This window comes from Phoenix dactylifera, chromosome 4, assembly GCF_051530095.1.
Source record: "Phoenix dactylifera cultivar Ajwa chromosome 4, Ajwa_hap1_PhDact_Kaust_v1.1, whole genome shotgun sequence".
NCBI classification, from domain to species: Eukaryota; Viridiplantae; Streptophyta; class Magnoliopsida; order Arecales; family Arecaceae; genus Phoenix; species Phoenix dactylifera.
This window is the reverse complement of record NC_143193.1, coordinates 44,130,976-44,203,064: the sequence shown is the minus strand read 5'-3', so window position 1 is coordinate 44,203,064 and position 72,089 is coordinate 44,130,976. Positions and strand designations below refer to the sequence as shown.

Here is a 72,089-nt window from a genome sequence, read left to right as displayed (position 1 = left end):
AGACACAGGGGCTACATTTTATATTGTTTGTTCCGTTTCTTTTCTTAGCAACATTACAACCACTATTTCAAAGTTTGTGAAACTTTCTAATGGAACTTCAACTGCTGTTACTCACATAGGTAATGTCAAATTATCTGAATATGTCACTCTCTATAATGTTCTTTGTGTACCATCTTTTTCTTTCAACCTCATTTCTGACAGCTCTCTACTCAAGCATCTGAATTGTTGTCTAATTTTCTTATTTGGATTTTGCTTCATTCAGGACTTGTGCTCATGGACAATGATTGGTCTTGCTAAAGAAAGAGGTGGTCTATTTTACTTGCTGGATAATCCAAATAACTCTTCTAGACATCTAGTAAACAGTGTTTTCAGTACAATTTTATACATTTGGCATTATAGTTTAGGTCATCCTTCATCTACTAGGTTGTATTTCCCGCAGAATATACCTGAAATAAATATACATCATATATATCAATGTGATGTTTGTCCTCTTGCAAAACAACATACATTACCTTTCAATTCCAGTACAATAAAATCTATATCTCCATTTGAATTGGTACATCGTGACCTGTGGGGACCCTTTAATGTTTCAACACTTGGAGGTTCTAAGTATTTTTTAACTATAGTTGATGACTATAGTAGATCTACTTGGGTTTATTTGCTGAAGTCCAAAGTACAAACACAGTCTACTATTATATCCTTCTTTGCCCTCATTGAAATCCAATTCAACCTCAAAATCAAAAGTGTTAGATCTGACAATGGTTTAGAATTTAACCTTAGAGAATTCTTTCTTTTGAAGGGAGTAATCCATCAAAGAACATGTGTTGAAACTCCACAACAGAAAGGAGTTATGGAAAGAAAACACCAGCATTTACTGAATGTTGCTCGAGCCCTTAGATTTCAACCAAGACCACCTCTCAAATTTTGGAGAGAATGCATCCTTATTGCTACCTATCTCATAAATAGACTTCCAAGCCCTTTACTCAAAGGCAAAACACCTTTTGAGCTTTTGTTTTCAAAAAAAATCAGATGATAACCATATTAAAACTTTCGATTGTCTGTGTCTTGCCTCTTCATTAAACCAAGCCAGATCTAAATTTGATTCAAGAGCCCACAAGTGCATCTTTATTGGCTATCCTTATGCCATTAAGGGGTATAAAGTCTTTGATCTTGAGACTAATTCTATATTCATTAGTCGTAATGTTGTTTTTCATGAAACTGTGTATCCTTTCAAATCTGTCCATTTTGATAATACTGACCCTTTTATTTTTTCAAATCCCATTCTTGAGATAGTTCCTCCTTCTAACAATCATTCTTCTTCTCCTGTTGATTCTATCATACAAAATAATTCCCATCCTAATATTACCCATACAGAACAATTCCTTATTTCACCCATTTTTTCTTCTCCTATTCCTCCTCCTAGAAGGTCAATTAGGATCCGAAAGAAACCTTCTTATTTCTGACAATATCATTATCAATTAGCTACCTCATCTTACAAGCCAGTTATTTCCAGTAGCACAGATCATTCTAATTCAGGTAACCCTCATAATATTTCGCAATTTCTTGGCTATGACAAACTTTCTCCTTCTCATTGTACCTATACACTTAGTCTTTCCAACATTGAGAAACCTACCTCTTTTGAACAAGCTGCTAAAAGCCCTGAGTGGTGTGAAGCTATGGCTAAGAAAATTCAAGCCTTAAAGGATAATAACACCTGGACTCTCACCACTTTGCTACCCGGAAAACATTTTATAGACTGCAAATGAGTTTACAAAAAAAAATTTAAATCAGATGGCACTCTAGAAAGATTGAAGGCTCATTTAGTTGCTAAAGGTTACACTCAAAAGAAAGGGCTTGATTATTTTGATACTTTTTCTTCAGTAGCCAAACTTACTTCTATTAGAACTTTGTTGGCAGTAGATGCAGCCCGCAATTGGCACTTACAACAACTTGATGTTAATAATGCTTTTTTGCGAAGTGACTTAAATGAGGAGATTTATATGAAAGCGCCTCCTGGATTTGGTTGCAAGGAGGAGTCTTCATCATCATCACAAATGGTTTGTAAATTGAATAAATCCTTGCATGGTTTGAAGCAAGCATCACAACAATGGTTTGCTAAGTTCTCTAATTTTTTAATTCAGTAAGGATTCAAGCAATCTAAGGCGGATTACACATTGTTTACCAGATTAAGAGCTAATTCATTTGTTGCTCTCTTAACATATGTTGATGATATTATACTTGCTGGAAATGATTTAGAAGAAATCAATGCTCTAAAGTCTGCATTTGATTATCAATTCAAGATTAAAGACTTAGGAGCTTTGAAATTTTTTCTGGGCTTAGAAGTAGCAACGTCTACAAGAGTATATCAGTTTGTCAAGAAAATTTGCATTACAAATACTTGAGGATGTTGGTTCTACTGGTGCAAGAGTTGCTAAGACTGCAATGGAGTAGAACGTGAAGCTTGACAGATTTTTTGGAGAATTGTTAGATGATCCTTCACCATATAGATAATTAGTTGGGAGATTGCTTTATCTCACTATTACTAGACCTGACTTGTCATTTGCTGTTCAAGTATTAAGTCAGTTTTTGGATCAACCAAGATAGCCTTACTTAGATGCAGCTCACATAACTCTTAAATATATTAAAGGCACACCAACATAAAAAATTTTTTTTCCAACATCCAATGATCTTTATCTAAAAGTGTTCTCAGATTTAGATTGGGCAAGTTGCCTAGATACAAGAAGGTCAATAACAGGGTATCGTGCATTTTTGTATTGACCTTCTTATGGGATGCATTAGTGTCTTGGAAATCCAAGAAACAAAACACAGTATCAAGGTCATCGGCTGAAGCAGAATATAGAGCAATGGCTTCAACTATTTGTAAAATTTAATGGTTGCTATACTTACTTGCAGATCTGAAAGTAAAACATGATAGGCTAGCAATCTTGTTTTATGATCAGGCTGCCTTGCATATTGCTACCAACCCAGTTTTTCATTTAAGAACAAAGCACACAGAGTTAGACTGCCATCTTGTCAGAGACAAAATTCGAGAAGGAATTCTACATACTATCTTCTCATAATCAGCCAGCTAACATTTTTACTATAGCAGTTAGTGGTCCTTTGTTTCATTTATTGCTATCCAAGATGAGTGTGCACAATATACACACTCCATCTTGAGGGAGAGTGTTAAATACAACAACTTTACTGAGTTGGAAATAATCTGATATGGCATAACAATTTTCTGTTAATATGGATAAATTGATTAGTTATGGATTAAAAGTTTGATTAGCTGTAAATAACAGTTTCTGGTTAGCTGAAACAGATTCTGACTGTAATTAGTTTTTTTTTCGATTAGCAGAGATTATTGCTTTTGTGTCTATTTAAATAGAGCATTGTAAGAATATTGTAGTGTAACTCAGTTTTTCCAGATTCACTCTCATCCTCCTCTTGAACTCTCTCTCTTTCTCAATCTTCATTTCTTTCTTCCAACTTCAATAGATGACACTCAGGAGAGGAGGAGGAGAAGGCCGCATGAGAACACCTGGGATAGAAAGAGGTTGGATGTGGAGCAGGAGGAGGCGGAGCTGGGATCAATGGAGATAATTAAGGCTGAGATGGGTGACTTGGGGGGAGACCTAGGGTTCGGGAGGAGGAGGGGTGTAGTTAGGTTCGCAACAATGCTTAAATGCATTGTCCTATAAATAGTTTCCAATAATACTTATTAGCATTGTCTATTAGAGATGGTTACCAATGCTCAACAAAAATGTGTCAAAAATTTCTTTGTTTCTACTTGCTGATTCTTATAAGCATCATTGATTTTCGACGTTTTCTAAAAGCATCGGCATGTTTTGGTACGGTAGTTTAATTGCTGGTGCTTTCTCCTAGCATCGATAGGTGTGAGTCGAGAGATATCTTTTTCCTGTACTAATGTTTTCCGAAAGTAATTTCTTTATTTTTTTAGGAAATAGTGTGCCGCCCCCCAATACCTCTCATACATCCGCTTCTCCCGGACTCTCGAGTGTATTGTCTCCTTTCCCTTATTTCCTTACCAACAAAAGAAACTAAACCCCTTGCCGTTGGTCTCTTCTCGCTGTGGGTCTCCTCTCGCCATTGCTGTGGCTGTCCTCCTCATGGGTCTCTTCCGTCCACAGGCTTCCTCTCCATGGGAGCCGCCCATATATTGGTCTATTCTATCTACTAGATGTCTGATCAAGAGTTCGATGATGGGAGTGGGGAAGAAGAAGCTACAAATTAAGGTCGCTGAGTTAGTCCTATACATAAATTTAACAAATGGCCATGTCCGGTTTGAACTCGTTGCGCCAACTTTGAGAGAAAGGCCAAGCAAAACTAGACCTCAAATGGCAAGTCTTTAACCTTGAGAGGAGTACCAATCCATGCAAACTAGACCGGTTTTTAATCTTCTAATTGGAAACGAAATATCTTCTTGTGGTTGTCATCTGTGGCCCTGGATAGTTGTCTGACCATACTCCCATTTGTTTGGATTCCAGTGTTGTTTTGGTACCGTATTCAGCGCATTGACTGGTTGTCTTGTGGTCTCAAGAGGCATCAAGAATGTCCTCGTTGATGTCTTTGCTGTAGTAGTTAATGGTCTGCATGAAGGCTTCAAGAGCCTTCATTGGACTTGGATGTAACTGAAGAGCCCCACATTTTTATAAATTGTGCACTTGTGTGTAACTGAAGAGCCCCCAGCTTTATACAACACAACATCTGTAAGGTATGGGATGGGCTCGGTGACAGACATTGCTTGTAATTTGCTGGCTTGACTACTGAATCTAGTCTAGTCCCCGTGGAACTCATAATCTGCCATCTACTCTTTTAAGAACAGGTGCCACACTTCTTAGATTTCCAATCAAATGGATGCTAATCGACGATAAAAATGGGAGAAATTTTTCCACAAATAATGGCTTCTATATATATTTGTAGAATAGCAATGAAACTTAACTATAGGATCTCTGTGTACTTGCTCGAATTTGCCATCATTGTACTTTCTTAAGGCATAATCATCCAAACTGTTTATCTTACCTAGTTTTCTGTATTGGTTCATGCAAATGAAATCAAGATCTATGTTCACTAGTTAGAATTAGTCAACTTTGTATTTTCTTAAGATAATCAACATAATTGTGTATTCTAGCTACTTGTTGGAATCGTTTCATGAATGGAACTAGTTTGTTCAATAAAAAAGAGGTCAACAAACACAATCATGGTGGTTTTTTTCAGAATGCTTCATTTAGTGGCTCATCAAGGGATTCTAGAGTGCTGAACTGCACGATTTAATGATGCTTCCACTTTAGACAAATTATCCTCGGTGAACGTTATTATTTTCATTAAATGACAAAACGTTGATTTGAATATGAGGCGACAATTTTGATTAGGTGAAAAAAAAGAGAAAAACTTTGCTCTAAGGCTAAGTGACAATTTTGATTAGTGAAAATAGCCTTATGCCACATGGTGCAAGAGGATTGGTACCATTCATGGATTTCCATATGGTGTGCAGTGGGGTTGCGGTCAAAAGAACTAATCCATTTGTGACACAAGGCAATGGAGCATTGTTTTGGTATGAAGATTGGACCCTTCCAAAGAGACTAAAAAACTTGGCAGCCCATTAAAGCTGGTACTTAAAAATTCTTAAAATGAAAAAGAGAGGAAGGCTATCAGTGTACAAGATTACTAAAACTACAAATTTCTTTCTTATGCATTAATTCTTGAATTATTTGAACATTGAAAGTGTTTGAAAGTATATATTAGAGCATGAGATGGGTAGACCAGCAAGAATTGTTTGGTGTGACAAATTTATGATCACAAGCAACCATTTGAAAGTTGCAATTGGATCTTGTAGTCCAAGTGATCAGCTTCTCGCCCCCTAACCCAAGGACACATGCCGAGGAATGTGACAACCCACCATGCAAGATGATAATCTGTCAAATGAACGATCAATAATCGAAGTAATAATAAATTCTGGAACTCACTAAAAGCCAATCCTCAAAACATTATCAATTAACATATTGAAGTGAAGCTATACCTCAACCAATTTAATCAAACAAAATTGTAAAAGTTGGTTTGATACAACTAAATCTAAAATCTTATTTTACTCTCATAATCTACTACTGGTTCCCTCCTATGCTCCAGGCTCTGTAAAAAATAAATAAATAAGAGTGAGCTAATAGCCCAGTAAGTGAACAAAACATAGTCAAAAGGATCAAGCAAGTATAATAAACATGAGTGCATGATACAAAATCTTATTTAGCAAATAATATTTTGTGATCAAAGTCATACATATAGCTCCAATATGCTGCCATATATATAAAATTTTCCAAACCAATAATCTACATATGATCCAAAGAGCATTTTAGACACGAATATCAAAGCCAAAGTTACTATACCAATATTTCAATGAATAGCTTATGATCATTATTTTTCAAAAATATTTTATTAACTCATCAATCAATATAACCATAGCCACATAAAATTCCTGTGATACGGTCCAAAGTACCGCACTTAGCCCCTCTGGAGTAGGTCCAAAGTACCATATTGAACTTCCGCATAATTGGTCCAAAGTAATCAAGTTCGAGAATAATCAAATGCCAAATGCCAATGTATAATTTCGTTTAGTATGGTCCAAAATATAGTTAAACTGAGAGTCCAATCAATATACACAAAAATCTAAATGATGCAATGAATATTGTCATATTTATTTTTGCATTATACAAATTTGGCTCAGCATGTATATATAATTCCACAATTATAGATAAATATCAAATTTCAATAATTGATATGCAAGCACGATTTTCCAAATCATTATATTAAAATACATCAATATACAAAATCCAAAGATTCATGCAGAAGTTCCAAAAATTCAATTAATTAGAATAATTGTAGCAAAATCTCATGATTATGAAAAATGCATGGGTGCTTGATCAAATTTTTTAAAGTACACAAATAAACAGTGCAATTTTCAAAATATTTGATAATAATTACTACAAAGTGTATTTTCTCAACTAAAAAGCCAAAAATCAAACTCAAAAGCTAGAAAAATTAACCACCAACAATCGAATGGAAACTCTCGAAGAAGAACCAACAATTCTATATTCTAAAAAATGCAAGACGGATTCATCAAGAAACCCTAATCACTTCAAATCAAGTGCACTAGCTAAAGATGAAACTAAAATCCAACAAATCAACCACCGAAAGCTGAGCATAACTCCTTGCAAAATATCAACGTTCGACAAATTCATCAAGGATCCTAGATCGCTTTGTATTGACTAACAATAACTCAAAGTCCAACAGATTAACCAAGAAACATCAAGAAACCGTTAAGTTCCCCATACCAAGTGAATTGACCGATCTAAAGATAATTCCAAATCCAAAAATTTAGGTAATAAAGATCGAATATTGACCGGCATTAAAATTACTAAACTATACAAGAAAACTATGGATTATACAAAGAAAAGGCACATAAAATAACCAACAAGAAGCCAACTTGGGTACCAACCTTATCGCGGATGAGTACGAGTGATGAGACGCGGCAAAGAAGAGGCGGGTTTGGGTGGACAAAGAGAGGAGGCGCAAGAGAGATGTCAAGAGAGAGGTGCGCAAGGAGAAAAAGCGGCAAGTGAGAGACAATGGAGTGGCGCTAGGGTTTCGGTCGCTTGCAAGAATAGGAAGAAACAAAAGTGTACCTCTATTTTAACAAAGGCGTGCCCTTCGTTAAGCAAGGAGGACACCGTCTTACAGGTAGGCCCTAATCTAAGTTGGACCTGGGCCATGCGCTCAGGTATCACATTTTGTATGGCTAAAGTTGAATTTATATGCATACTTGTTCATACCATACCCTTATAATAATTATATTTTGGAGACAAAGACGCCTAGCTCTCAAATCCTACGAACAAAAATAGTATGTTCATAAAATTGTCGGTTCTAGAAATGCCCCAAGAGTTCAACCGAGTCCAACTGACCCAAATTGAGCCCCATACCTAGATCCAATTCTGCAAATAGTTCGAGTTTGAGATTCGTCTAAATGGTTCAGCCTAACGAAACTCACTCGAGATCACAATTAAATGGATCATCTAATTCTCACACGAGCTTGCTTACAAGAGCCTGCTATTATCCCTTAGATCTCCCCTCAAAAAGCTAATTGAGGCAAAGGACCCCAAACAAACAGGAACTGAAATGTCTCCAACCAAATTCAGGTCTCGGACATGGACCTGGATCTCGCACCTAGCGACCAACTGCAGGAGTCCAGTCCGGTCCGATCTGGTCAAACAAAACACTTGACCGGTCAATCTAACCCGGACCTACTTGTCCTACTCCTGTCTCAACGACCCAGCTGTCAAACATTTCCCCGGGAAACACCAAGGAACACAAAAGAAACATTTAGTAGTGCAAGCACCTAACAACATTCCCGTGGTCTTGAACTTCTCTCTTTATAATATCCAAAAGCCCAATGATGTTGAAATGGTCCTCCTTAAAGGTTACATATATGCACCAAAAAAAAATGTTTACATTTTGGAAAACAAATTTTTAGATCTCGAAGTGTTCTAAGCAACTTCTCTTCTCCAGCCCATAGAATACTTTCGGAGTGATAAGCCACATAAAAAGCCACCCAGTCCGCGATTCTATTAGTCTATCTGAACACATCCCTAGTTTGAAAAGTCACACTGTCATTCATCATCGCCCAAATATTTTAAAGCAAAAGGTGCCCCTTTCCATCACCATTCGAGCTTTTTTGGATCCAGCTGATTACTGTGGCCATCACCATAACCCTGTTCCATTCTCAGCTGAAAGCTTGGTAGCATGTTTTTCTGACTCTTAATTTCCCACAACTCTCCATCGTCCTGCTAAGAGGCTTGATGTTTGAGATAAGCTCACCCACGATTTGCAATTTCTGGACCCTGATCTTCTTGATCCAGGGTGGGCCAGCATGCGAGTTTGGGGGTGTGGGGCTGGGTGTTGCCAGACGGGGACTTTTAGTCAGTTTCTTTAAGATCTTTTTTTAAACCAAAAGAAATCCAAAATTACACTGAGGCATGCCGTCCACATGAAGCCACATCGGTATCAATCACTCATATTAACTCGCAAACCGATGGGTAGAATGATTGTCTCAACAAAACCTACAACCCCCTTAAAGAAAGGTCATTAAAAGAAGAGAAAGCTTAATAATCTTTGGAGGACGAGGAAGAAAACTAGTATTCACTTTTATTTGAATGTGACAGATATAGAATAATTGGAGCCATATGATCACTCAATCCCCTCTCCTGCTTGTAATTTGAAGTATAATTATAGTATTATTTTAAAGTGAGGCCTTGGACGCATTTCGAAGCTTTCCTCGCTTTAGGTGCCTCAGTACTCTTGCTCTTTTTCTCAAAAGAATATGCTGTTCAGTCCCTCAAAACATTACAATAACCCCCCTTCCATACGCATGCAAGAAAGTTGAACTTTTATAGTACTTCATTAATAAAATAAGCTGCAAGTAGAGAGACATAGCGGTACTGAAGAAAAATTTAAATAAGATAAAGACCGAATCCTACGAGTTTCGAGGGACAGGGATGCTCTTTTTAGCTATCGTTTGATAACAATTCGAGTCTCCCGATATGCTTTCTCTGCAAAGATTTCCATCATTTCTACCATTATGCAGCTCGAAACTGATGCATGCAGTGGAGATGCAACATGGCAATCGGTTAGAACATCATTTCCACCACCTTCGAGTGATTTAGGAAAAGAGAAAAAATAAAGGGGAGGAAAAAAAGGCAATTTGAGAGATGGGACATGGTTGGTGTCAGAAGGGTCTAACTTTATCCAAATCAATATATAAACAATAGCAATTTGATATTTTGGATTTATATTCGATCCATTTATTCAATAGATGGTGCTAAATTTGTCTTAGTTTTGTCCGCCGAAATAAGTAAATGGTGCCATTGAGGTGGTAGCTCAGCAGAACGGGGTCTTATTTCCAACCAAGTGGTTTCGAGTATGAAACGCGCGAGCGTCGATTAAATTGAGGAGATCCGATCTTTCTGCTCGGACACGGGATTTGGAAAAGCTACTAGTCTGCTGGTAGCCTCGTTAGTGCTAGGTGTGCTGGAGCCCAGAGGGATCACCGAGTCGGGCCAACGGGTGGAAAAAGTATGAGTAAAACCGACCAGGGTGCCCAACATATGGACATTTCTGCCCGCATCGAATATTCTCCTGGCGGGATGGGGGCCCAATGAGAGCTGCTACGTAGGGGTGGGCTTATCCCTTCCTTTTCTCTTTCCCTTGTTCTTGAGAAAGAAAAAAAAGAAAGTAAATGGTTATATTGTTGGATATTATGTTCAATGGTGTCTGACACATGAAGACGTTTAATTTGTCAGCTTGCTAACATCGTCGTATACAGTTGCTGGGGTTAAATGAGGAAGAACAATTCCTACTACGTAGGGCATCATAAATCCCATCGTACAGAAATAAATGAATAAATAAATAAAAGGTGATAAATCTGTCAAACCATATGTATAATTTAGGTCTATACTAACTCCTACTTTTGTCTTCTTCACAAGGAATCGTGGTTGACATGGATAGCAATGGTCGTCATTTATTTGATGATTTTTCTCAAAGCCCATTTCACCAAGCAATCAGGCATCATAAAAACCGACAGTATTCATAAGCTGCACTAATTCAAGATGGCTCAATGTATTTGGAAGCCTAAAACGAATTCATTAAAGAGGCATTTTAAAAAAAAATAATAAAAAAATTATAATAAGTGTAAAATACTTTAAAAATTTATTTAGAAATAATTTATCTAGCTTTTTGAGATGCAAAATTACTAATCAAATTTTTGTATTCAAGATTCATTAAAATACTATTTTCAATTGATAATATAGCTAATTTATTTAATCTTTCTTGTGACATAGTTAACTGCAAATAATATTTTATCAATTTGAATTTTAAAAAACTTCTTTCAGCAGAAGCAACTGTTATAGATATTGTTAACAATATCCTGTAAGCAATGCATGCATTTGGAAAATAATCTATTTTTTTAATAAAACATAAAGTATCAATGGGGATACTAGTTTTTATTTGTAAAACTTCTTTTAAAACTTTTAACTCTGAAAATAGATCAAGACCATCAATATCAGAATATTCACCATGCTTTAAAAAGTTTTCGAGATTAAGATAACATTTTTTCAAATCCTCTTCATTCAAAGATTTTAACTTTCTAAAATTAAACAAAAAACCAAGAACATATTCATATATGGTTTTTTCTCGGCACACAGTTAAATAAGCTTGAAACACAGTTAATCTAGCATGGCATACAGTTAAATTATTTTGGAACACAGTTAAATATTTTCTGCACACAGTTAAATTTTCTCTATATATAATTAAGTTTTCTCTGCACACAATTAAGTTAAGAAGGCTCAATATTGCAAAAAGTTTGAAATCAGTTAACTCTTTTTTGAGTAGTTAACTCTTAACTTAACATGTGTAAAGAAAATTTAACTGTATGCAGAGAAGACTTAATTGTGTATAGAGAAGATTTAACTATGTGCAGAAAAGATTTAACCGTATTCCAAAATAATTTAACTGTATGCCATGCTATATTAAGTATGTTTCAAGCTTATTTAACTGTGTGCCAAGAAGATTTAATTTTGTGCCATACTAGATTAAGTGTTCAAACATTGATTAATTGCGTGCCAAACTTATTTAAATAAGTGCCATACTATATTACTTGTGTACCAAGCTTATTAATGTAATTGGAATGGTGAGTTAACTGTGTTCAAGGCTATATGAATTGTTTTAAGCTTACTTAACTAATTCCAATGGTGACAAATCCACTGTACCTATCAATATCATAAAGATCAGATTATTTGCCACTCACTCATTATTTTTTTCTTTCTTTTTCTTTTCTTTTTCTTTTCTTTTCTTTTCTTTTTTTTTCTTTTTTCCTTCTATTTTCTCCTCTTGTGGGGCCAGCGGTGCTAGAAGAGGGCCGGGCCGTGGCAGTCGGCAGCGGCTACAACGGCTTTTATTTATTTATTTATTTATTTATTTTATTATTTTATTATTTTATTTCATTACAATATATCTATTTATTACCTTATTTATTTATTTATTTACTTATTCGTTCATTTATATATATATATATGTATATGTATTTATTTATTTATTTTTCCTTTCTTTCTTTTCTTTTTTATTTTATTTTCTTCTTTTTCTTTCCTTCTTTCCTTTTTCTTTTCTTTTCTTCTTTTTTTTCTTTTCTTTTATTTTCTCCTCTCCTGAAGCCGGCGGTGCCAAAAGGGGGCTGGGTTGTGGCGGCCGCGAAAGGGGGCCTGGCCATGGCCAGCTGCGGCTGCGGCAGCTTTTATTTATTTATTTATTTATTATTATATTTCATTACAATATATTTATTTATTATCTTATTTATTTATTTATTTACTTATTTATTCACTTATATACATATGTATTTTTTTTCTTTTCTTTTTTTTCTTTTCTTTTCTTCTTTTTTTTATTTTCTTCTATTTTTCTCCTCCCGTGAAGCTGGCAGTGCCAAAAGGAGGCCGGGCCATGGCGGCCGCGCGAGAGGGCCCGGCCGCACCCAGCGGCAGCTGCGGCGACTTTTATTTATTTATTTATTTATTTTATTTATTATTTTATTTCATTACAATATAATTATTTATTTACTTATTTGTTCATACATATATATATATATGTATTTATTTATTTTTCTTTTCTTTCTTTTTTATTTTATTTTATTTTCTTCTTTTTTTTTCTTTTTTTACTTACTCATGAGGCCGGTGGCGCCAAAGGGGGCCGGGCCATGGCGACCACAAAAAGGGGCCCGGTCGTGGCCGGCGGCAGCCACGGTGGCTTTATTTATTTATTTATTTATAATTATTTTATTTCATTACAATATATTATTTATTTATTTATTTATTTATTAGTTCATTCATATAAATATAAATATTTATTTATGTATTTATTTATTTATTTTTCTTTTCTTTCTTTTTTTTCTTTTCTTTTCTTTGCTTCTTTTCTTTTCTTTTCTTTTCTTTTTCCTTTTTTTCTTTTTTTTTTCCCTTCTTGTTTTTTCTTCTTTCTTCTCCTCCTGCGAGTCAGCGGCGCCGGAAGAGGGCCGGGCTGCCGATGGCGGCGGCCACGGCTGGCCAGCGGAGAACTCCTCTCCTCCCGCGAGGCCGGCGGCGCCGGAGAGGGTCCACGACTGGAGGGCGGATGCTGGAGGAGGGCGAGTCGTGGCCAGCGATGGCTGCAGGACACTGAAGGCGCCTTTCTTCCTTTTCTTCGGCATCTCTCTACCGTGGGGGCGAGGGCAGAGGCATTCCCAGCGGCGCGACCGTAGGAGGGGACTCGGGAGGGGGCAGGCCAGGGCCAGCGGCGGCCGCGGGAGGGGGCAGGCCTGGTCGGCGGCGGCCGCTGCTGGCCGTTTTCTTCTTCTTTTTCTTTTCTTTTTTTTTTGGGTCAAAACGATATTTCATTCATATACCTCTAACGTGGATACATCCAGACATGTCAAAGAAAAGTAGACAAAATAAAGCATGTGGGACACCCTCTAATCTAGACCAAAAGGCCTCCCCAGTATGCCGGGCAACATAGGAGGCGACCCAGTCTGCTGCACTGTTCGCCTCTCGGTAGGCATGGGCGATCTGACATGAAATCAGTTCTCGAACCAGACTGCGTATATCCCGTATCAACGGGTGACCATCCCCATACGTGTCCACACCTCGTATCCAGTCAATCACTGTCGAGCAATCACCCTCGAGAACAAGTCTGTCGGCCCCCAGGGCCCGTCTCGCGACCAGAAGTCCCTCCCAAGCAGCCTGCACCTCTGCTCCCACCACCGAACAGCCAAAGATACTCCGTCCTCCAGCCGCAATGAGTGTACCACGATGGTCCCTGATCACGAAACCCACACCCCCGGATGCGCCATCCTCCGCCATACCACCATCGAAATTCACCTTAAGATAGCGAGGGGGTGGGAGATGAGGGGGGGGCGGGGGCATTTTTGGCATCGTATTTTAAAATAAAAGGAGCTTAAGGATCAGGAATTAAAGTTGGTGAAGTTATGGGACCAAACATTTTAGGACCAGCGGACTTTTTGTTATACGGAATCTTTTGGAGAGTGTAAAATTAATTTTCCTCTTTGGATGTACCTCGTGATACAAATGGATAATGTAACGGGGGATTCCCGGAAGGACGGTGCATCCTTTTGCGCGAAAGATCCGCCCCCGACCGTTGATTAGGTGGCTTACCGCGTGGGTAAGGGGTCGGGGGTGTATCTTCGCTTGAAAGAAGAATTCGCCAAACCTTCCCTTTGACCCATCCGTTTCCTTATATATACTTCAACACCACGTCAAACACGCTCCATTGCCATTACCAAATCCCAGGTTCATCCCACCTTGCCTCTTTCCTCTGATATAATCACTGGGAAGATAATGCGAAATAAAGTGAGTGAGAGAGAGACTTTATTGCCATTCCCGACCCCAATTTCATCCCACCTTACTTCTTTCCTCTGAGAGACTGTGAAGAGAGTGTGATATAGAGTGCAAGAGGAGGGGGGGAGAGAGAAAGGAAAGATGGGAGGGAGCCCATGCACCACCTATAGAAGCGTATCGGCCTCGTGCCGGCGAGCGGAGTCGGCCCTCAACCGAGCAGTCGTTGAAAGCCCCGTCGGCCGATACTTCAAGCTTGAAGCCCGAAAAACCTCCTTCACCAAGGAGCTCCGCGCTGGCCTCGCCACCTTCCTCACAATGGCCTACATCATCTCTGTCAACGCTTCCATCCTCACCGACTCCGGCGGCCCATGCACCGTCCACGACTGCACCCCCGACCATCCCCACCTCCCCGCGGCCAACCGCACCCTCCCCGGCCCCGAGTGCAAGTTCCATTCCAATCCCGGTTACCTGCAGTGCCTCTCTCGTACCCGCAGCGACCTCGTCGTCGCCACCGTCGCTATCTCCATCATCGGTTGCCTCTCCATGGGCTCCTTCGCCAACCTCCCCCTCGCGTTGGCCCCCGGCATGGGCACCAACGCCTACTTCGCCTACAACATGGTCGGCTTCCACGGCTCCGGCCCCGTCCCCTACGGCACCGGCCTCGCCGCCATCATGCTCGAAGGTTGCCTCTTCCTCGCGCTTTCGGTCCTCGGCCTTCGTGCTAAATTGGCCCGCATGATCCCCCGCAACATCCGCCTCGCATCGGCCGCCGGCATCGGCTTATTCCTCGCCTTCACCGGCCTCCAGTCCCAGCAGGGGGTCGGCCTCATCGGACCGAGCTCGTCGACATTGGTCAAGATAGCAGCGTGCGCCAAGACCGATGCGACCACCGGCGAGTGCCTCGGCGGGACCTTGCAGAGCCCGACGTTCTGGCTCGGCGCCCTCGGGTTCGTCATCACCGCCATCTGCCTCTCGAACGAGGTCAAGGGCAGCATGATCTATGGGATTGTGTTTGTGACCTTGGTGTCTTGGATTAGAGGCACCAGGGTCACAATTTTCCCTGACAGCCCTACAGGGAACGCTAACTATGAGTATTTCAAAAAGGTGGTGGACTTCCGTTTGATAAAAAGCACGGCTGGGAAGATAAGCTTCAGTGGCTTCAACAGGAGCGAGGTCTGGATTGCAGTGATTACACTCCTTTACGTCGACGTCCTCGACACCACCGGATCGATGTACTCGATGGCGCAGTACGGCGGGTTCGTGGACGACAAGGGGCGTTTCGAGGGGGAATACCGTGCATTCATCGCGGATGCGAGCTCGACGATCGTGGGGTCTGCGCTCGGGACCACGACGGTGACGACATTCCTGGAGTCGACAGCCGGACTAAAGGAAGGAGGCCGGACGGGGATCACTGCGATCACTGTCGGTGTCTGCTTCTTTTTCTCACTCTTCTTCACACCATTGTTGACAAATGTTCCACCATGGGCTGTCGGGCCGTCGCTGGTGCTGGTCGGAGTCTTGATGTCGAAGATGGTGATGGATATCGAGTGGTCGAAGATGAAGGAGGCTGTGCCGGCATTCCTGACGATGCTTTTAATTCCATTCACCTACTCAATATCTAATGGGATTATTGCAGGGTTAGCCATGTATTTAATCCTCCATTTGTATGATTATGTGGTGGAGGGATGGAAGTTGGTGATGAAGATGAGGAAGATGATGCATGAGGCTCAAAATCAAGTCTCTGCAGCTAGTGCAGAAGTTCCATCCACACCTGTTTGATAGGTGATCTCCTCCATTACCCTAGTTTTGTTTTTTCTGTTGTTCAATGCTATGGTGACAAACATGATGACATACAATCCCTCACAACTAGTCTCCTTTGGAAAGAATGTTGAGAGGGCTGTTGTCTGTATAATGTTTGTCATTCTATCATTACTCATCTTCTTCTCTATCTTTTTCTCAGGTGTTTTTCATTGGGTTGTTTGTGTTTTGTAGTATATGCTCTGTGTTTGCTAAGAGTTTTATAGATTATATGTACTCCTTTCAAGTACTTGGTCTCATTATGTGCATTTAGGCAACCTTATCACTGAGCAGCTGATCCGGATGACAAAATGTGGATTCATAAGGTCTCCAACAGTCTTGACAGTGTTGTTTTGGTAAAGGTTTAAGGGCAATGACAAGTTGGCTTACTGTCGAGAGCCATCGAGAATGTCCTTGTTGATGTCTTTGCTGAAGTACTTAATGGCCTGCATCAAGGTTTCTAGTCCTAGAACATACAGTGCAAGACTTAAAGTTTGGACTTGGGCATGACATAACGGTTCTGCTTTCAGTTCGGTTGCTCATTTTCTGATCAAAGTTTAGTTCATCCCGCAGGTGTAGTTAAGGCTTGGTTCAGGAAGTAAACCAGGCTTCTTTAGCTGGATCAGAGTCTGTTTTCCTCAAGAGCAGAGAGCTAGAGGAACTCTCTCTCTCTCTCTCTCTCTCTCTCTCTCTCTCTGCGCGCGCGCGCTCCGCATGCATAAATTAATCAAACAACTCGGCATGCATCAATTGAATGTGTATCACCTTGACGTGTACTGTGTATCATTGAATATAATGTTTTAAAAATTGTGCATCAATTTACTTAGATATTTGATTTATTTGGATGTGTGTACTAGGTTGCTGATAGATATGTATGAAAGAAGCTTAAAGTACAAATCAAAAATCTTTGGGGTGTATACCATCTAAACATGCACTGTATACTGGTGCATATGATATTCTAAAAACTGTATATCAATTTGCTAAAAAGTATGTATGAGTCATTGGATAACTAACTAGGTGTGTATCATCTAGTTATGTATTGTGTAACGGTGAAGACATGCCATGGCAACGGAGAGAAGTGACTTTGTATTTCAGAAGAGAAGAAAGAGACTCAAGGAGGAGGAGGAATGTGTCACGAATGGATGGAAAGAAAAGGATAGCTCGACAAGGAAGAAGAGAGAGATACAGACAGATGGCTTCAAGGATGAGCATTTCACATTCCTCTTTTTTAAGTCACAGGATAGACGAATTTCGTTAGTAGGAGTCATGCCCGCTTTAACTCTTTGTTTCCACATTAAGATATTCCTTCGTTAGTAGGATACATGGAAAAAAGAAAGACCACCCTATACGATCTCCTCTACTATGCATACTAAGAAATTTTGTTCATAAAGAGCCCCACCTTTATGTGAGGAGCCGTGCAAGTGTAAGTCTCATATCGTTTATTCGCTGGAGAGATTTTGAATAATTATACAAGACTATAGAACTAAATAATACCATTTAACTAGCCTTTTTAGGTGAGATCCTACGTTGTGACAAACAATATCAGTGTCGACTCAGCCTAACACTTATGTGGATTAGGGAACATTATAGCATGAGCCCATTGGGGTTGACCATGGGCCAATCATGGTTCTTATAATTAGATTTAAAGGGTTTTGGATCCTTAATCTATCGAGAACGCTAGAGTTTAAATATGAGAAGTTTGTGAGGATCCGTGCTATTGTATATTTGTATCTCACATCAGGTATTTGCTGGAGAGATTTTGGATACTTATACAGGATTAAAAAATCTAAGTAATATCTTCCAACTAACCTTTTTGGGTGAGGTCTTGAGTTGTGATACTTTATATATACTATGGATTTGCGCATAACTGAAGAGCCCCTAACTGTATACAACAGGATATCTATATAATGGGATGGGATAGGTAACAGGCATTGCTTGTAATTTGCTGGCTTAGACTAAATCTAGGCTAGTCCCATGGAACTCATAATCTGTCATCTACTCTTTTAAGAAGAGCTGCCACACTTCTTAGAATTCCAATCAAATGGACACTAAGAGACGATAAACGTGTGGGGAAATTTTCCACGGATCCAGGCTTCCATAAATATTTGTGGTGTTACGTGGAAGCTTAATCGTAGGATCTCTATGTACTTACTAGAATTTGCCTTGATCATATTTTCTTAAGATAGAACAAACCAGACGGTTTATGTTGCCTTTTTTTTGTATTGGTTCATGGAACGCAAATCAATGTGTGTTTACTAGCTAGAATTTGTCATCTACCTATTTTCTCAAGATAATCAACCTAATTGAGTATCCTAGTAGTTTTTGCTATTGTTCCATGCATGGAACTTGTTTGAATAATAAAAAAAGACGTCAAGAAACATAATTATGGTGTTTTTTTTTTTTTTGCAGAAATCTTTACGGAGTGACTCATCAAGGGATCTAGAGGGCTAAACCGCACAAATAACTATGAGATCTCAATGGTAGACATATTAATTTTGATTCAGGTTATTATTTTTATTAAGAGTCTATTTAGATGATTGGGCTAAAAAATCTATAGAATTCATGAGTTAGGTCAATACAATCAGTAAAATCATAAGATTACAGGTTGGGCTATGGTTATGTTCATAAATATACAAAAATAGCTATGAAGTGGGCCAGGCCAAATCCTAGATATATAAATCTTATTGATGGTTATGATTTTCATTAAATGGCAAAATATTGATGGAATATGAGGCGACAATTTTGATAAGTGAAATAAAAAAATTGCTCCAAAAGGCAAAGCGATAAAGATGTCTCCAGCCATATGACACACTTGGTGCCATTCATGGGTTCGATGTGGCATCCAGTGGGGTTGCATCCTTTGGGCCCTGAAGCTTTTGTCCTCCATTGAAGCTGCTAGCCCATTGAAGCTGGTACTTAAAATTCTGAAAATGAAAATGAGAGGAAGGCTATTAGTAAATTTCTTTCTCATGCATCAACTCTTGAATTATTTGAGAATTGAAAGTTTTGAAAGTATATTAGAGCATGAGATGGGTAGATCAGCAAGAATTGTTCGGTGCCACAAACTTATGATCACCAGCAACCATTTGAAGGTTGCAATTAGATCTTGTAGTCCCAAGTGATCATCTTTCATCAGTTTATTAGGCTCCTTGTTATTTTCGATGACTTCCTGCTTATTGGTATTAGGCTTCTTAGATTGAGAAGTGGAGAGATCAATTAAACACATTACTAGGGTATACCAGTTGCCATTATGCCATGGGGCTGCTTTCACTTTGTGATAATGATGTACCACACAAAATATCTACGCACTTTGTAATTAAACGATTTCAAAGTAGTTCCAAAAAAAAAAAGAGAGAACTGTAAAGAAATTTACAATGGAGTATTTATAGACCTAACTCTAGCTTGATTAGATTGGAATTGAATTCTCCATGAATCAGAGCTTAACCCGTTAGTTTACAGCTGTCCAAAGAGAAAAAGAAGAGGATGATGGCTTTGTGTTCGGACCTCCACTCAGAACACCCTTTATTCTCTTTCCAATCTTGATGTTCTCCAACTTTTGCATGGCTAAAGTCGAAAGTTGAATTTATGTTCATACTTGTTCACACCATACCCTTAATAATAACTAAATTTTTGAGACAAGGACATCTAGCTCTCAAATCTTACTACAAACTATAACGGCATGCTGATGAAATCATTGGTTCGAGAACCGCCCCAAAAGTTCAACCTAGTTGAATTGACCCAAATTGAGCCCCAAACCTAGATCCGATTCTCCAGATGGTTCGAGTTTGAGGCTCATCTAATTGGTTTGGCCTCATGAGAATTCGAACTCGCTCGATGAGACAAATAAACAGGTCATCATCTAATTCTCACATGAACTTTCTTACAAGAGTCTGCTATTATCCCATTGGTTTCTCCTCAAAAATCTAATTGAGGCAAAGAACCCCAAACCCACAGAAACTGTAATGTCTTGAACCAAATTCAGGTCACAGACAGGAGTCCAGTCCGGTCCGGTCTGGTCAAACCAAAGACTTGACCGGTCCATGTAACCCGGACCTACTTCTCCAACTCTTGTCTCGGCGACCCAGGAGTCTGACATTCGCCCAAGAAACACCAAGGAACAAAAAAGAACAAGCACCAAGACAGCACTCGCGTGGGCTCGCGCTTCTCTCTTTATAATATTCAAAAGCACAAAGTTGTTGAAATGATCTTCCGTAAAAGGTTTACATTTTGGAAAGCAGATTCTTTGATGGAATGAGACTGGTGAGTGCTAGATGGACCCCCTAACAATTGTCCCATTCTTTTTGTAATCAGTTGAAAGCTCAGTAGCATGGTTTTCTGATTCTTAATCTCTTATATATATACCAAAGAGTTTAGTTGTTCAGGACTAGCACTTGTTGCACAGCCAATTCTCTTAGGGGCACTTCATCCTCTTTAAATTTGTCATGGCTCTTCTCCCTTGTTTGCTGCTCTTGGTTCTGCTTTTGTTTCCTTCTGTTTCTGGCCAAGTGAGAGGTATGCTTGTTGTGTTTTATTACCCTTCATGCATCGTAATGCAAGTATGTTGTGCTTCTGTGGCATCTTGCGTGATGAATCCTTTATTTGAGGGTTTGGTTATTAATTACCATATAAAATGAGGAATAGAAACTGATGCTGATTATTGGTGGACAGAAATTTTGAGGATATCAAATAATCAAATTAAACCATTCACTTTTATGTTAGTAATGCTTTTGCTAGATTTATGCCGGTGATATTCTTTCCAGTATGTGTTTTTTTCTTAATATTTGACTCATAATTTGTGAATGAAGTACCCAAAACTGCTCGGGTGTGATAGTGAGGTGTGTAAAATTAGAAACTGAATGAGGGCAAAAGAAAGCACAACTCATGTTTTATTTGTTTAATAATGGAGGACGAGAGGTGATTGTTTACTTCTAAGAAGAAAATATTATAGACTAGAGAAATTAGGTCTTTTCCTATTGGAAGTTCAACTGGAGGTAAGAAAGCAAGTCAGAGTAGGATTTTTTGTTTTTTTTTTTACTAGAAATCGGTATACTTGTAAGGCTTTTGTATGGTTGGCCCCAGGATTCCTCAGAATTCACAAAAATAATAAGGCAGAAATGTAGACAAGTAGAATTAAGGAAGTCAGGTGATGCACTTTGAAGTTTGGTGTTTAAACACTACAGTACTCCCATATAATCCAACTGCACCTTCATCATAGCCTTATTTTTCAGTCAGAACAAAGCTGATCATGGTCAAACAACATAGTCTGATCCTGTCCTGGGCTGTCAGCTTATGATACTGAATTTAAACTCCAAAATTACATGTGGTGTTGTATGTTCACAGGGAGCTCTAACTTGAAGCACAAAAAAATGAAAGTGCATTTCTACTCTTCTGTTAAATGTTTTTTTAACTCACTAATATCGCCCCCCCCCCCCCCCCCCCTAAAAAAAAAAAGAAGAAGAAAAGAAAAACACATGAAACAAACAGAAAAAAAAAAGGTTATATCGCTTTGGTATTGTTACCTGCTTTACATATGACAGGAATTATGTTCATTTCTATTCTTTGAGAATATTTTATCGGCATCATCAATAAAACATTATCTTGACATGATGAAGCAGTGTTCATATGTTTCTTGAAGATATTTCATTCATGTAAAGTCTTGAAATAAAATTCATTTTTCATTTACAGATTTTGTTAGCATAGACTGTGGAGGCATAGGTAACCACACAGACCCAAATACTGGACTTGCTTGGATATCAGATGCCGGATTAACCAAATATGGAAAGGTGGCAGAAGTAAGGACTTCAAGAAAAACTGGACCACAGTATAAGTTCCATAGGTATTTTCCTGCAGACAGCAAGAAGTACTGTTATACATTGAGTACTACTGAAAGAAGGAGATATCTTGTCCGAGCAACATTTCTGTATGGAAATTCAGATTCTGGAAACCCCTACCCGATGTTCCAGCTATTTATGGACAGCACCTACTGGTCCACTGTAACAATAAAAGATGCTTCCAGTGTGTTTGTTGAGGAGATGATAATCCGGGCAACTTCTAGTTCTTTACAAGTCTGCCTATGTTGTGCATCCACCAGTTATCCTTTCATATCAACTCTTGAGCTGCGGCCCTTGAATGTATCAATGTATGCTACAAATTATGAGGATGATTTTTACCTCAAGGTTGCAGCAAGAGTAAACTTTGGTGCTCTTAGTGATGAACCTATACGGTATGTGCAGTTATGATTTAAGACATTAATTGTCCTAACTAGCATCTTGCAAATCGCAATACCCTTCATGATCAAATTTTAGAACCAAAGTTTGTCGTACCATACTGAATCGGACGGTACAAAGCATACCGTACCATATCGGTTCGTTACTGGTATATGGTACAGAAAGTGTACCGACATTTAGAATGCCGAACAAGCCTTGTACTGTACCATACGGACATAGTGATAGTGTGGCACTAATACGAGGCTTAGTACCAAGACAGCGTACCTTGTTTAGAAGTCTTTACAAGAGAATCCAAGCACACTGATCTGCTTTCTGCTTCCAAAAATCACCATCTAATACGTACTCATTTTCAAGGTAGCGAAAGCCATTTGCAATGTATCCCTATTTTTATGTCCGGGTTTTGCTTTGAGTTAAAAGATTCTAACAATTATAGGATTGGCTTATATATTATTACTCCCTAAGAGCCATACTATTCATAAAAGAAATAAGGTCTGGTCTATGTGATTTCTATCATGCATCAGTAGTATCAACTATCAACCTAGATTACATTTTATCATAATACAGAGTTCTGGTGTGATATACTGCAGCATAGGTTCATTTTGTGCTCAATTTGCTTTATGTAATTTTTTTCTTTAAATGAAATTTTACATGCACGTTGGGTACTCTCTTTGATTGTTTGAGCTTTTATTGTCTGTTCATTCTAGTATAATTATGCCTCATGTTTTCTCCTTTTTAGATTTCTTCAGAAGACATGTTTAGGCCCTATTATCAGCAATTTATTTAACTTCAGGGCTCAGGCCCTTTTTAAACTTTCCAAACTCATCTTCTTTTCTCTAGAAAACATTAGATAGCTTCCTGACTTCAAAATGAAAGGGTTTTCTACTTTTCTTAGTATACTTTAGTTTCCAGTGGCACATCTTTCAGTAACATTGCATATTGCTTGTGTCATGATGTCTGCCAAATGTTTTCTTGATAAAAATATGGTTATGTGTGATGTGCAGCCTCTAATCAACAAAATCGTTATCCACAATAATAATTCCTTTGAAAATCCTTTTTAGCCTCCGACGGATTCTATGTAAGATTTTGATAATAGCCAACCGTTCAACAACTTGACATATACATTTGAAGACACAGGTGGCTATCTACAGTGCTTTATTGCATTAACTGCTGCAGGTCAGGGAATTGACATAAAAGTGAGTTACCCTTGATGAAGATGCATATGGACTCAATGCTTAACTATTACTCCCGAGTTACTGACTTGTATCAGTTTAGCTGACACTAGTTATATTTGTTAGCAAAATCCTCTTGGTAATGTGACAGTTCTATACAAGACTGCTGACATGGCCACAAGGTATTTGCTCAAAATTGCAGTATGATTAACAACCATTAACCTAATTACTAGAGTTCTCCCTTCTATGAATCATTTATTAGTTGCAAGGTTTATGATCTCTGTACAGGACCCTATTTTCTAACTGCTACAGGTTGGATCAGAACAGTATGGCGCCATACCGACTCTTGGTACACTGCTGGAGTCATCACAGCAGCTGTACCATGTCTTGTTACGGCCTATACCAAGGCCTGTACTGTACTGGATCCTTATAGTCAGTACTAAAAACATTTACTAAATAATCACTTGTTGAGCTGAATCTGCAGTCTAAACAAGCTCTCTTAAGTCTTGTCACAAAAACCATTAGTATAATTTTTGGGCACCTTTTATTGTTCTCCAACATTTTCAGTACGTATCAAATATTTTCTAGGTTTGTAATCTGATCCAAGGAGGTACCATCTGTATTGAAGTTTTTTAGTACATATTCAAGATTTTCGGAATCTATCCAAGATTTCTACACAATTAGGTACCATCTGTATTGATTGTCTGGTAGTCCGACCTCCATTCTTTTCAGGATTTCTAACCCATATGGATATTCCTCCTCAAGGGGTACATGCAACCAAAGAGAACCATTGTCCGGCACATAAACCTTGGTAACATTAGACTTAAGGAAGCAAATATGGTTAATACAGCAAAAGTGTATTGGAAGGTGATAGCAGGCTCATCTATATGCTGTCCACAAGTTTTTAAATAAAAAGGAAAGAAAATAACCTGCAATATATTCTGCAGAAGAAATCGGATGGAAAGAATACAAGGTGTGCTCCAAAAGTGAATCCTTTATCAATGTTTGTCCAACAAGCAATAATAACAGATGCATTCTTTCAATATGTTCAGAGATATCATGTTCCTTATTTCATTGTCCTTCTTTATTTTCCTAGTTCATTATTTTCCATTGAAAAATCTCTCCGTCACCATTAAGAATTCATGTAGTTTTGAAATTTCTTCCATTTTGAGAATATAAATAAGTCTTCTAAATGTTCATAATATAACAGGTATCCTGATGACCCTTATGACCGTATATGGGAATCTGATCTATATAAAAGGCAGAACTATCTTGTGGGAATGGCTCCTGGTACAAGAAGAATTAGTACTAAGAGGAACATAAAAATAAATACACGGGAATTTCCGCCACTTAAAGTGATGCAGACTGCTGTGGTTGGAACGAGGGGAATCCTTTCATACAGGTTAAATCTCGATGGTTTCCCTGCCAATGCTCGAGCTTATGCATATTTAGCTGAAATTGAAGATTTAGGTAAAAACGAGACTCGAAAATTTATGATGAAGCAGCCCTATATTCCTGGTTATGATAATATATTTGTCAATATTGCTGAGAATGCCCATGGGAGCTATGCACTTTATGAACCCAGCTATATGAATGTATCACTAGATTTTGTTCTATCATTCTTATTCTCCAAGACTCAAGATTCAACTCGTGGTCCCCTTCTGAATGCGATTGAAATCAGCAAATATGTACAAATTATACCAAAGACAGATTTCCAAGATGGTAATTGTGAACTCTCTCTTATTTGGTTTATCTTCATATAATTATTGATTATGCCTATGAGAATATGATTTTTAACAATTACAGAAAGGCCAAATCCTGCCTGTCACTCGTTCAAACCTCATTTTTATTTTTTTCCAGTTTTTGAAAACTATTAGATGGATGCCAACTTGTTTCAAAGACAGTTGTTTTCTTGTATGAGCTGATTAATAATAATCATTGTGGCTGGAAGCTGCTGTTTTGCATGCATTCCAATCCATGTCTTCTCAGGGAGAATGGACCTATGAAGATGGTGATCCTTGTATCCCTGCTCGCTGGGAATGGATAAATTGCAGCTCCAGCATGCCACCAAGGATTACACAAATGTAATTTTTGAGACCTTGTTTTGCTGATGAGAATCATGATCACCTTAATAAACAATACACTTACTTCTGAATTGTGCCTGCTTCTCCTCAACAGATTTTTGTCTGGAAAGAATTTGAGCGGTGCAATACCTGCAGACATAAAGCAGATCGAGCAGTTAACAGAGTTGTAAGCCGTCAAACTCAATATATATGTCTATGTATTGGAAATAATATCATCCTGAAAGATAGTGCTGTGGCTGATGGATTAGTAATGATTCAGGTGGCTTGATGATAATTCCTTGGACGGCCCAATCCCAGATATGAGCAATCTAATAAATTTGGAAGTCGTGTAAATTCTTATTTTTTGCATCTAAGTAATTTAAAAGAAAATTTTGCATTATTATTCTTTAACCACATCTCTCACACTGCATGTATACAGGCATCTAGAGAACAACGAACTGACTGGTCAGTTACCATCTTACTTTGGCAAGCTGCCAAGCTTAAGAGAATTGTACGTAACAGCATGAGTAGTTATATTAGGTGAAGGTTTGGGTTTAAGCTTTAGCATGTATATGAGTAAATTGACTACTGATTTTTACCTGATTCTGTATGCTTGGTTGACTCATTACCTATTTTATTTTAAATGATTTAATCTTAAAGCTTCTTCTTAAGAGAGTAGATGATACAGTGATAAATTGACTACTGCAGGTATGTACAAAACAACTATTTAAGCGGGGATATACCTCCAGCACTGTTAAATGGAAAATTCATATTCAAGTGAGTATGCAGAAACTCTAATAATCCAAACAGATAGGCCAGTATGGCATGTGCTATTCTTGAAGAAGTTAATAAACTTTTTGTTAGAGAAACAAAATCTTGATTCTCCTTAGGATTTCAGAATGATCATATTCCTCTTCTATTATAAGTACAAAATACAGCAATAAATTCTTTGCAGTGGATGATTGATGTCAATTTAACTCTACTAAGCTTTGATTCATGTCATATTTTTAGACTTAGAGGAGAGGTGAGCCAGAATGTGAGAAATATGCACTCTCATTTGGATTATGCCTTGTACAATATGCATTCATGAAATGTGGTGAACAGCATGGTGAGAATACCACAGGGAAACAATAAAAGAAAAAGTTTAATGTGTCTCTATTTCATATACCCATTTGTGAAGGTGATCCATTTCTGTTGTCTATCATATGTTTTGCATCAAGTAGTTCAGATGGATTTCTTCTTCGATTCTGGTTCACAATAGTTTCGATACTCTAATTGTATCATATTGATGTTGTGTTAACATTGGCCTGTGTGGAGGAATAAAGGTCAATTTACCCCAATCTTGGTATCTAAATTTGGTGACTAACCAGATTCCTACACGTGCACCCAGAAAATGAGTGATTTCATGGAGTAATCATCATAAGTGTCATAAAGAATCCTGTACCCTTTCACATAATATATTTAAGCTGCTTTCCGTCTGGATCCTTCAACTCTAGGATAAAAGCTAATTAATTAACAAGGCGACTGAAGATTGAGTAGCAAGTGTTACTCACCCACTCAAGGTGAATGTAGCCAGTTAGGTACATCTGAAAGTGATGCCCTAAGGTCATTAGAGGACTTGATGAATTCATATGTTTTTTAGCTTAAATTAATCCAAGTAAAGATTTTAAGGTCGAGTTAAGCTTATTTCAAGTCCATCATTAAGATAAAGCTTGCCATCAAGGTGAAGCTTACATCATTGATAAACTTCAGAATCCAAATAGTTTTAATTTTCAGTCCATTCTGATACTAAGATTTTAAGTCAGAAATCAAATAGTCCATCATATCTGTGGATCATAGAAATGGGTTCAGTGTCTAATGGGGGATTCCATTTGGATTTCTGCAACATATTTGTCCTTTTAAAAGATTATAGTAGAGGTATCCTGTGGAAAACTCTCAAAAACAAAGGGAGTTAACACAAAGTTAAGAGTTGTCCCTGGAACAATTCTAGCAGAAGACTTGTACTCAAATATAGGAAATCCATGAACTAAACCTGCCAAGTCTGAAATAGATTGTCAACTACTCCTTATCAGCTTAAACATTTGCAGTTGGTGGTTAGTGGACATTGGTATTAGAGATCAGGTTGTCGGAGGTCTTGAGTTCAAACCCCCTCTAGGCCTGTTATTTATTTAATACCCCACTTGTCATCTCGACCCTTATTAATTGTTGTCTTAACTTGCGTATCCCTCCATGTGCATGGCCTGTTGCCACACATGATTTTTTTTCGTGGAGCGGGGGTTACAAGCCTGATTCACACTGTTTATTCATATCCTATCAGCTTCAGCTTTTGAGGTCAGGTGGTTAGTAAACAAAAGTTATCAAGTGAACAAGCAAGAAATTGAACCTTTCAAATGAAAGTGGAAATAGGTGAAGAAGAACGAAGAGCAGACAAGATTTTTTTTTTGTTAATTTTGGAAGGGATCAATGGAGGTCATCTTCTTGAACTTTGTCCATGGGAGTCTTCTCAACTGTAGTGAAAAGTCAACTCTCAATTTTGTTTTTGGCCAGGTTTTGTGTCTCAGTTCATGTTAAGTGAAAAGTAGGTCTTTTGGCCCTTTGATCTGGTCCTGGTTGCTGTTTTGGACAGCCACCAGAATCAAGTCCCTTTAAGGTTAAAATCGCAAATATGGACAAGACATGTCATAAGTATCAGATCTCAAGCCCACTAACTTGAACCAGTCAGGAGCAGTCCCCAGCTCATTAACAGAGTCAAACTCAATTTAAACTGAGTTCAAACTGATCCCACACCTGAGCTCAAACCAGCATACTGGGGACGAACAATGGTTGCCACAGGGTTGAGCCTGGTCAAGCCTAGGTTGCACCACGTTGTACACATTTGGTAAGTCTGAAAATTCTAATATATTTTCAGCACAGCTCCCATTTGATGATTAGAACCACAAACTTCATTCCATCCGCAAGAAGCTCCCTGCCAATTGCCTACACATTTTTTATGAAAGCCATGCATGCTAAATATATTTGAAAATTGAAAGACACCCTTTTAACTAACAGTGTGGAGGTGCGAATAAGAAATATGACCTAGCCTATAGTTTCTCCAATCAGATAACAAATACTTCTGGCACTACTATGAAAATTTAAGAAGTGGATGGTGAAAGTGAAAGAGAACTATGCTTTCTACATTGATAATAGATGACTTTGTGGGAGTTGTTTTGTTTCTAATAATCCAATTAGAGAGGTTCCTCTCTCTAAAGGAAAAAAAATGAAAAAAAGACCCCCAACAAAGATCTGATACTCAGGAGAGATGTTATTTGTCAGTTGTAATTTGGTGACTTTATGCGACATGATAATAAGCTAGAAGGCTAAAGTTTAAGGCATGCACTTGTAATACAAACTAGTCTAAAATGAAATTATCTCAGGAGATATTTGTCATGCCTCATTAAAAGAGAATACTTGAAGGTTTACTGTCAGGGTACCGGACCTTGTACTGATGCCACACTAGCACTGTGTCAGTATAGTATGATACGGAATTTTTTCGGCATATCGAGTGTCGGTATACCTTCCTCATGGGGTATCGATATCGAACCGGTATGGTATGGTATGCTCTGTACAATTCGGTTTGGGTCGGTACGACGAACTATGTTTATCATAATATACGATCTCACCTAAAAAGACTATCCATAAGGTATTATTTAGGTTTCTTAGTCATGTATAAGTATTCAAGATCTTCCTGACAAATAACCGATATAGGACTAAACACACATGCGGATCCTCACATACTCTCCTCGTTTAAGCCCTGGCATCTTTGCTAGGCTAAAGGGTCTAAATCCATTCCAATCCAATCTCAAACACCACAATCAATTCATGATCAATTCAAATGAGCTTGTGCTACATTGTCCCCTATTCCACATATGTCGTGGGCCGGATCCACTCAATACCATTTGCAACAACTTAGAACTTCACCCAAAAAGACTAGTCGGAAGATTGTTTTGGATTCCTCGGCTTTATATAAGTACCTAAGTTCTATCCAGTGCATAGCCGATGTGGGACTAAACTCATGCTCGCACAGGTCATCACATACTCTTTTATGTTTAAGCCCCAACATCCTTGCCAGGCTAAGAGTCTAAATCCATTCAAATCTAATTACAAGCATAATGGTCGGCCCATAGTCAGCTCTAATGGCCCCGACAGTTACATTTATAGTTTCATTTGTACTAAAAATGTAACTGGTGGTGAAAGTGAGAGTGCTGGCCTATATCAATGGAAAATGCCCTACCTTTGAGTGTAGTTTGAACTATTGATTTACGTAATTGTAAGTACCAATTAGGGCAAACCTACATTACACAATGAAACATACCACGGAGTGGTATAATAGATGGAATCGTAAATTATCAAATTTAATTTTTTATTATAATTTTATTATTTTAATTTATTTAAATTTGGGCAAACAATGGGAATTGAGCCCGCACATGGTGGATTCACAATCCAATAGGTTATTGTCCGGATCCACTCTGATACCATTTATAATAACCCAAAACCTCACTCAAAAAGGTTAGCCAGAAGGTATTATTTGGGGTCCTTAGTCCTATATAATTACCTAAGATCCCTCCGGAGAATAACTAATGTGGGACTAAACACATGCCTGCATAGGTCCTCACAACACTTCTCACCTCACGGCATCTATCTTATAAAGTATGTAAAAATGGGCACTAAGAAGTTCTTTAGATCCCTATATCACTAACTACAACAAAGTTTTGGATGCTTCTTGACATTTATCCATGTCTCCAATCTCCAAAACAAGGTCACTCTTGATGGAGCAACTGCAAAAATCATATACTTAAAAGTAGAATGCATGATAAAAATGCAGAGTTGAATTAGTTTCAAACATTAATTGGAGGTACATTTTCTCCCCCAAAAATACCGCTAACTGCTTGAATACAGCTATATTCTACATAGTTCTGAAACTTCCTGCCCCTTGCAGCCTTCTTATATTGAATAGCACTCCAGGGACTCATAAAAATGATTCAACATGACAACACCAGAAAAATATGTTAGATTTTCTGACAGCACAGTGGCATTTCATTAACCAACAGCACCCTGCTTTCAGTTATGATGGCAATCCTGGATTACGCTTAATGGGACAGCATGAGAGGCATCTTCAGTTAATAGTTGCTACAGTCATTGGAGCATTTGCTGCTGTACTTTTGCTAGTGGGATGTTTGTGGCTGCTTTGGAATCATCAAAAGAAGCCATTGCAGGGTGAAAGTCATAAGAAAAGTATGTGAACTAGAACTTTAATTAACCAATAGTATTCGTTTATTATTGATATCAAAATGACTTGTTACTGATATCATATGATAGTCTTTTCAGGCAATTATCTGCGCATCCTTTCTAAATCTTCAAGTCCCTATTCTATCGTACGAGGTGCATCTTTGGTCATTGATGATGGTCTAGATTTGGCTTACTATATCTCACTTACTGAGATAGAAGAAGCAACTTGCAAGTTTTCAAAAAAGATTGGTGAAGGAAGCTTTGGCACTGTCTATTATGGAAAAATGAAGGACGGAAAAGAAGTGGCAGTCAAGGTTTCTGCTGATTCAACTAGTAGCGGAACTCAACAATTCATAAATGAGGTACTTTCATCTATAGCAGTAGAGAAACTTTAATTTGGTTTTCATTTATGGAATTTTATGAAGGTCTAGCAATAGTCTTGCTCTTTGATTTCGTATGGGAAGAAAATTTGTTAGTAGTAGATAAATCTAACTGTACAATCATTGCTATGTGCACCTTAGCTATATGTATGTGCAAAGCACTGAAGTGACTTTGAGTACGTCTCTTCACACCTTGAGCGGACAAAATTAGCAATTTGATCTATCCATTCTCTGCACGTGGATAAAACTGGCTGAAATATCATGATATCTCCCAGTCTACATTGGTGCACAATTATTTCAAAGAATTATGTGAACCATTAAGTCTGACATGGATGCTTATTTCACCACTGCATATTAGAAAGAGTTAGCATATTAACTTGATTGAAAACCAATTCTTGCAAACATCAGCATATATATCATGGGTACCCTCCTACAGTCTTATCATTATTCATAATCGTGTGAAACTTGACTATAGCCATAAACGTAATAGTTTCACATCTATAATTCTTATATTGTTACCTGATGAAGCTAACATTAAAAATTGAAACATTTAAACATGAGAAGATTCCAACTTATCCAGGTGATGCCTTTACAAAATTTCCAAATTTGAAATAAAAGAACAGAAAGTCTTCAGATTAGCATTAATGGGATGTGGGTACATTGCAGAAACCAGTTCTTGATGTTAATGCCTCATAAGCTGCCACTTAAATATATTATCCAAGGTTCCAAACACTTGTACAGGATGCTCTACTTGTCGTGGCTGACACAAGGTATTCTGTTAGTGCTGTTAACTTACCACTAGACCCAAAAGCTTAATTATTAGAGAAGGGGTCAACAAGGTATATCATACCTGTTGTGGTTGAAATTTGGCCTGAGGGTGACCGCGCCAGAGGAAGACAAGAAGCCACCGGCCGGGATGGAGAAAGAGGGTCACCTCCTGTGCTTTGGGATACCTGCATAAAGCCTTGGTCGGAGATTCTGGCGAAGGCCCTCCGATGGCTAAGTTAGCTGGGCCTTTTGAGAGGTTTCTCCGTGCCTTTGATGGCCTCTTATGGCTTAAGAATGCTTGTAATAGCTTACCAAGGGTCTTTTCCTACCCTCTTTTTATAGGGTGAGGGTCACGGCCGTTACCTGAAATCTCGGGCTGAGCTGTGATCAGTTGGCCAATAGCTGGAGCCGACATGTGTTGGCAGGTGTGGCAGGATATGGCCCTTGGCAGATGTAGCAGGGTATGGCCCTTGATAGCAAGCATAGCTAGGGCAGCAAGGCATGATCCTTGGTTGGCACATCATGGCGTGGCCAGCAAGCAATGGTTCATAGAAAGCGGCTGGCGAGGCCGGGATGTTCGGCCACATGTGCGGGCGTGGGCGCGCACGCAGGTGCGGTTGCGGACGAAGTCAGGTAGGCTTGGAGGCCGCGGCATGTGCTTGGCGAGGTCGGCTCGGCTTTCGACGAGGGCTGAGGTTGGCCTAGCCTCTGGTCGAGGTCGGCTCGGCCTTCGGCGGGCTGAGGTCAGGCCTGCTTGGCTCTAAGGCCTGCTCGGTCGGAATTGAGTGACTCCACGCTGGAACAGGATGATCCATTTTGCCTCCCATCAATATCTAACACCACACCTTCTATAGCCTGGGCCATACAAATAAAGACAAACGATTCAAGAATAACTTCAAATCATGGTTTGCCGTACCGGCCCAAACTGGGCAATACGGAGCATACCGTACCATACTAGTTTGGTATCGGTATCCGGTACGAGTGGCGTACCAACACTCGATTTGCCGAAAAAACTCCATTCCATATTATACCGACACAGTGCTAGTGTGGCAGTGACGTGGCACCGATACGGAGTGCAGTATCGAGATGACGAATCTTACTTCTAGTAATAAGTAGAAATGAGTGAAGAGGAAAAATACTCAAGATAACAATTATTTAGTTAATAAATTAAAATTGGCATGAACAAGGATTTGAATGTTTTCAAATCATGACCTCTAGCATCGATACCATGTTTCTTTTTTTTTGAGAAATATGTTAACTTACTAGGAGATTCAAAACCTTAATTTGTTCTCGTGGAGGAGTTAGAGTCATTTCGGGCTTCGCATGTGTTTCGAAAGGCAAAGAGTGCAGCAGACTGGGTCGCCTCCTTTGTAACCCACCACTCTGAGAGTGTCTTTTGGAGTATTTTCGATCGTGTACTACTGGCATTAGATCGTGTTTTGTACTGTGACTGTTCTAGGCCGTCTCACAGCTGAGTGTAGTGAGAGGCCGACTTACCAAAAAAAAAAAAAAAACTAAATTTGTTAGAAAAGGGGTCAACAATGCATATTGGGCCTACTTAGATGCCCGTGGTACACTGATTGTTACTTTGATTGTTAATTTGTTTTCCCATAAAATAGGTTTCTTGTGCAAGCAATTAAAAATTAACTGAAAATAATAAAATTAAGTAATTAATATGCAAAAAAGAAAACAAACACTTAGAAAAATAGCATGTGAAAGATAGTAACCTTACATGAGATGTTTCTTTCACTGAAAACCAGCAATCTATCAACTCTTCATTGTCAATTTGGAAACTCATGTGGCTTGCAGTCATTATGTTTATACATCCATATTTTTCTTGGATTTTATTGTAATTACTGAATCTTAATGAGTCAACATATTGATGTATATATGATTTTAATATCCAAGAATATTCCTTAAAACTTTAATGGGGCAGCCAAAATAAGTATTAAAGTACTCAAGCTATTAACTTAAAATTTGAATTGATCCATACCAATTCGTGTTTGTCATACTAGCTAGTACCACTAGTTCACAAGCTTATATATCGATACAGCCCAGTTTTCTATGTAATAACGTCAAATAACGGTAAACAGAAAAGTACTAGCCTCATAATGGTCGATACATACAAACAAAGCAATATGAATTACAAAGATCCAGTTTTAGACTCCATGATTATGAAAATAATATTTTCCTACTTCCTAAAGTAAATGCATGTTCTCTTCCAAGAAAGTGTGTAGGGCTAGAAGTGGGCTCGGGCCGAGTTAGCTTTAGGTTGGGTATAAGCCCGAGATAATTTCAATCGGGCTTGTTCTCAAAATAGGGCCCGAAGTACGTCAATACTTAAGCCCTCTCCACTCTTTCTCCTCACTCCTCTCTCCCACCCGATCTCTCTCCCCTCTACTCTTTCCCCTCTCTCCTTTCTCTCCCTCTCGATCTCCCACCCAATCTCTCGCCTATCTCCCACCCAATCTCTCTCCTCTCTACCTCTCAATCTCTCTCCCTCTCTCCTCTCTCCCCAGCCGCTCTCTTCTCCCTATCCGTTCGGTCTCTTCTCTTCACTCTCCCCTCTCTCCCAATCTTTCTCCCCTCTCCTTTCTCTCTCCTCTTTGCTCTCTCCTCTCTCTCACTCCCCTTCTCTCTCCAGCCGATCTCTCTTCCCCTTACCCTCTCTCTTGTATTCTCTCCCCCTTCGGATCTCTCTCGCCCCCTCTCCTCTCTCTTCCACCTGATCTCTATCACACCCCAAATCTGGCTCAATTTACTGCACCCCTGATTCAGCCCATGACACGGTCGTGCTACTACTAACCATTGCCCACAATAACACAAAGCCATATTAACATTTCATATAAAAATGATATTTCATTCATAGAATGTTTATCAACAGGGAATGGTACAGAGCTCTAACAATTTGAACATTTCAAACAGATTTTTCCAAACCCTAAAGAACAACAATTTTCTTGCTCCTAGCATTCTTATTTATCTGAAAGAAAATAAAAAAAGTTATGTGAGTTATGCAGCTCAATAAGTAACCATGCACCATCTTACCGGATCAAGCATACTATTCCTCATGCCAATGCATTATTTAAGCAAAATAACAGATATTCCAAAATAAACATTTCATAACATATATATTAAAACAAGTTATAAAGCAATGCATGCCCAATCATGCAAGTTCATAAATATGGATATGCATCATAAAATTCTATCATTATTTCATGCTTTAAAATCCATACTCTCAGATGGTGGTGCAGCTATGGCCGCTTTTATTCCCATGGCAAGGTTTTTACCAACTACTATTACCCGCTGGCGGGGGCCGTATGCCGAGCTACTATTATCCGCTGGCGGGGATCGTATGCCGAGCTACTGTTACCTGCTGGCGGGGGTTATACATAGCAATCTGAGAGTTCATAAATCATATCATGCTTTTCATAAACTTTACTTCTAAGTAGATTGAAAGATGAATAATGGCATCATAATGTGTAAAATCCATGATCATACTGCAAACTTCATTTTCCATACAATTTTTTACATCATCATAAATCATGTGTACACAATGTAGTAATCATGATGGATGTCATTTAGCCAAAATCATACGACACTTGCTAACATATGCTTGATCCTAGGTTTTGAGAAATTTACATAATATGCATTTTTATATCCAAATAATTTCATGTATTTGAAAGCAAAAAGATTTGTGTCAGGGTCACTTACCTCAATTTGCTCACAAATTTCTAAGTTTAGATGACAAATCTCCAACACCTAGCCATATCATAGAGATCAAATTATTTGTTACTTGCTCATTCAATTATTTATTTATTTATTTAACTTTTATTCTACTTTTTCTACTACTTTTCTGCTTTTAGTTATTATATTTTATTTCTATATATTCACACTCTTTTCTTAATTAAAATTTTTTAATACACTTTTGGTTTTACATCATTACAACCCATCCAAAGGACTCATATTTTATTTTCAGGCCCATGGCTTGATTCAGTTTCTGATTCAGGCCTAAGGCATGATTCAGTTACAGGGCTAATCTTTTATTCAGGCCCATGGCCTGATTTAGTTTCTGGTTCAAGCCTATGGTCTGATTTAGTTATTGGGCTAATCTTTTATTCAGGCCCATGGCCTGATTCAGTTACTAGGCTAATCTTTTATTCAGGCTCATGGCCTGATTCAATTTCAGGTTCAGGTCCATGGCCTAATTCAGTTACTGGGCTAATCTTTTATTCAGGCCAATGACCTGATTCAGTTTTTAAGTTCAAGCCCAGTTACAAGGTTATTTTCTTTTCAGCCCGGTGGTATAAATAGTTGGTTTATAATCTGGCTTGTGGCCCAATTACAGGCTAAAAATGGTTCTGGCCATGCTTGTCCTAGTCTACAAAGTCCTACTTAGTTTCAATTAGATTTAGGGAAGACCTTGGCTTGGCCCAAGCCCAGTTCGAGCCCAACCACTACACAACCCTTTAGTCTAGGTCCTTTAAATCCATTATTAGATCCTGGCCCATAGAGCCCAGATCTGGTTTAACATATCCCATCAGATCTTGGGCCCCTTTAGCCCAAGTTAATTTAGAGTTTAGGAACATTTTGCTCGGACCAAGCCCAGCCAAATTTCAGGCCTTTAAAGCCCAAGCCATTTGAAGCTTTCTGCCGTACTTAGGCCCATAACATCCATCCCTAAAACAGTCGGCCCGTGGCCCATTAAAACCCTCTCCTCCAAATGTCAACCCAATTTCTTAGCCCTTTTGTTTCTCCTCTCCCTTCATCCCTAATCTCCCCCTAAACCCAACCCGAGGTGGTGCCTGCCCACCCGGCCAGGGAGGCACGGCTAGCCCACCACCAACATGACCATCCTCCTCTCCGACCAAGCCGGGCTGGTGGACTCTTCCCAAGGGTCGGAAAGTAAGATCTAGGGTTAGGGTTTGAAGGAAGAGGAGATCAAGAGGAAGGGATAATCGAGCGAAGGAAGGTCTTTGGCCGTCATCTGTTGTGGCCGCAACCGTGGCCAGTCGCGCCGGTGCCGAATCAGTGGCCGAAACCCTAGGTAGGTCTTCTCCCTTCCCCTCTCTTCTTCTTCCCCTTTTTCCCTTTTTTTTTTCTTTTTATTTCGTTTTCCATTTTGTTTTGATCCCACAGTAAGAGTAGATCTAGAAATAACCAAACATAGAAGAGCTAAGAGGAAGATCGAGGCTCACCTAGCTTCGTGAAGGAGCTAAGAAGCTTCCTGCGGAAGCTTGGGCCGCTTCCTCCGATGGCTCGGCGGCGGATCCGGGTGGATCTATTGCCGCTGGAAGAAGGAAAGAGAGAGAGAGAGAGAGCAGTGAGAGATAGAAGTGTCTCTAAGAGAGCCTCTAAGGACTTTTTATAGCCTTCTTCGGGGAAAAGCAAGGCTGCAACGGCCACCACCGCGTGGCTGTTAGGCGGTTATAACCACCTCAACAGCCGGGTGATGGTTGTTTCCATCTTCTTCCCAAAGATACCCAATTTGGGTCTCCAGATGGGCCGCCGACTATGGTCTAAGTCGGCCCATCTAGGCCCAATAGTTACATTCTCTCTCCCCTCTCTAGCTCTCTCTCCCTGCTCTCCTCTCTCTCCCTGCTCTCCTCTCTCTCCCACCTAGTCTCTCTCTCCTCTCCATTCTCTCCCCTCTCCAGGACGACACAATCGGGCTCTCGGCCAAGCTCGAATTCGGGCTCTGGTCAAGCTTAAGCAATAATTTTGAAAAAAAATGGAGCCTCAGCCTAGTCTGAAGCCTAGAATTTTTTTTCAATTAGGCTTGGGTTGCATAGATACTCCACCTAGCCTAGTTGGATTCTAGCCTTAGGAATGTAACATTAGGTGAAAGTCACACTCCCTCCTTGGAAGTGGTTTTGCATTTTATGCCTAAATATGCATCTCCAAGTATTTAGATTGGATAATAGGGTTCGCTGAACTAGTGTCGATAGTTATACTAGTCGGTGATTGGTTCGATTCCAGCATGTATCATGCTGAACTGCAGTGTATCGAAACCAAGGAGAGAGAGAGGAGGAGAGGAATAAGGAGAGGGGGGATATAGAAGGAGAGGGAGAAGCCGAGCCCTTTGGACTTACCTGAGAGAGAGATAAGATGTGGAGAGAGAGGAGTCATCTAGCTAGACGTTGTCATCATCGAACATGGACGGGATGCTATTGGACATGCGAGCGAAGGAGAGAGAGTGCTTCGAGGGATTTAAGTACTTTGCAAAGGCTTCAACCCATCTGACGGCTATAGATTTGATGATAGGGACCGAGAGAAAGACAAAGAATGGACTCACTTGAAGAGAGAGGTCGAAAAAGAGGCAAGAGGGGGAGAGACGGGAGGCGAGCCTTCAAGGGTGTTGGGAGAGGCAAGGTCTCGATTCGACTGGTTGAACAGTGTTGGTGACCATTCGATTTAGTTTGTATGCCCCGAACCAGCATGTTTGGCATAGTTTGCTAGATCCTGGTGGGTAATTTGCCTATTCTACCATATTTACTAGCCATACTTCATCTCATGGTCTATCATACCATCTGTACCGCCTGGTACGGAGAGTACCATATCGTACAAGGAGAAAATCGGTACGAATTTTAACTTTGAGTCGGTACAAACTCCATACCACCCCGTACCGAGGCGTACCGTCCCATATCGAGGCATACCGACTTGTATCGAAGCATACTGTAGTGTGTACTGATCCGTACCGAAGCATATTGATTTGTATTGAAGCATACCAACATAAAATTTGAAAAAGTTATTAGAGGACTATTTCAATAATAGTGCATATCGTATTGTACCGTACTGTATCGAACCAATATTGGTATCGATACGGTACCCGGTACCGAGATAGCGAACCTTGCTTCATCCTTTGGACTATTTGGCTAGGTTTGTCTTGCTTTTGTACCTATTTGGTTCATTCAACAAATGGTATTAGATAATAAAATTTATTTATTGTTTTTGTCATGCTTTACATGACTTTGGTTTGTGCATTATGAATTTCTTATTTTATATCCATGGTCAGAACTCGGGTTTTGCAAGGTTTAATGTTCTTCACTAACTCTAGAGATGACTAAATGTCCATAAATTTTTGTTGTTCTTCATAGTCAAACTTCCCTAAACTTCTGCAGCTTCATGTACATAAAACATATAATTAATAAGCAGTTCTCCTTAATCATTATAATTTTCACTTTCAATACTTTGATTTTAATTCTTTTTTGCTTTCCAATCAAACAATAATAAAGTTAGCCGAATCGGTACCGAGACCTGTACCGGTCTTTTACCAGTTCGGTACGGTACCGGTTCGGTACGAGGTGAGCCAGGCGTTCACCCCGATTAGGCAGACCATAAATTCAAGCCTTTTATAAAATGGGGGCAAACTAGTTCAAATCGATGTGAACCGAGCGGTTCATATCGATTCGGAGCGGTTCATGGCATTTTTCGAAAATACTGGCCGAACCGTGCCGATTCGGCTCGATATTGGTTGAACCGAGCGGTTCGGCCCGGTTCGGCAAACCATAAAGAGAAACTTTCCTAGCTTAAGTTTGTGTTTTGGATTAGCTTAAAGCCTTGAACGGTATTTATATGTCTCCCATGTTGTCACCTTCTTGACCACCCTTCAAATTATTAGTTTCATTTTCCAATTGCACATTCGTTCTCCTTTTGTTATTGATATGTTAACTTTATTAGTCTCTATGCACTTTTCCTTTTCTTAAGACATTTCCTTCTGCTCTTGCTCTTGACCTTTTTCTCATCCTTCTATAAGTCACACACTCACACTTAAATCAGATAACATGAGGTGTCAATGTATGTCACTTAAGGCTCAAGAACTTGCAATTAGTTTCCTAGTCTATTGTTCCGCATATCTGATATTATCTCTCCAATCTTTATGTATTGATTTTTGACCATTGACACCTTTCCCAAATCTCAGTTTTGCTTGAATACATTTATTTTCACTAGGAACCGTGGACATAATAAGAAGCTAAGAGCATTGCTTGTTGGTAAAAGGTAACTAAGCAATCTGCTACTCAATGCAGTAAAAATTACCATCTTTTCATTTGTTTGATGTGAAGTTTAGAATCACCCAATTGTTTTAGTCAAGTTTTTGCAAAGGGCAATAAATTCATGGAGGCTTCACCTAAGTTATGATAATGAGGTTAGCCTTCCTCTTGCATAGCTTTCTTATTGGTATCACATTGTCGATTAATAAATAGTACATTGGCATGAATTTTGAAAAAAAAATACGTCATGATCTTTTTAAGGTTTATATGCAGTTTTTATCCAACCTTTCTAAGATGCTTAGCGCATGTTCAAGAGACCATAAGCAATCAAAGTAGCTACATTCACAATTAGCATTAACAGTTGCAATATTATGTCTGTAAAGCATTTTTTAATGAAATTCAAATAAAGACATCATTTCTTGATGACTTTAGGCCCTATTTGGTATCATTTTTTTTCTTTTTTATTCTTAAACATGAAAACACGAAATCCGATGCAAGAAAGATGTTTAGTTCCCTTAGTTTTATTGTTTATTTTTAAAATTACTTTTCATAATTTATGAAAAAAGTGGAAGTGAAAAATTTATACTTCCACTTTCACTTCCACTATTTTTAAAAATAACTTTTTGAGCCATGAAATCAAGTCAAGCCTCATCTCCTATGATTATTTCTACCCTCAACTGCTCTACCTCGTCGCCTCCACCCTCATCCACTTCACCAAGAAGTTCCTCCCTCTTCCCTCCCTCCCGCCTCTTCCACCCCACCGTCCTCGCAATCAATAGCTGTTCCTCTAACAATGGTGTCATCAATAACATCCCACATCGTGGTGGTGGGAGGGAACTGGAACTATGTGAATGTCAAGGGCTACGCTATCCTCACCATTCATTCAGCAGGTATCCATGAGATGGACAACATAGAATGGGTACTGCAATTCATGGTGCACCTCATGTATCCTCCACTTGATGATCACCGACGGCTGCATGTCTAACATTTACTGGAGGAAAAGCATTCCAAAGGGATTTCCTATTTTGGATTACCAAACATGTTTTCCTATTTTTTATTATGAAAAATAGAAAAATAATAGTGACTAGAAAACATGTTTCTTTTGTCAAAAAAAATTAGGAAAAAAAAGCAGAAACAGATTTTCTATTTTTAAGTTTTGTGAAAAAGAAAAGTGACAATGATGCCAAACGCAACCTTAAATTGTGATTTTTCTAATTCACATGATTATATTCTATCTCCTACAAACCATTAGAATCTTGTAAATGGAATAATCATGGTATTTCATTCCATCCATTCTTTGTCCAGTGTCGTTCTTATTACTATAGTGATGTCATCATTCTTCTATCATTAATTATATTGGTAGAGCTATTTTTATCTATACTCTATAGTGAATCATGTGCACTATTGCATATTGCTAGTGCTGAGAGCTATTCTAAACCCTCCAGAAACTCTATGGGAAAACTATGTCATCCTTTGCTAACATCCACCACAAAATTAAAGTTTTTCACTGTCAAGCCAATGCCCATGCTGTCAAATGTGTCATGAGCAGCAGTTGAATTCGATAATTTGAGCTTCACCTCTCGTTGCAAAGTTAACTAAAATCCAGCAAAGAAAATGGTGATTTAATTACTGATGTATGAAATTTTGAAAAGTTAATGCAGAAATACATATTGAAAAGATACTGTGATTTCTTGCTGAAGAAACTTGTTCATGGTCTTACACTTGTTGCTTATGCGGATACTATTTCAGGTTGCTCTATTATCAAGAATTCATCATAAGAATTTGGTCCCTTTAATTGGATTTTGTGAAGAAGGATGTCAAAGAATTCTTGTTTATGAGTATATGCACAATGGAACCCTGCGAGATCACATTCATGGTATATTACAACTTGACTCTCGCAAACCCTCTGTTCAGTACATTTTTTAGCAAAAAATTAAACTGTTCAGTTAAACTTCACATTGTAATCTGCTCACCAGATTCTGTTAAGCAGAAGAGTTTGGACTGGCTATCTCGTCTAGTAATTGCAGAGGATGCAGCAAAAGGTGTGACATGAAGATTCTATGTTTTATTATTGATTTGTGTTTCTCCGGTTGTAACTTGTCTATTCTGCTTGATATTTCTAGGCCTTTCTTACTTGCACAATGGATGCAATCCAAGTGTGATTCATCGAGATGTAAAGACAAGCAATATTCTCCTTGACATCAATATGAGGGCGAAAGTTTCAGATTTTGGGCTTTCTAGACAAGCTGATGAAAATCTTACCCATGTATCTAGTGTTGCCCGAGGAACAGTGGGCTACCTTGACCCTGAGTAAGAATTGACCTTTTGTATGGACTTGATTTTCTTTTTTCTCTTTTCTTTTTTATTATAGTCCAACAATTCATAAATCCTAACTTGTTTTTGTAGGTACTATGCTAATCAACAGTTGAGCGATAAGAGCGATGTCTATAGCTTTGGAGTTGTTCTTCTAGAGCTAATCTCAGGAAGAAAGCCTGTTTCAGTAGAAGATTATGGTGCTGACTGGAACTTTGTTCACTGGGTATGTGTGTTCGTTCTTGTATACATTCTTTTTGTGCATAAGAAAGCAAATTATTGGAGAATACCCTTTGAACATTCTTTCAGTTAATTGTGGCTGTTTAGATGTTCAGAATCCTGCATAAGGGTGGGAAGGACTGAGATGATGAGGCTGTTAAAAGGATGCTTAGACAAGAGAAAGGGAGTTGAGAATCTGGAAATTCCAGGATTTTAGATATACTGGAACCTTCTAAATGGTGGTTTCCAGTATCCCAAAATTGTAGGGATCGTGGGAACCAGTCTCCACCAGTCCACCAATTTTTCCCTCTTGCCCTAACCCCACTTCTTACAAAGGGATATCAGTCAGATAATTGCTAGGCATGCACCACAATAGTGTGGATGAAATATTTTATTTGGACATATACTTTATTTGCATCCTTTAAGCTTCTTTTTTCAAGTCAAATTAAATGTGTTGGAAACCCCCTACATCTTGAGCGGAGGTAAAATGATAACAGGCAGACACATGAAGCAGTTTTATGTTAATGAAGAATCAAACTTGGGAAATTTGCTGTCATGAGTGTGAAGCATTTCCATTAACTAAGAATATCTAACCATATTGACAGCATATACGGCATGCACTTGATTTAGATAACTTGAATCATGTGTCAATTGAAAACCCATATCCTATTGGAAAATCATGTCATTTGGTAAAATGACCAAATTCATACTTCTGATCCTTAATGAGTCAGTGCATAGAATTTTAGCATATATTCTTCTTTGAGTCATAAGACTGCATGTAATTACTTTGTGCACTCTCATGATGCAGAGATACATGGCTAATTGTCCTCTAGGAGTGGAGTGAAATTGTGGAAGGGTTTCCATTTTCCTTTGCATTACTTTTCTAATTGTACCTATTCTTCTCTCCTTTTCTGTTATCAGTATTATCTTCACAAGTCACAAGCCTTGTTCAGATAAGTCAGAACATACTAAGTACGTATCAAGAAAGAACCAAAACTGGAGTGCGGAATAAAAGAATAGCAAATGGGTATTCTAAGATCTTGGAGCGGTACTAAGAGAAATATGCCAGCCTTTGCTTGATAACATGCTTTAATAATGACACCTGAAACCACCGAGGTTAACGAGAGAATAATTCGTCTAATATTGTAAATAGTTAGCAACATATTATTTCTACAAAAGTATCAAAATCCATGTACTTATCAATATTTGGTGCTCACTAAATTCAAGTGTTGACATGGAACATATTGTTTTGCAGGCAAGGTCATCGATTCGTAAGGGTGATATAACAAGTATCATAGATCCTTCACTGATGGGTACATTTAAAATAGAATCTGTCTGGAGGATCGCTGAAATTGCCGTCCTAAGCGTCGAGCTGCATGGAGTTTCCAGGCCAAGGATGCAAGAAGTAGAGATGGTCATTCAAGATGCAATAAAGATTGAGAGGGGAAGCCAGAGCACCCATGATTCATCTTCAAGCTCTTCTTCCATGCCTTCGTTGCATGTATCATTTCCATCTGATCCGCTGGAAATTGTAAGTTCTGCCTGACCCAAAAATGAATCTCCAGCCCACAAGAATGCCAATTAAATCTCATTGTGAAATGTAGAATCCATTGAGGGCATGACCAAACGCATAGGAATACCTCCTGAGGTTTGAACCTAGTTACCCAGGACCTCCAAATGTGAAGTATGGGTGCAATCACTGGGCTATACCAATTTGCTAGCTTCAAGGCAACCTAACCTGCATTCCTTATTCTGTATTGTCTGGGCCAGCGTATAAATCACGGTATGATCCACTGGAGTATTTAAATGTTTTATAACTGGCTCTGAACTTAATGCTAATCTTCTAAATAGGTGCTAAGTTCCTGGATTATCCAGTTTTAGGTGAATAAGGGGGCTCTCTATGAAACCTAAAAGGCAAATTAGCTGGTACAAAGTCATGTATTCTTCTAAGCCTTCACTTTGTTGTATTATATTAGTGACTATTATTGTTAAAATAATATGACTCATGTTCCATGGTTTACAATCCTGATCATAATGGCTCGAAATAATCTAGATCTCATCCTCGGATTAGGATCAATTAAGACCATAAATTTTGGATCTATTTAATGAATTATATAATCCTTTTGATCATAGGATGTAACTTGATTATTTTTTTATAAATTAAATCATGTAAAAGTTCGTTTATGTAATTTATTGGACTAGTGACGCAACAAGAAGGATGAAAGGCAATTTGATGGCCGGGAAACTTTGTAGATCAACATACAAATTGAAGCACACTAGATTGAAAAACCCTTGTTTGGTGAAGGAAATTCTCTCCAAAAAGATTTATTAGGATATCAAAAGACTGCCTTCATACAATGTATTAGAAATATATAAAGGACCTGGCCTACTACAAAATCATACTCAAAATAGGACCCGGTGATAAAGAAACATGCTCGAATTATTCACTACAAATATAGAGATCTAGCTAAAATTTGATATGTCTCTAACGGATTTATAGGAAATCCAGTGAAGTGAAAACCTCTAAATCATCAAATATTTGTTAGTCAAAGTCTTTGCCCATAAATCCGATGTCTTCTATGAAGCTCGGTGTGGTCTTGCTGGTCATAGTACTTATTAACTGCACCTTGTGCTGCATTAACTAGGCTTTAAAATTCACTTACTAATAAGCCTTGAGCACATGAAATTGGCAAACCCATTGCTTTGGAGTTCATGGGCTTAAATGCAAGAGGAGAAAGGTTTTTTAGCTTTCAGAATGATTTGTTAAAATTTGATTAGTTTTTTTTCTAAAATATTCTACATAAACGGATAATTGAGTTGATAGGTTGCATATAAACATCTTCACTAGCTCGGCTTCATTAGACATGGTATAGATTATGATGTGGAAACTAGACTTCTCATATACATCAATATATGGCTTTTTAATCTCCATTCATTTGCCATGTAATTGACAATTATTACAGTTCTTTTACATTTTTATTTTTAAGATCCAATATTCAATCCATGTTCCAATCCGATCTAGCACATTTATAGTTTACAAACTTGATCCCAATCTTGAGATTATTGTTAGTGAACTCAGGCGACTTGTTCGTGCCCATCCAGGCCTGCATGCCTCCGAGTCTATGCCTGCAGAAAAAACTTAAACCCTATAATCAAAAATTATACCCAACACAGACTGATGAACAAGGTCTGTTGATCCAGTTTCTAGACCTGAAACATTAGTTCGACTCACAGTGAGATTTAACAATCTGCTCAGACCCAACTAGATATGCTTGTTTCTGAGTCTGAGCTTGCAGAATTAACATTCTGCTTGGACCCAACTAGATCTGCTTGTTCCTGTGTCTGAGCTTGCAGAATACACTCAACCTCAGACTGATTAATGAGTTTTGATATTGGTACAAACTCTAGGCTGCAACTGAAATTGACTCGAGAAACAGTTGTGCGCTGTAAGATTTAAGAACCTTTCAAGACCCAACCAGATCAGCTTCTATTTGAATTTAAACATGCAGAACTGAATCCATCTTTCACCGCTTGATGAATAAGATCTGATACTGGATCCTTGTCTTGAAGCTGAAATTAACCCAATAACCATTCACACCAGATTGAAGCATCTGCCTGCTTATTCCTGTTCTTTCTAACCAAAACTTTCTTTTTAATATTGCAAGATCATGACCGTGCTCGCTGCAAATTTCTCACAGAAGCATGTTCTCAATGACCAACAACTAATTCCTTTGACTTAGGCATACAAATTTATCGGCAGTTCATATCTTCCTTATGAATTTGGAATTGTAGGGAAAAGATTAGGTAAACAAATTCCATTCTAGAAGACTATTGTAACTAGCTTACATATTGTTCTACTATTGGCCTTTCTTTTGGGCACTTGACCTCCTGGTGTAGCTTATGCAAGTAACCTCTCTAAAAATGATCCGTTCACTGCATAATATCAGTAGCATAAATTTGAATCTTCCATGGATGTTCCTCCATTCAATTAAGAGCTTGCTGTAACAATCCTGAGTCTACTTTGATCTGCAGGTGTCTGACACTCAGCTTGTTAGCGTGACAGAGGCGCGTTAAGAGCTACCAACCTGCTCCAATGGACTGACAATGATAAGCATTTCTGCCTCCTAAACAGATCGTCTCTGACAATGATTTTCACTTTTTTTTATCTTTTTCCAGTTGTATATTGGCAAATGTATTCTAACTTGCAGTACTCGTTCAAAGGGACGAGCCGTTTGAGAAGAGCAAAAAAAAAAAAAGTGGAGGGGTCTTGGACAACCAAATGTATGCTATAAAAAGTTTGGATGCTCGATTTTCTTCAAATGAACAAATGATTTTGGATCATTTCAATGATTTCGATGATAATTTGCGAAGTTCAACATATCATACATGGTCAGAGATGCAGATGGTAAACATTTTTGGCTGAAGTGAAATGAGCAATTGGATATCTCTTCCTTATGTCATATTTGCATAGCTGAGAGTTCAATTCTCCCCCGCCACAAGCCAAGCTTCTAAGAAGTCCCAAGCAAGTCCAACCACACAGACTTCCATATCACCATCTTTGTTGCCACTTGAACCACTTGGCTTGTCCAACATAATCTTTGCAACCATATTCTACATCATCTTCATCCCCTTGGTACCATCAACTGCCAAACAAATGACTCAAGATCTCGCTACCCAATGTCCCTTTGAGTTTCAAGATGTTTTCCTTGTCTTCAAAGATGCCCCAAGATTGTACCCAAAAAAAAAAAAAGGATGCCCAAAGACGCCAGCTGATGGTTCGTGGCCATCAGAAGCAATAGAAATTTCATCTCATGGGCCTAGCCGTTTCAGCCCCTTCAAAACATGGTAGTAATCTGGTATATTTCCTTACTTTCAACTAGGACACTTCAGATATAATCATAGAAAGAATATTGCAATAAAGCCGTATGAAAGATTGATCCTTTACACCCTCTGTAGCTTTGACAATTATAAGCAAACTACATCGAAAGCTAAAGAAATTCATAGGCTAGTCACAAACAAAATATTAGGAAAAAAAACCTAATACACAGCACCTGACCTGACCCAACTCTATGTTCAGGTCCTGATTTTGGACGATGACCCAACTTATTAGCTAATGAGTCACGTTATGTCAGGTCTATGGAAAAGATGTTACACCCTGATTAATTGAGTTGAGTTGGGGTCAAGTATAAAACCCAAAATGTTTGGATTCGGGTTGGGATAGAATCAAGCCGAATTTGCAGTGCTGATCAAACATTTAGCTATTATTTTACAATTAAAATATAAAAATTGATAATTAAATATTGTCACTAAAATTTTTAAATAAATTAAAAAAACTTTAACATGAATTTTAACTCAAAAAAAAATTACTCAGCCAAAAAAAAGTCATTCTAAAGTTATATATACATATATAAATATATATATATATATATATATCAATATTTTAATGGTTCTCCACTCAAAGCTAATTATATCTATATTAGACAACAAGGGTTTATACAAATGATCCGAGCTGTTGAATGTAATTTACTATCTCAAATATGCTTATACACCAAAAATCATATGATCTAAAAACTTCTAAAAAATAATCAACCAAAAAAATATCATTCAAAAAAATATATATAATTCTATGTTATTTAGACTGCCTAATTTTTTGATACTTAATGATGAGATGCTAGATATGTATGTATGTGCCTCTGTGTATGGTTTCATTAACTAACCCCTCTCTCTTTCTCTCTCTCACACACAGAATAAGGATAAAAAGATTAAAAAGAAAAAAATGAGGACAGAGCTAAAGGTTTGAGGGACCAGCTATGACGCTGATGCACGAAAAGGGCAAAAAAAAAAGAGACAATAATTCTATCTTCTGTTCCAACAGCCACAAAGTTTTCCCCATAACAATGTTTTGCAAGCAGAGTATTCCGGTTAAGAAGACTGCATTAAGCTGTAGCAAGCATGCATGGAAGACTTGCACTGATAGCACACAAACAAAGCTCTAGATGCCAGTCTCTACAGTAGTTTATTCACATGTTACTAAGTTCAAAGCATGGATGTTCACATTAAATATGCAGTGAAGTAATCATCTAGGACAAATACAAATGATAACAACTAGGGAAATAAATCACTGCATGATGCCGCATGTCATTATCTTGTAAATCATGCCAAGGGTTTGAAGCAGTTGCATTTTATAGACATGCAAGCAAGAGGCAGTATTTTCAGGCATTCAGAAAAGAAATTACCATCACCTTGATAAAGCAGATATTGTTTAGATGACTCAACCAATCCTGATGCATCTTAAAGCAAGACTTAAAGTAAACAATTCTATGTCTACTTGAATGGGGTTGACAAACCAGAACAAAACATGTATCTCAATTTGTACCCAAAAAACATATACATCAATGTGTTCCATATCGAGGCTTAGAATAATTCATCTAAAGTTGAATCCAGCAACCGTGCACCACCAATTACTATGTCTCAGAGGACGGTCTCCACTATTCCTGCACAAGGCATTTTCCAAATAACTCAGATCAGATATAGATTCTAATTCATCCCATCGGTCCAATTTTGGACAGACTAAGGATTTTTGTAAGAACAGTTCCTGCACCAGTACATTTGTGTTGGGAAAACAGAGGAAACCTGGACTGCTTTTATGTGCTTGGTAACCACCTAGGTGGATAATTCATGGCAAGGCTTAGATAAATACTGCATTTTGTTGGCAGTGTGAAACATCTTAAATTGCAAGATCTATGGAGTCATGTCGCAAGATAACCATATAGATATTAGTGTCAAAATTTACAAGTAGACAGCCCGCCTCAATTTTCCAGGATATCATAAAGAACCATCGTAGGTGCTGATGCAGAAAGGTGATAAAACCAGATTAACACAGTAGGTGTTTGCTTAAGTTAGAAACTTAAAATTGGCCCTACAATTTAGATATCCGCACTTGAAAAGTAGGCTCCCATTCACTGGAGACTTCAAAAATTTCACACATATTTCCTTGTTGAAGGTTGTTTGCTACAGCAAAATCTTTCCAGCCACCAAGGAACCCTACAAACTTGAGGCTTTCATGGTACAAAACTGGCCATTGCCTCATAGAAGGATCCTGGAGCGTTACCACTCTCATTCCATGTCTCTTTTTCCCAAGGCGGTACGGCAATGTTTGAGGCAACTCCTGCATATGAAGTAAGAAACTCTGCATCAGGTGAAGTAATGGATGGAGGACTAGTATTATTCAATTAAGCAACGCTTGCAAAGTGCCAAGCATGCAGATGCAGATCTAATAAAAGATCCAGTTGACACTATGATCACTTGATGCTATTTTCAGGGTAATAAGGATTATTTACAAGCAGTTGAGATAATGGAGGTGCAGGGCAGTTTTTTATCTTAGTCTTGTTCAACATTGGGTTCATATCTTGATTCCTCACACCAATCTTCTTAGCTTAGTTTGATCACCCTGATCTTCCTCAGTTAGTCTGACCACTTTTTTTCTAGTTTCAATTTTCATTACTTTAAAAAATGAGACCTAGTTCCTGCTAACAGATGCTGGACTAGGGATAAGGGATACTACCAGCAAGGGTGCTAGCCCAACCAAGCTAGAATCCCAATAAGAGTACTATTATACTCACCAAACAAAGGCTTTTTCAAAAAAACTACACAATGAATTTCGCCAACAGGAAATCAGGAATATATACAGGTAGCAAGACAGTAATCCTTGAGAAAATGAGGCAACAACTAGAATGAAAATGATACCCTAGAGTCCTTCCTTGGGACTATTTTCACAAACTTTATCCCATTATTTTATTTAAAAGGAGAAAGAAACAATTTTCTACTAGTAGAGAAATAAAAGTCAACTATGTTGAGATATTTTAGTCACAAACTATCCTTCAATTGGGGCAACATCTCAATTTGTTTTCTTACCTTCTAGTTTGGGTGTTGAAGAGGCACAGAGTTCTCTGTGACAAGCCCTGTCATCTTCCCTGTCTTCTAGTCCCACTCCAAGTGTAAGGAAGTTTTAGTGAGATTCCCCCTAGTTGCATAAGATTAAACTGTGATTACGACCATTTAAGTTTCATGTTGCCTTAGATAGGAACCTGACACCCATTCTTTGAGGCTGACTTGCCGAGGATGATGGGATGAACCAATCTGTTCAAAGATCCTTTTCTTCAAACTTTGTCCCATAGCTGAAGTGGAATCAAAGAACCACCACTGATTTGTTGTGGAAGACAAGGATGAAAATAGCGAAGTCTAGCCTCATTAGTGTATTATGTATATTTTGCCGACTCCATGCTCACATTTGCACTGATTTGAATGATATACAACTTAATAAAAAATGTAGCAATTGACTTATCAATATATAGCAATCTATGCAATTGCTTTTATTTTTCTTTTTTTTTGGTAAGTATGCAATTGTGTTGTTTGACTTGGACCGACTATGGATGCTTTATATTAGCAGCATGTAGACATGTAGACATTTTAAGCTAATAAACTTAGCTATTGAATAATTCATAGGAATTTAACATCATCAATATTATATTAATAACTATTTTATGTATTGCATAGTTTTAAGTAGTCTACTAATTATCATACAAACATTAGATAGATTTCAACAAATTAATAAATATGGTCAAAGTTCATACTATATACTATATATGTATTCAAGATTTTAAATACCATAATTGAACAGCCAACCTTTTTTCCATCAAAATGGTATGGCATTGGTACAATACCAGCACTGCTGCAAACAGCTTCCAAAAAAATTAAAAACCTATCGGTACCGATAGGTATTAATGATACAGTACTGTCATACACACCAATACATACTGGTTGATTGATGCATACTAGTATGTCTGTTTCGAAGGCCCAGCACCTGTGTTGGTGCCTGTTTCATGCCGGAATGTAACAGTTACTGTCATACTATTCGGTTTCGGCAGTTTTTGAAAACCATGATGTACATATAACTTTGTTTACACATTAACAATGCATTCCACATAGACTACTAGCACTATAGGAAGCACATATACTTGTACCACTTTTAGTACCTTCCTATGATTTCAACGTACTCCACAATATTGTAATCAACGTGGAGCATCATTTTCATTCCAAATGTTGCAACATCTACTTGGTAGGACTTCTATAAGTTGGCTAGCCATGCTAAGGATTCATAAGCGTTGGTTGTTGTCCAAGTCATGTACACGCATGAGATGCCGACCCTAGCTCTGATCATAAAATGCATATCATGGCAAACCATATCTAGAATACATAACTAATATCTCTAAGACAGATATGTTGATAGAGCAATAGAGACATGATTCATCTCAATTTTATTTTGATCAACGTTGATATCAATCCCCAGTGAAGTTATCTAAAAACCCTCTTTAACAACCTCCAAGTCCTTAGGATTTAATGCGAAAAGACTTTCATGGACTCATGGTGCCTCTCATGGCATAAGTTTCTTCTATTTGTGGTTTTATTAAAATTCAGATCAATAAAAAATAAACCCAGTCAATTTTTAACTGAAACGACAAAAAAAAAAAAAGAATGATAGCATCTATTCTTTATCAGAAATACAAAATTGATTTTATGCAGTAACCTTTACCAATTCATCTGTTTGGTTTGGGATCAAGGTTATTTGAGATCCCCAGTTTGAGTTGGAAAAACTTGCATTGATGTGTTTCAGTTCAAGAGGAAAAGTGGTAAAACATAGAAACATCACAGTATAGATCCGATATCTTAAAAGTGGCCACAGTATAGATGTAGCAAAAGATACCACCTGAGCAAAGCACCCAATCTAATATTCTACATAAAAGATTATAAACAAATAATAAAACATAGAAACATCACATCTATTTTAAGAAATTATTTGCTTGTAACCTTGCATGGTAATTAGTAACATAGAATTGTTCCTATTTTGATAACAATATTAGTTGGTCACACAAAAATGATTAACAAATACAAAGTTGGAAATGATTAATTAATACAATGTTGAAAATAAACAGCTCTCTAAAAAGTATATAAACTTGTGGTAGAGGTGTTAAAGCACAGATAGGAATAGCATCGGTGGTTGTCTCCCCCACCAACCCCTCACCACTCAGGTAGTTCAACCTCATATAGTGAGGTACAACGTAAGACAAAGGTTTGAGGTTTCAGCCAAAACCTATCTGAAACTTGCTAAAAGATTTTGATATTGGCCAGTTTTGGCCAGTTTCATTCGATTTTGGCTGAAATTTATTGAAACTATTATTTTTTTTTATTTTTCATTAATTTGTTTTGCAAGTAGCTTTCTGAAATTCATCAATATAATTCAACTACACATTTACTTAAGGCTCTAATATTCTAATCCATGCTATTCATCTAAAATTTATTATTGAAGTGGATAAGATGCAATCATGATGAGTGTTTTTTTAAGCTATAAAAAATATTACAAGATATAGAAATAAAGGTGTTTGTGTGTGTCTAGGAGCTTTGATGTTATTTTGAAAGGTGAGATATGTGATAAATTTTATGTTTTGGTATACTGTCTTATTGGTTTATGAATGATTGAATGATATTTGATATTTTACTCGATATATTAGTACATGCATTAAGCTTCAATGAAATTTCGTTTCAGCTAAAAACTACCCAAATAATATATATTACGACTCTAGATGACTTGAAATAAAATAAAATGCTCTAAATGGGTGCCAAAGCCCACCTAAAAATCTTAAGTCTGCTCCTGCTTCATGATGCTTCCAACACCTATTCCATAAACATCTATTGCCACCAAAAAGACCAACCTTCATTCAGTACCATTATGCTATTAATTGTTTAATCACTACCCAGATCAACAATGTATTTATCTTTCCCACAAACAAACAAAAATGCTCATGAAAAAGGTAATCATCAAAGAGGCAAATCCGATGCCTTAAAACCCGAAAAGCATCTGTTGACCCTAAAAGGTTGATTTTGATGATGCAAAACAATTGAGTAAAAGGATCACTAATCTACTGCCTTGAGTATACTTGATTTCAGAAAGCCAAGAAGAAAGCCTTCAGTAACTCTCTAATGAAGCTTTACATCAAGAAATACAACTCCAAAAAGGCTTTGAAGCAATCCTTGAAAGCTCAAATACAAATACAGAGAATTTCGTTCCGAGCTATCTCAAGAGTCGACCCTCAATTTGCAATGATTGGCTCTAGCACACTGTCACTGACTGATACACTTTCACGAGTCGACTCTAGAAGATCATGAGTTGATCCCAGAACGGTCTCAGAAGATAGACAGAAAGCTGTGTAATTCGTCGCATTGGCAAGTTGACCCATAAGAAACATGAGCCAACTCTAGTCAAACAAGAGTCAATCCTAGAAACAAACGAGTCAACCCCCGAATAGCCACAGAGAAAAGATAGAGAGCTGAAAACTTCATCACATTGGCGAGTCGACCCATGAGAAACACAAGCTAAATCCAGTCAAACAAGAGTCGACCTAGAAACAAGCAAGTCAACCCTAAACGGCCACAGTGAAAAAACAAAAAGTGGTAAAACTCAGTCCGTTGAAGAGTTGACACCTAAAAATATCAAGTCGACCTCTGAATTGAAAAAGCCAACTCCACAATGATCACAGAAGAAAGATAGAGCACAGTAAAAACAATAAGTTCGAGTCGACCACTGAAGATCATGAGTCGCCTTCTGGAGATCATGAGTCGACTCCTGAAAAGGTCGAACGACCTCTCTACGCCTGACAATAGTAACGACTAGTTTTTCTATAAATCAGAACGATTGTTTTCATCTCACAACGATTCTTCCAACTTGTCTAACAGCTAGGAGAGTGCTCCGACCACTTCCAAATGGTATAAATATATGAAAACACCAAACGAACAAGGCAAACAAAAAAAAAAGAGAGAATAAGAAGTGCAAAAGAAATCAACAAAAACAAGAGCTTCAAAGAGAAAACCAATTGATATTTATTTACTGAGAGCTGAAAGATCATATCCTCTTCAACTGAGAGTTGGTGAAGTTCATTCAAGATCAATCAAAGCCAACCAATTGAGTCAAGCTCCATTTATTACTTTGTATTTATTGTTCAGGAGCTATACTTTATTGTGTTTTACACATTACCTTCTATACTCTGTTGTGACAAGTTTTACTGACAAAAACTTGGAGAAAGATCGCCCAAACCATGAATTGAATTGTGTCGAGCTTAAGGATAGGCTCGGTGTTGGTTTTGGTTGAATACCTATGAAAATCAACAGGGTTGAATGTGAGCCCGGATAAAACAATCGGACTGTAATCCTGAAAAGATTACAGTAGAAATTTTCAAAAAAGGTATCTTGGGGAGTAGACATAGGTTTAGGATAAGCACTATAAATTATGTATTTGTGTTGCTTAGTTTGTTTGCATTACTCTGCCACATATTTAGTTATTAGTTAGTTGCTGACATTAATATTCACCTATCAAGTTTTTATTCCGCTATATTATATTTAAGTTTTCGAAAAGCCCAATTCGTCCTCCTCTTGAGCTAAATAGCTAAGCAACAACACCCAATATAATACTCCATATAAAATATTATATTATTGAAAATAGAAAAAATGAATGCATTTCAAGAACCTAGTGTATGTAACATTACATGTCAATTAGTAATTTTTTCCTATATTTTAACAATGGTATTAATTGGTCATACAAGGATGATTAATAAATACAAAGTTGGAAATAGTTACCTAATACAAAGTTGGAAATAAATACCTCTCAGAAAATGTAAAAACTTGTAATACAGGTGTTAAAGCATAGATAAGAAAAACATTGGTGGTTTTGCCCCCTTCCTCCCTCATGCAGAATCATGGCCTAGTTAGGCCAAATTTAGGAGCCACTCAAGTAAGTTCAGCCCTATAAAGAGAGGGACTGCATAAGACAAAGTTTTGAAGTTTCAGGCAAAATCGGTCTGTTTCACTCAAACCAATCTAGAACTTATTGAAATTTTTGGCCTCAGTTAGGCCTATATTATCCAGTTTCTAATGGTCCCCACCTGTTTCGGCCAAGCTGACTGAAAATGTTACTTTTATTTTTACTCTTTTGTTTTGCATGTAAATATACATAATGCTTTCTGAAAGTCGTCGACATAATTCAACTACACCTCTACTTAAGGCTCTAATAATCTAATCCGTATTATTTTCATCTAAATTGTGTTAGCAAAGTGGGTAAGCTGCAAGTGTGATGTGTTTTCAAGTTATAAACAATATTGCAATATATAGAAGTAAGGATTTTTGTGCATGTTTAGAAGCTTTGATGTTATTTTCTAAAGTGAGATATGTAATTAATTTTATGTTTTTGTATATTTGTCTTATTGTTTTATGCATGATTGACTGATATTTGGTATTTTACTCAATATTAGTATGTTCACATGATATGATCAATGTTTCAACCTTCAATGAAATTTAATTTCAGCTCAAAAATACCCAAAAAATATAAATTATGACTCTATTTTAGATGAGCTAAAATAAAAGCAAATGCTCTAAAATAACTTGTCTTGATTTGTTTTATTTATTATTAGTTTTCTTCAATTTTTGAATTTTTTTATTAACACTCAAAGCGAAGCTGCCAAAACTGCTGAAACTATCAAAACTGAAACTCTACCACGGATCAAAAACCCAGCAAGGGGACCAAAACTGACACCAAGTTTTAAAACTTTGCATAAGACAATATGGCTCCTAGCCAACCTAAGCCACTACTTCCTAAACTCATAGAACTTAATCATTTTCGAAAATCACTAGCATTCAATATGGGAACAACATAACTGTGCTCTCACAAGTATACTCAAATGGATCAATTTCCTTTTAGTCCTATTGAGTAAAAGGATCACTAATCTACTGTGCTCCCACAACCACACCGAATTTAAGCTCCATAGGACTAAAAGGAAATTGATCCATTCGATTATCAGCACACATTATTCTGTTCATGTTTATAAATATGCGCTCTCCATGTAAGAACACAAATGCTATTGAAATAATTCATTGCTATATCAAGTCTTTCCATATCAACAGTTTCCTTTATCCTCCTCAAGGTCATCTTGAACATATACTTGATATACTAATTGTTATTTGGCAATTTGCTAGTTAGTTAATGTTTTAATTTTGATCATCGTGTTAATAATGTGGCAAATCGAAAGATCCAATGTGGTTAATATGAAGTATCTACTGTTCCATCATCTCAAGTCGTCTATACATTTAGGGTGACGATTGGCTAGAGCATACTATGGCTCTTCAATTCCGGTTAAGCCCATCTGCTATAAACATTGCGGTAGAAGTTATTCTCTCCAATATAACATTGTTAAAGTTGAAATTACATAAGATTCGAGCCTTAATAAGCCAAGCAAACACTAAGAGCTCAATTAATCTGGTTGGATGTCAAGCACTATGCCACTGAGAGATCTTGCTTAGGTCATATTGGACTTGGAGAAGAACAATTTGCAACTCCTAATTTATATGGTTCTCAAGTTATAAATGTGCTCAAGGATGTCTTCGCTCAAAACAAAATGAACATCTCAGGTTATGTGTGGCCAATGATTATTATTTACATGATATGTAAAGAAACAATACCAGCATGCTTAGTTATTAAAACGTAAGAAATAATAATTGCTATTGTCCTTTTGCTTTTGTATTAAAACGTAAGGAATAATAATTGCTATTGTCCTTGATTTTGTATTCTAAATAACGCATTCTCTACCTTGCAAAGTGGACGTTGGTGAGAAAGAGCTTTTAAGTTGGCCAAGATGATTTATCGTTTACAAGGGCCCAGAAGATAAGACAACTTAACCGAGCATATTGGTCTACTTCATGGGTCAAATATAATGGCCCAATGTTGCACAATCTACACCAGCATCTACGTGATCCATATTGGCACCCTGACCATCCTATACCTAGCACAGACACTTGGAGCATGCTGAAGTCACCATACTGCATTCTAACCAAGGCCTTCCCATCATGGAATGGGAGTCATATACACTCCCACAATTTTCACTGTCAACTAGGCAACTGGCTGACCCGATCAAAACACCTGAGATATGTAACCTTCAAATTTCATTTTTCCTTTTATCTCCATAGCACAAAAGATTTGGAGGATGTAGCAGCAAGTCCAGCCCAAGCAAAATCAGAGGCCGAATCAACAGCTAGCATGCACATGCAGGGCAATGGCAGGTGAAAGACTTGGATCAGCAACAACTGGCAGCCAACAACAATGCCAGGCAAGTTTTTTCTTTCTTCTTTTCCTTTAGAGATATTTTGGTTTTTAGAGCCCTTTAGCTGTGAAAGACCTAGCATATAGTTATGATCAAGATGATGGATCAGAAAATATAATTCATTAGTTCCAAAAGGCAAAAGAGCTGCTGGCAGTTATAGGATGCACCTTAATAACTTAAGAGAAGAAAGCCTTAAATGCAAAGGGAGAACTGAGGGCCTCCTCCTACTATGTAGTGCATTTTCCAAGACTGACCAAGAAGTGTAAGATACTTGAGTTCAGCAAGGGAGCATTGAAAAAGCATGTTCTTGCAAGTCTAAATCCAGTGGTTTGATCCTAATAAGTCCATAAGCAGAAAACCAAAGGCTAGACAACATTTTAATAAAATTATCCGATATAATTGGAATTTCCATTGACATGTATGAAGAGAATAGCACATGGCTTTAAATGCCAAAGCTTGGAAAACAGAAGAGAGCATTTGAATGGTCCTGCAAGGTGCAGGAGTTGCTTCTAAGATTGCACTGGTTTGAGAATCTGTCATAAAGAAACTTTTAAGCAATTATGCGCTGTTTAAACAAATCCATGCAAACTAAGAGTTTTGCATATAACTTTGAAAAGCATGCATAGTATAATACTTGTGAGTGGTTTTTGGACCATTTCAGATTGGAGCCATTAATTAAATCCCTCTCCATCTAATGTCATTAAAACCAAAATTTTAGCCCACCTATTTTTCAAAAATTCATCCATGTTTTGTGCCTAAATTAAACCATTTGAATGTTCTAGTCTTGTTTTGAAAAGTGACTAGCTTCCGTCATATTTATATATACACTCTCCCTACAAAAGCCATGACAAGTTAGACTAATACTAGATGTCAGATAACCAAGCAGGCAACGCATGCAACTGCAATGCCATGCCATGTAGTAGAACATGCTCAGCATATGCAGCATTAATGTTGTTCCTTGCATTTTGCAGTGGTAGATATAGATAGTTATGCTTGCCTAATAAATTAGATCTGATGATGTAATTTATATAAATCGATGTTCTATTCTGACAATTCTTGTATCTGGTATTCTGAATCACTGATGCACTTTAATTTTTGGTTTCAGCAATAAACAAGATGTTGGAGGAGAGGTGAGGGTGCCAACTAGTGCAGTTGGTAATGTCACTGGGGTTTGATACCAAGGACCTATGTTTGAATTCCACCCTCAACCCAATTCCAAACAAGATTTCTCGTCTCCTAGTTCCTAAAAAAAAGGAAAAAAATGTTGGAAGAAAGGTGGTTGTCAATCCATTCACATGAATACATAGTTCCATTGCATGGCTGTTTTAATGGTACAAAGGGGAAAAGAAGCTAGACTAACTTTTCTTGCTCTTAGCACTGAATGCAGAAGAAGTCTTCTGTTACACAGAATTCAAAGAAGGCTGGATAAATCCCTCTGGGAAACACTGACGCTGCTTAATGGTCCATTAGATCCAGCGACAAGCTTGATATAGGGGAATAGAGGTGCTTATTTAAACTTCTCTCTGGCTGGAAAATGTGAATCGCTAAGATTTCTGTCGTCTGTTCCAGGAGAAGAAAATGCTACAGATCTCGTGGTTCTCTGATTCAATAGACATTATCAGAATTATTTATTACAGAATACTTTGTTCTGCAAGGCAATTGGTAATATAGTTGAAGAACTTGAGCACAATATACCATTTGTTCTATGGTGCAGAGTTTGCAGCACTGTTGCAGAAGCTGGTTTAGCTTCTCTTTCAAGTCTTCCATTTTCTCTAATCAAATAAGATTTCTAAGAGTTAGGAGGAAATACCCTCCCTCATGCTGCAGCGTGCCTGCAGATGAAAGATTCCGTAATCCCATTTACAGAACATTATCATGACAAGCATGTTCCCTCAAATGTTGTTTGTCATCCATTGTTTGTAAAATCCTGGTTAAGTGCATATTGGCATAATGTAAGAATGCCAAAAAGATGACTAGTATTTTACAACTCTCTTAAACATAGTAAATACCTAGCTGTAGTCCACGTTTGACAAGAGAGAGCAAACAACTTACAGCGCACACATGAATGCAAGTGTTGGAGGAGCCATGAATTTCACAGGCTCATTGTGTTTTAATGGTAGGCTCGCATGAACTAACACAGTAGCAATCTCACAATGTCTGTTACAATGCAGCAATTCTAGGTCTAGGATGATCTCTATCGAACCATGAAATTATTACAAGTTTGGTCCTGAGGAATTGACTCAGCTAGGTAGAATAATCAAAATATGGAGAAAGTAAGAAGTTGCAAAAAATTTGGGAAGAGACAGACAAGAAGACATTAGAAAGAACCATAACATAACAAAAATCTAAAATTATTATTAAATTTATAAAGTGATTTGTTCAATAATAAGAATCGGTCAGACGTCAATCACAGACAATAGTAAGAATAAGCAAAAGAATTAGAATAACAGATTAACATGCGTTTCATGAATGATTTGTGAAAAATTCATAAAATTTGGATTATTGAATGTGTCAAGAATAATTTTGATTATTTGAGAGTTCGGATAAACATTTGACTAACATAAAAACATGAAAAATCATTCCTGATCCCTGAATTTGTTTTCTACCTATCTTGTTTAGGACCCCTAGGTCCACTTCACCTGGTTCTGCAATGACACATCCTGGAATTAAACCGGCAGAGGACTTACATCTAAGTCACAGTACAAGCTTGCATTTACCTATGGTCAATCTACCATAGTTAGCAAGTAACAGGAGAAAATTAAAACAAATTTTAAAAAGACCTGAATGCTAATTTTGCAGTTTATTGGAAGTTTACTCACAGTCCAGGACCGAGCATTGGAAGACAATGTAAAGCTCAAGCTGATTAATTTTGGTGAGGACTGCTCGTCTACACCATCTGAATCCACCCTCTCAGCTTTCACAGCTTTGAGAGTTTTTTCTTTCAAATAGGGTGTAATATTTTCCTCATCCTCTTCCATAAAGTCATCAGGCAACATTCCTACCATGCAAAATAGAGTCTCTTGAGTTAATTAAATATTGCATATATTGCCATAAAAAATAAGACATGCAGATAGGGAAATTAGTAGTTCAAGTAAAAATTCCAGGGCATAATCACCAGATTGGCGTGTCTTTCCTTCTGTGATATCCATGTGAGGCAAATTCTGTGGGGCACTTCCGACACTGCCAGCAAAAAGAGCGTCCTCGTTTCTGGACAAAGGTATTGGGGTATTTCCTGCTATATATTTATTTCTTGTCAATACTCTAAATCAAACAGAAAAAAGAGTAGAAATAGAAGTGCATGAAATTTGGGATCATTGCAGAAGTTACTGACCCAAGGAACACAAGCCCTCTTCACTGTGCAAACTTTCACTGATCTCCTCACACTTTTCAACTTTAATGTGATCAGGTGTGGATTCAGGGCAAGAAACTTCTGGAATATTTTTGGACTTGGAGGAAGCCTCTTCTCTGGGCATGTGTATAATTTCATCGCAGCACCCCCCATTATTGTTTACACAATTGTTTTCACTGACATACAGAATGATAGGAGTTATTCGGCTTGCTTCATGTTCAACAGTTAAACTTTCATCAAAAATGTGGCATACTCCTTCCTCTGTCAGAAGAAATTTGCAGGCAGATTTGTCTTTAGCAATCAGATTCCTGTTCTCATTTTCAAGCATTTTAAGGTCATCAGCTAAATGAACTGTGTCAATTTTGTGCACTCCCTGATTTCTCATTGGATGTTTCTCAGCTATGCCTGGTTCTTTTGAGCAGTCATTTTTGGGCGTATAAATGATGATGTCCCAACTGGAATTCATTTGATTCTCGGTCGTAGATTTTGTGCATTCAATTGTTGGTGCAGTTTGGGATCCTCTGCAATTATCATCACAATGGAATATTTTTTCTTCATTAAGCATTGCTATGTCTGCATCATCAGGATTGGTATCAGTTTCCATAGCTTTAGGATCCAGATCATTTATAGAAGGGATTGTGCTTGTTTCCTGCTCGTGCACTGAATCTTTATGATCCATCCCATGTGTTTCTGGACGACCCATAGGAACACTGCTGCCTTCCTCCTGTACCCTCATAGCAACCTCATCAATCTTGTCACGTGATTGTTTGTTAAGTCCCAAGGCCATCACACTTTGTGTCCCTTCAGAATTACCGAGACAATGAGGAGATTTCTCTGATTCATTTTCATCTTTCTCAGCACAGTTACTTCCTATAAATTCAATATCAGGCAAGTCAGAAAGATCATCTTTTGATTCTTGTTCTTTGTTCAGTGAGTTTTCATTGACAAGGTGGCATTTATCTTTTAGATCTCCAGAACATTTATATCTTTTTGGCAACTGCAACTCTTCAAGCGATAAATCAGCCTTGTTTATGTTCTTCTTACGGGAACTGCTCTTGTTTTTATCATGAAAGCATACTCTTTCACAAGCGCTCACACCAAAGATTTGAACAGAAAACAAGAATTCACCAACATATTTAAATATGACAAACTCTCCAACTTCTATAGAGTGGTCCAACACAAATTCACGCCACCCATCTTGAAATACTAAACAGCCATCTTTCATTGATAATTTAACCCTTGAAGAATTTCCATCTGAATCTTCGAGATATATGTTATGATCGACCGATTCATCTAAAAGATCAAATTTAGGTGGTATGAACTGCATAGGCCGGTTCAAGAACTAGTATCAGAGATAAGGCAAAACTAGTGCATACGAAAACAATGATGCATAAGGAACAAAATCAACATAGTATACAATTTATTTTAAGAAAAATCAAATAGCTCTTGAGAAAAGAAATAGAAGTGCCGATTCATAACATGCTAGAGGGGGGAAAAAATAGAAGTTTGGAAAAAGAGAGAAAGTGAGGAAGCATCATACCAAGACTTCTCTGAAATCACCAACCATGATCTTAAAGAAGGATAGTGGGGTAGAATTAGAATCAGGTGTGAGCTTCCTTCCATGGGTCTTCAAGCACTTCTTGGTGCATTCCATGCAAGCTTGCTGATGCTTAATACTACCCATCTTCTTTCCTTCCTCCGCCTCTCCACTCCACTCCCCCTCTCTTCTGGGTTTTCTCTCTTCACCACAAAAGAAGCCCCAAAAAGTTCGATTTTTTCACCTACTTCTCCCTCACCCTCCCCTAAACCAAACAAAATCCCTTCTTTTCTACGCCTTTTCTCTCTTCTTTGCCTGAACAACTGATCAAAAGAGATGGCTCACGTCCCTATAAAGCGCCCAAAATCCCAACTTTTCTTTGGCTCCTCGTCTCCCTCTCCTAAACCTCACGAAAGTTTCACTGTTTCTACTCCTTTTCTCCTAAACCCAAGGAAAGACCCAAAACCCAAGTTTTCTCTTGATTCGCCCTCCCTCCCTCTCTCTCTCTCTCTCTCTCTCTCTCTCTCTCCCTCCCCCCTAAAAACTCAAAAAAAAAAAAAAAAATCCTGCTTTTCCGCTCCTTTTCTCTGCTCTTCTAGCTTTTCTGCCCCCCAAAAAAAGCACCCAAATCCCAACTTCTCTCTCCTAAACCCGACAAGAACCCTGCTTTTCTATTCTCTTTTCTATGTTCTTCGACTTCTTTCCCGAGAAAACCCCCCAAAAGCCTAAGACCAACCGATCACCGGCTCTCGATCTCAATTGGGGCTTCTCGCCTTCCCGAGATAAGATTGCCGCTAGGGATAGCTTCTCCCCCACCCATTAAACCTCGGAAATGCCCCAACTTTTCCTACTTCTTGGCTCCATTCCTTGGCCGAAAAGGGATCGAACAGATGGGAGCGAAGGACCCCAAATTTCGCCTTCCTTGATATTTACTTTCCCATCAAGTTTCCATTTTCGAGCCCTGGGCAGAAGTCTGCGGGGAGGCAGTCGGTGGCATGCCATAAATGGTGAGGGAGGCAGGGGACTGTTCTCGCAATTGGGTTCTTGTATGCGCGCCAGAAGTGTGAAGAAAGAGATTTTGATTTTTCGCTCCTTCCCATGCTTGATATTAGCTGCGATTGCCAGAATTATTTCTTATTTTTGGGTTAAAGTGCGATTATGAATTAATAACTTGTCTTTTTTGACCACAAACAGTAAAAAGCTACGGAGGCTGGGATCAACAAATAGGTCGAAAGGTACCTCCCCTTGCCGCCAAACCAATGGGGTCTACCTGGATTCCCGTGAGCATTATGCTTGGTCTACCTGGAGACCCAGGGTTTTGTGAGCACTAGCCTCGTTCGAGGGGCGGCCCAAAACATTTCGAGGCCTTAGATAAATTTACTAAAAAAAAATTTATTTTTTAAATAATAAAATTTTTTAATAAGTATAAAATATTTTAAAATTTTATTTATATCGTCTCATTTTTTTGAGATACAATGAGTTTATTTATGACAACAAATCTATCCAAATCTCATATTTGAGATTGAATGAATGTTTCTATTTTTCTTTTTTTTCAATTTTTTTCATATCCATATCCAATTTTTTTATTAGATATTTGAATCTATAATATTATCAAATAAAATAATTAAGATAATCACTACAAACAAATCAAAATATTAGAGGGTTGAAAATGATAAAATCCGGAATGTCAACAGAAGCGGTGTCGAACTCGACGACAAACTCAAGTCCCAACAAGCGGTGCCAAACTCAATGATGAGAAGTGGTGCCGGAGCTACTGTCAATTTTAATGAGGACCCTAGAAATGAAAAGCTACTGTCAATTTTTTAAAAATAAGCATGAAAAGGAAGCATGTCAGCGTGGTAAAACGTTAGTGATAAATAATAAAAATCAAGGATGTCACACACTCTCTCTCTCTCTCATGAAAGGCCTGATAGGCCCAAGAAAATAAAAACAGCTATTTAATTGTTAATTGCCAATCCCTCTGTGGACTCCGCGACGATGGAAAGCCTTCGTTGATTGGATTTTTGATTGCCGATCCACAAGGCTAAGATTTTCCTAATTGATCAATCTAAAATCCCAAGTACACCTTCTTGACATTCCCCACCCACCCCTGCATGCGCTAATTGCACTGTTTCACTTTTCTGCTATCTCCTTCCCTGAAAAAATCCCAAAAAAAAAAACCCTCCCTGCTTTGTTTCACTATTCCCTTGCCTCCATCCCTAAAAAAGATCTGTCCCACACTATTTCATAGTTCCCGTTTCCTTCATCATTAAAAAAATCTCTCCCTACTCTATTTCACCATTCTCTTTTCCTCGAGCATTAAAAAAGTCTCTAAAAAGGTTCCTCACCCGCTCTGTTTCACCATTTCTTTTCTTCCATCCCTTAAAAAACCTATAAAAAATCCATTCCCGCTCGGTTTCACCATTCCCTTTTCCTTCATCCCTCGTAGGCCTTCCCAATCTCGGCTACAGAGAGTGGACGAAAGTTCTGAGTTCTGACTTCGGCAGCTCGGCTTCGGCCTTAGACAGTTTTCCGAAGCCCGAAGGCCTTCCTTTTGGCCGAGGCCTTAGGCGACCGCCTCGATTGCCTTAGGCGACCGCCTTGGTCGCCTAAAGCTTGGGCCGGCCCTGGCTCGATCCACCTAGAGATCCACTGGAATTAGGTTTGGATCTACTTGGAGACCTGGGTATGGACTTGGTGGTGGAAGGCGCAGGGGTGGCATGTGGGGATAGAGCCCATCCCTATTTTCACACAAAAAAAAGAGGGAGGGTATGTTTTGAATATTCTTTTTCTATTTTCAAAACCAAAAACAAAGATCTACTATTTTTCTTTGAAAAATATAAAAATGTTTGATATAGTTAATTATTTTAAAACATAGAAATATAATTGTGGTGGCAGTAGCAATAGTAATAGCAACAAAGATGACATGGTGATGGCGGTATTGATTGTTGGTGAGAGGCAAAGATGACGTTTGTGAAGGCGGCAGTGTTAGTAGTAGCAAAAGTGGTAAGGGTGGTAGTGGGTGTTAGTAATGTCAGTGGTGCTATTGTTGGCATGGAGCCCCAGTTGTGGAGGCAATGGCAGCGTGGTGTTAGTAGATGCGACACTAGTGGACTTGGTGGCAGGATGAGTGTCGTAGTGGCAAAGGTGATTTTAAAAGTGAAAGCAGTAGTAATAATAGTGGTGGAGGCAGTAGCAACGGCCTCCAAGAGTTTGTCAACTTCTTGGTCGATGACTTGTTATCTTTCCATGGCGAAGTTTCTCTTCTTCTACTACACAGGTTGGTGGGTCAGGTCTATGTTGAGCCTGTGAACCATCAACTCGAAGCTTATGCCTAACATATCAACAGCTGACCAGGTGAAGACACCCACATTGATGCGGAGAAAGTTGATTACTTCGGCTCAGTTCTTTTCACTTAAGTTGGAGCTGATCTGAATGGTTCGGTCAAGCTCATCTTCTTATAAAGAGACCTGTACCAACTTCTCGATCACCTCTCCTCGCTGCTCCTTCAGCTCGTCCTTTGTATCAAGCCCTTCGATTGGCAGAGTCTCTACCAATTTCAATAAAAATTCTTTATTGTGTTTGTCTTTCAGATCGGACAATTGTGACAAGCATACTCAACTCGAGGCATCTCGAAAATGCATGGGCTATGACCTAAGACCTCTAAGGCCAACGATAGTCCAGTAATGAAACCGACTAGATGAGATACCCCGGGCCTACTTGGAACATCCTTAAGATGAGCTCACTCAGAATTCCTTTAGAGCCGAACTCCGAAGAAGATCAACAAAGAAGATACCCCGGGCCAACCTGGGACCTTCTCAAGTCAAGATTACTCGGAATCCCTCCGAAGCCAGACTCCAGAGAAGATCAATAAAAGAGATACCCCAGGCCGACCTAGGACCTCTTCAAGCTAAGCTCACTCGAAATCTCTTCGGAGCCAGACTCCAAAGAAGATCAACAAAAGAGACACCCCAAGTCGACCTACGACCTTCTTAAGCTGAGCTCACTCGGAATCCATCTGGAGTCGAACTGAGCCCAAGATAGGCTAAAGATCCTTGCTGATCCCCTGGGAAGAATTGAACATAAAAAGAAGAAAAGTTTGGTGCGATGACCCAAACTCAAACCAAGAAATGAACAACACTAGTGAAAGCCAAAGTCACATACTTTAAAAATTCTCTTTAACTTCATTGTCTTTTAGTATATACATTGACCTCGATAGAGGCCAAGCAAAAATAGCTACAAGAGAAGGTCAAAGCTTGGGGCGATGACCTGAACTCAAGCACAAGTAAATAGTGAGAACAAAAACTAAACATGTACTTTGAGAAATCTTTACACTTTCATTACTTTTGAATTTTTACAATAACCTTAGCAAAATCTGAGGAAAAAAGCAAAAGATAACGAGGCGAAGGACTTCATTCTTCAGCTTCGACCCCTCGGTGCCTTCGCTGCCACCGCCGACCTTGTCACCTTCACAGTCGTCGAGGTCGTCGCCTCCGCCACCACCATTGAGGTCGTCTCCTCTGCCACCGCCGCTGACTTCGCCTCCTTCGCAACCCCCCTTCCCCGCCTTCACCGACGTCATCGTCATTATCATTGAGGCCGAAGAAGTCCATCCTCAGGAAGATCCACCGAGCCTGATCTCGGCATTCCTTGAAGCCATTTCCAAAGGCATTGGTCGCATTCTCCAAGGTCTCCTCTTGGAACTTCTCCAAGGTGAGATACTCCTTGACCGCCTTCGCGATCTTGGCCTCGGCACTGATGACCTGCTCCCTAGCCTCGACGACCCGCTCTTCGACCTTGGTGGCCTTTTGCTCAGCCCAGGCTAACTTCGCAAAAAGCTCCACAGCTTTCCGCTTAGTACCTTTGAAGGCCTCCCTGGCTGCGGACAGTTGGCTCTACTTGATAGGTTCCTGGATTTGCACAGTCAAGGCGTGGGCTCTGCTAACTCTATCTTGTCTTCAGTGGATTTCACCCTCTCCTAAGCCTGTCGGGCCGCTCCTCAGTAGCCTCCGCCCTCTTCCCGAACTGCTGGGCCTACTCCTTGGTGTCCTCCTACCTCGCCCTGCGCTCTGCACCGCTCTTTGTGAGCATCGTGATCAACTCATACATGTAGTCGACCTCGTAGGCATGTTGAAAAGAAGAAGAAGGCTCAGTTATTGAAGCGAACAACTTAGTGAAGATTTGTAAGTTAGAAGCTTACCTGGATGACCTAGACGAAGGCCCCGTTGAATAGCTCAATGACGCCCATAGAGTGCATATCTCCATACCGGCTGGGAGTTGCATGGCTAGGACTATCTCCTTCACCACCCCGGGGGTCGTCAAAGTTAAATCTGACTCGTGGACAAACCATCTCGGAAAATAGATCATGAAGGCGTAGGCTAGAGTTGAAGGGCCCTCTTTGGGAACAAACAAGCTTAGACTTGATCGAGCTGAGCCACGGGCCTTGGGGGGCAACCGACGTGAAGATGTGGCGATAACGGAAGGTTATGCGAGGACGAGCCCCTCTGAAGGCCGATCTAATCGGCGACACAACCTCGACCTCGAGGTCGATCTCCACAGTCTCCCCCCGAGGTACGGGCACCTCAGGGGTGTCACGACCCCCGCCCCGTTCCCGGCGGGCCGCCGCGACGGTCCTAGGGTGCGGGTAGGCATAAGGCCACCAGCCACCGCGTAGAACCCTACTACCTATCAATCATCAATGAATCTTGAAAAATTTGGCATGATGCATGCACAAAATGATCACTTTTCCTATAGTGACCTGTCAGGATTATCTCAATACATACAACACACTACCTGTCAGAGCAGCAATCACATAATCCGTCACATAATGAACCTGGACAATATATATCAATACATTATCTCAGGCATATAACTCATATGTATAAAAATCTGGTTCCCATTCCATCTATGGTCAAACCCATATCCACAACAGGATCTACGACTGTAACTATACACTATATACAACAGAAGGTTTATAATACACCAAAAGGGTATAAACCTCTATCTACATTATACTATACTATACTATGGAGCGGCACAGTAAGCAGACAATCTCTAACCCTGCTCCTCTCTATACAATACCTGCCCTGCAATCAAAAACACCAAACTGGGGAGTGAGTATATGAATACTCAGTGAGTGGAGTAGAGAGTACTATGCACATGAGACAGAATATAATCATGACTCGAGATGAAATCTCAAGATCAATAACAACATGAACATGAACTCAACATAGAGAATATGGAATAAATCATCAATATTACCACAATCAATATCAACTCATCTGAAGCATATATGGAATAATCAAGCAAACATATATGCTACTCATGAATATGCTCAACAGATCATAATGCTGGAACATACAAATCAGGTGTCAATATGCTGAAATCATCACTAGACAGCTGTCGGGAGGTGGGTTTTACGCCCCAGGCGAACCAGCAACAACTCCTTACTGTCACATGCATATGTAGGATAAGACACCACACTAATCATGTAAATGCCGGCCAGTATCCAGAACAGAAATCCATCTCACATCTACATACTAAACGGCACCTCGCGGGAATTCTACATCCGCGGAAAGCCATACTGCACCTCGCGGGGTCTTACCATGCCCGGCGGCAAGCAGAATATAAGTCGTAGGATCGGCCGATCCTACGCCTAGGGCCGTGTCCCCCCCTAGGAAGGGACTGGGCTCCGCCCACCCAGAAGGCTACTATGTGCACAAAGGCCGATGTTCAACCCCATCAACTATAGGTGTCCTGCAGATACTGCCAAGCCATGCATAAATGCCATAATGCACCATCCCAATACTCTACTAAAAAGGAGTATAATCAAGATTACCACTCACTCGATCATGACCCAATCATAAACTAACATCAGGGTTAGGAGTGAGGGTCAAGGAAGTGCAATACAACTCAATATACCACTAAAAAGGCTCTACAAATCTTTGAAATGGAGGAAATGAAATCAATTTACAAAAGAAGTTATTTCACAATTTGGAACCAATTTAATTACTCATAAAAGAGTATAATCAAGCTACGACTCACAAGTCTTTAAAATAGAGGAAATGAAATCAATTTACAAAAGAAGTTATTTCATAATTTGGAACCAATTTAATTACTCATAAAAGAGTATAATCAAGCTACGACTCACAAGTCTTTAAAATAGAGGAAATGAAATCAATTTACAAAAGAAATCATTTCACAATTCGGAATCAATTTGATTACTCATCAACCCCTCGTAATTCCTCTCAATGTTCCCTCAAATGCATGTACAGAATAATCAAGCATGGAGAATCAAGATTATAGAGGAATCTACTACAATATCAATCAATATGCTCAAGTGGAATCAATTCACACTTGGCGACATTCATAAAAATGAATTAAGGATGCTCATGGTGCAAAGTACATAACTCCCACTCACCTGCCAATCCGGCACGGCCTCGATACGCCTCTAGAATTCTACAGCAGGCAGTGGGGAACTTCTTCCTCTCGTTCCCTAGCTTCTTGCCCAACTGTGACATGCATTTACCATACATTTAGTCTTGTATCAAGGTCATAATCTACGTGCCAATTATAATATAGGGAACTTTAATTGATTCAACTCCCCCGTTCCCTAAATCTTTTTTTTTCTTTCTCTTTTTCTTTTTTATTAATTAACTCATCATTTATGTGTATTAGGGACTCCCTTGCACGAGTACAAGGTCTCCCTTAGCCTAATCTAGGCTTAATACCCTATTATGGCATGAAATCCCTTATTTTCCACCCGGATGAACAGTAACCCGAACTGACAGTGGGTTACTTCATCCCGATTTTGATCCACTTTTAGGACTCCAAATTTGATGAAATTTTTACCTAACATTTTACACTCATAGAGAATTCCAAAGAGATAACATGCATCATCATCGGAGGCCGTTTGACCCCCTAAATAATTCGCCGAAGTTGGGACTTCGACACAGTTTTTCCGTAGTGCCGGAAAAATTTGTTAAAATCCGATTCTTCCTCTTTTAACCACCTCTACAACCCTTATCCGACCCCTCTAGACTATATCCACCCTTTGTATAGCCTAATGTCATCAAAAGACTAGATAGGGACGGATATTTACCTTTTTCTTTTTGGAAATCGAGGTCCTTGCGTAGAGGGGAAGGAGATCTACGTTTTTTCCTTCAGCTGGAAGTGCAACCGGGATCCCCCTCCTCCTCGAATCCCCTTCCTCTTCTTCTTTCTTCTTCTTCTTCTTCTCCTTTTCTTTCCTTCTTTTCCTCCACGCCTGAGAACCCCCTCTCTGTGACTCTCTCTCGGTTTCATTCCCGTGAGCCACCAACCACCCCATTTAAATCACATCAAAGCACTATTCACCTTTGTTTAATATTATTAAATTCCCATTTTGCCCCTAACACTTCAACATATCTACAACTATGCCATTATCTTTTGATTCCTTCCAATTTTACCCCTTATACCAATTTTAAAGGACTATTCTATCCCTTTTTATATAAAAAAAAATTTTGGGGTTATTACATCCTCCCCTCCTTATATAAAATTCGTCCTCGAATTTAAAAGAGTAAATTACCTGATTACTCAAAGAGGTGAGGGTATTTGCTCTTCATACTTTGCTCCGACTCCCAAGTGCATTCTTCAACATTGTGCCGGTGCCATTGGACCTTTACCATACATATTTCCTTATTTCTCAGCTTCCTGATCTGAGTATCAAGAATAGCGACAGGAAGTTCTTCATAAGAAAGATCTTCTTCTACTATAACTTCCTGCACTGATAGCACATGAGATGGATCCGGCACATACTTCCGGAGCATAGATATGTGGAATACTGGATGCACATGGCTGAGGTTTGGAGGCAGTGCTAATCTGTAAGATACATTGCCAACTTTATCTAATATTTCAAAGGGGCCAATGTATCTGGGACTAAGCTTGCCCCTCTTTCCAAACCTCATTACCCCTTTCATAGGAGAGATCTTTAGGAACACGTGATCCCCCGTGCCAAACTGCACATCTCTTCTTCTGACATCTGAGTAGCTCTTCTGCCTACTGAACACTGTCCTCAACCTTTCCTGTATCATTGGCACTTTTTCTGATGTCTCTCTGATCAAATCTGGTCCTTCTAGGTGCTTCTCTCCAATCTCAGACCAGCACAAGGGAGATCTACATTTTCTCCCATAAAGTGCCTCATAAGGTGCCATACCAATAGTGGAGTGATAACTGATATTATATGCAAACTCCACTAAAGGTAAGTATCTGTCCCAGCTACCTCTGAAATCCAGTACACACATTCTGAGCATATCCTCGAGGGTCTGAATGGTCCTCTCCGATTGCCCATCTGTTTGAGGGTGAAATGCTGTACTGAAATCAAGCTGAGTTCCTA

The 72,089-nt window shown here is 38.7% G+C and overlaps 3 protein-coding genes across 12 annotated transcripts; 2 read left to right on the top strand and 1 right to left on the bottom strand.

The window, feature by feature from the left end:
• The first annotated feature begins 14,346 nt into the window (after positions 1–14,346).
• Positions 14,347–17,045, top strand: AZG2 (Xanthine/uracil permease family protein). Its single transcript, XM_008808990.6, has 2 exons — positions 14,347–16,223; positions 16,513–17,045. Exon 1 carries the CDS (start codon positions 14,583–14,585, stop codon positions 16,218–16,220), a length of 1,638 nt encoding a protein of 545 aa, XP_008807212.3. The 5' UTR covers positions 14,347–14,582; the 3' UTR covers positions 16,221–16,223; positions 16,513–17,045.
• Positions 17,046–20,593: 3,548 nt separating this feature from the next.
• Positions 20,594–46,971, top strand: LOC103711613 (Leucine-rich repeat protein kinase family protein). 5 transcript variants are annotated; one of them, XR_015977201.2, is made up of 16 exons: positions 20,594–20,750; positions 21,924–22,461; positions 24,845–25,356; positions 25,586–25,718; positions 25,813–25,884; positions 25,978–26,046; positions 26,137–26,208; positions 26,406–26,474; positions 30,799–30,968; positions 31,062–31,324; positions 41,848–41,974; positions 42,075–42,140; positions 42,222–42,408; positions 42,505–42,637; positions 43,886–44,413; positions 46,663–46,971. XR_015977201.2 is itself a non-coding variant. In XM_039133772.3 (16 exons), exons 1-16 carry the CDS (start codon positions 20,681–20,683, stop codon positions 46,702–46,704), a joined length of 2,799 nt encoding a protein of 932 aa, XP_038989700.3. In that variant the 5' UTR covers positions 20,594–20,680; the 3' UTR covers positions 46,705–46,971. The 5 variants fall into 5 exon arrangements, 4 of the variants coding, with proteins under 4 accessions (XP_038989700.3, XP_038989699.3, XP_088576138.2 ...); XM_039133772.3 differs by having other exon boundaries at positions 43,886–44,161; XM_039133771.3 differs by having other exon boundaries at positions 31,053–31,324; positions 43,886–44,161.
• A 2,301-nt stretch (positions 46,972–49,272) lies between these two features.
• Positions 49,273–63,856, bottom strand: LOC103711611 (B3 domain-containing protein Os02g0598200-like). Of its 6 annotated transcripts, XR_005514898.3 has the most exons (6): positions 62,720–63,108; positions 61,162–62,500; positions 60,946–61,065; positions 60,650–60,828; positions 57,320–57,905; positions 49,383–49,798 (listed from the first exon to the last, which is right to left on the bottom strand). XR_005514898.3 is itself a non-coding variant. In XM_008797835.6 (5 exons), the coding sequence occupies exons 1-5, from the start codon at positions 62,861–62,863 to the stop codon at positions 49,550–49,552; spliced, it is 2,031 nt and encodes a 676-aa protein (XP_008796057.3). In that variant the 5' UTR covers positions 62,864–63,845; the 3' UTR covers positions 49,273–49,549. The 6 variants fall into 6 exon arrangements, 5 of the variants coding, with proteins under 5 accessions (XP_008796057.3, XP_008796058.3, XP_088576140.1 ...); XM_008797835.6 differs by lacking the exon at positions 57,320–57,905 and having other exon boundaries at positions 49,273–49,798; positions 62,720–63,845; XM_008797836.5 differs by lacking the exon at positions 57,320–57,905 and having other exon boundaries at positions 60,946–61,062; positions 62,720–63,856.
• Positions 63,857–72,089: the final 8,233 nt, after the last annotated feature.

What these genes read in the sequence shown, in the direction of transcription:
- AZG2 (XM_008808990.6), top strand. Translation starts at nt 14,583, where the DNA reads ATGGGAGGGAGCCCATGCACCACCTATAGAAGCGTATCGGCCTCGTGC.
- LOC103711613 (XM_039133771.3), top strand. Translation starts at nt 20,681, where the DNA reads ATGGCTCTTCTCCCTTGTTTGCTGCTCTTGGTTCTGCTTTTGTTTCCT. An exon ending in CTCAACAATTCATAAATGAG is followed by an intron (nt 31,325 to 41,847) that starts GTACTTTCATCT and finishes ATACTATTTCAG; the next exon opens with GTTGCTCTATTATCAAGAAT. An exon ending in GTGGGCTACCTTGACCCTGA is followed by an intron (nt 42,409 to 42,504) that starts GTAAGAATTGAC and finishes TTGTTTTTGTAG; the next exon opens with GTACTATGCTAATCAACAGT.
- LOC103711611 (XM_008797835.6), bottom strand. Translation starts at nt 62,863, where the DNA reads ATGGGTAGTATTAAGCATCAGCAAGCTTGCATGGAATGCACCAAGAAG. An exon ending in GTGATTTCAGAGAAGTCTTG is followed by an intron (nt 62,501 to 62,719) that starts GTATGATGCTTC and finishes CGGCCTATGCAG; the next exon opens with TTCATACCACCTAAATTTGA. An exon ending in AGAGGGCTTGTGTTCCTTGG is followed by an intron (nt 61,066 to 61,161) that starts GTCAGTAACTTC and finishes ATAAATATATAG; the next exon opens with CAGGAAATACCCCAATACCT.